The sequence below is a fragment of the Nymphalis io genome, chromosome 18, assembly GCF_905147045.1.
Source record: "Nymphalis io chromosome 18, ilAglIoxx1.1, whole genome shotgun sequence".
NCBI lineage: Eukaryota > Metazoa > Arthropoda > Insecta > Lepidoptera > Nymphalidae > Nymphalis > Nymphalis io.
Window position 1 is genome coordinate 908,238 of NC_065905.1, and position 72,089 is coordinate 980,326.

The window sequence follows — 72,089 nt, forward strand, 5'->3', positions numbered from 1 at the left end:
AAATCTTTGTATCCTCATATCACCAGCATATAGTTATATATATATATATATATATATATATATATATATAACTACATATCACCAGCATATAGTTATATATATATATAATATATATATATAACTATATGCTGGTGATATGAGGATACAAAGATTTTTTAACTAAAATTAATATATAAAAGTTTTTTGAATTGTTTTTATATTTTTTATATTTTTAAATTATATATATATATATATATATATATATATATATATATATAACTGTGTATCAATATTATGCTACTCGTGTGATAAGGACAAATAAAAAACATATACAAATCTTAAATAAGTAGCGATAGCACCGCGCCGCGCACCTTGATTATATAAATACGACTGATATGAACTCGCTTCTTAAAGTTCGTGACTATATTTGGTGGCAAACAGACGTTCAAAATGATTTTATCAGTAACGGCATTTTTTGGTGTTTTGATATTGTATCAGCTTTACGTATTATTAACAAAAAAACATGATTATTGGAAAAAGAAAAACGTTCCACATCGGAAACCGAAACTAATTTTTGGCAACTTCAAAGATTATATATTTCTAAGAAAAAGTCGTCAGACAGTTATACGTGAAATTTATGACCAGTTCCCTGATGAGCCGTACATCGGCGTCTATTATGGTACAGCACCAGCTCTCGTTATCAAGGATCCTAAAATATTAAAACTGGTGTTGACACAAGACTTCTATTACTTCAATGGTAGAGAAAATACAGACCACGCTAACAGAGAGCCAATTACAACGAATTTGTTATTGAATGGAGGTAATCATTGGAAAGTTTTACGACAGAATTTAACTCCACTTTTCACATCTGCAAAGTTAAAGAATATGTTCCCAATTATCAAAGAATGTGCTGAGGAATTGGACCCGTACCTTAAGGATGAAATACAAATTTCGGGGAATATTAACATAAAATCCTTGTTGGCTAGATATTCGATGGAATGTATTATTAGATGTGTTTTTGGTCTAAGAGCGAACACTATGAAGAGAGATGCAGCTATTAATCCATTCGTTACTATAGCAGAAGAAATAAATTCAACACCAACTAGAGCTGGCTTAAAAAACATTGGCCGATCTATATGGCCTGATTTATTTTACGCATTGGGTTTGCATTTGTTCGATGACAAAATTGAAAAATTCTTTAACCGCTTATTCACCGGAGCTCGTAAAAGTCGTTCCACTGATACATCTATAAAAAACGACTTCGTCGATCTTATACTGAGCTGGGAAAAGCAACAATACATAACCGGAGACAGTTTTAGCAATAACCAAACGAATGACAAGAAGATAGAAAGAATTGAAGTGAATGAAGACTTACTTGTGGCACAATGCACTTTATTCTTCGTAGCTGGATTTGAAACAACATCGTCCACAATGAATTACCTTCTGTATGAGCTGGCAAAAAATAAACAAGCCCAAGAACGACTCATAGAAGAAGTAGATGCATACTTTAATAAACATGGTGATATTAAGTACGAATGTTTGTCCGAATTGCCATATATTGAAGCATGTATTGAAGAAGCACTTCGTCTTTACCCGGTGTTACCTGTCATCACCAGGGAAGTGATGAGTAGCTACACGCTGCCAACTGGGCTGCGCCTACAGAAGGGTGATCGCGTGCATATACCTATTGATTACATCCAACGGCACCCAGAGAATTACCCGGATCCCACGGCATACCGTCCCGAACGATTCTTTGGAGACGAGAGGAAGAAAGTCAAACCATACACCTTCATGCCATTCGGTGAAGGTCCGAGAGTTTGTATTGGTGAATATTTAACGTTTTTCATATCGACTTATCCTAATCAAAAGATATATTTAACAATATTTCTTTTGATTTGACATAAGTTAATCATTAAATATTTGTTTTTATTTTTCTTCCAGGTGCACGTTTTGCAAGAATGGTTATGTACGCTGGACTCTTGACTATATTCAGGAAGTATAGGACCGTACTTGGAGATAACATGCCCGATACTTTGGAATTTAAGCCAGCATCTAATATACTCAGAGCTACAATAAAAATGTACGTTAAATTCATTCCTCGAGAAGTTTGATCAAGCAATAACTGGACAAATTGTATTTTTCTATAGTTGTTAAAAATTAAAATCTTTATATAAACTCGATGCAGTGTTTCATGATCGAAACATTAAGGAAACCTAAGGTAATGGCCGTTTCTTATATTAGGGCACAGAAATGCACCGACAAACGTTCTAACAATCATTGTTTTGTGTTCTGTTGCGCTGTTAAGGCCCCCCCCTTGATAATAGTTTTACTCAAATATCTTCCTTGTACAGACAGCAATCAATTACAGATTTATTATAGGCGTAGATTGTTAATAGTAATATTATATTATATTTGAACATAGCTTTAATTATTATAAATTAAATGTACAGATGAACAAATACAAACACAATCGACAGAATCTACAATATTTTTCATTATTTTTAGAATTCAGCCATTACTGTAAACTTATTTTTTGTGAAAAAAATGTAATTAAATAAACAAATATCTATTATGCGTTAAGGCGTGAAAACAATGCTTGTCTTTTACGGGTAGGTAGGTATAATACTATAAGTATTAATCTAGATTTCAAAAAATAATAAATATATATATTTTTGTTAAATATATATATATATATACAATTGGTTTTTCTCTTCCCGAATCCCAAAAGAATAATCCTTCTATGAGAGCTAAGATCGAAAGTAAGATATTTTGAGATTAAGTACTGTCGCATACTTTAGTTCGACGCAAAAGCAACAAAGTACATTAACAAACCAAATTGTATCTTGAGTCAAGCACATAAAGACGTAATTTATTAATAAATTACGGTATTGTTAATGCTTAAAAAAGGTATATCAGTGATAACGACGTTTTATATCGTCAAGATTAGCTTGTTTTGTTTTGTTTTCTATCAATTTTTAAAGAGTTATTAAGTATCATATGCAAGCAATGCAATTTCATAAACACCCTTAAGATAATATTATATAATTTATATAATAACTAGCTTTTGCCAGCGACGTCGTACGCGTCGACGTCGTACGGAATATAGAATCAAATGTCTTTATTTTTATTTTTGCAACAACTGTTAAGAATGAACTCGGAATGGGTAGGTAGTCAAGTATCCGACGAGCCAAATTGTATTTAAAAAAAAAAAAAAAAAACTTAACAGTGAATTAAACACATCTGAACAGATTTGGATGCTCAGTTTAATTAATTATTGAAATACATGTTTCCCACCGTCTAAACTAACAAATGTTATTCCCATGAATTTATTTGCTTAGTTAGGTTTTCCAGTAATCCAACGACAAAATACAACGCTGCAGTTTTTATTGTAAATGTTCTTCGTGGTACTGTTTGCCTGACTAGGTAAGCAGTGTTTATTTTTGTGCATTATTTCCAAGGTTCTGGTAGTTTTTGGTGTCCCTCGTTGTAAGAAACATACACCATTCCTTCCATCGCCAATGCGCCACCAACCTTGGTACCGAAGTTGTTATGTCCCTTGTGCCTGTTACATTGGCTCACTCACCCTTCAAACTGGAACGCAACAGTACTGAGTATTTCTGTTTAGTGGTAGAGTATCTGATGAGTGGGTGGTATCTACCCAGAGGAGCTTGCACAAAGCCCTATTTCTTTGTTTTCCATTTCTTTGTTTTATTTAAAATTGTATAAAAAAATACCTGATCTGACGAAAAACGAAACCTCAATGGTTTTTTTCACTATATATAGCTATATAAAGCTTCTATATTTAATAAATTAATTTAAATTGAATGTGAAGCAATGACATCAATATCTTTTAAATTTATTACCTTACTTTTTATCGAACCTTTGAATTATTATTTACATCTAATATTTTGTTGACTTTAATAATAAATTAAATTAATGTATAGTGGTACGGTAGCTATTTAATGGAAATACTACTGATGTAAAAAATACGTGAATCACAATAATAGAAAAATTTATAAGCCCAACACGTTGACGTATAATTATTCGAGGCACAAAACCAATGTTAATTCAATGTTCAAGACAATCCGACTTGACTGCTCGAACTATTATTCATAGATACCTCGAATTTGGAAACGACCTTCATCATGTAATTAAATAACAAACCTGTTTTTACAACGCTGCGATTCCACATTATACAAATTACAACGAAGTTTTTTTGTTAAGTTAAAAATGCTATGTCATGATTACAACGCAAAACTTTTATCGCAGTATATATACTATATATACACATAATGTTACTATTCTGTCCTATACTAATAACGTTTTTATAAAGAGTTTTTGTTTATATTTAATCATATTTCTATTTATTGACATGTTTTATTAAATTTCATTCACACCTTTAACTTTATCATTGAAGAACATAATTATAAAAGACGTTATTTGGAGTTTTTTTTTCGTACTTTGTATTGCTGTTAGCCTTAGTGGCCTGTACAGCGTCACCGGGCGGAATGGGCGAGTTAAACTCAAGCCGGATGTTTGGAGTTACATAAGGGGCTCAAGAGGAACGAACGTTCTAAGGGTGCCTCATGTGAGACCGGACCTCGGCTTAGGACGCCGTTGAAGTCGGGGCGAAGACGTGTACAATTTAAACGCAATCATACGCCTAGGCGTCAACGGGACGTGACGAATAAGGGTCGTCGACCCCGCCGGTTCGGTGTGTGTTGCTTGTGTTCCCTAACAGATGATTGTTGGCAGCGGTGAGCCTATCGACTGGATCGAGTAGGACGTGCTTAGGTCGCCTACGGGTCGAATTGGGATTATTTGACGTGCGCTGTGTAAACTATTGGTGATAAGTAAAATAATGTACTACATTTATTTTTATCCGTGCAGTGACGGAGAAAGAATACATTTCACTGCCCCTCTCTTTCCCATGGGTGTCGTAAGAGGCGACTAAGGGATATCTGAGCGACCATCTGCTCATCTGGTGGTAGGATGCTAACATCCGCCTGGCTTGTTACCACCGTACGCATGGTGAAAAACTCGTGAAGTGGCTTGCAGCCGCGTTTCGAGGTCAGCCAGCGTACAGCCAGTGCCCGAGCGAGTATTGCCGCGATGGGTGTTGGTCCAGTGGAGACGGCTGTTGAACCAATGCCGGGGGAAACTGTATTGACCTGCCGGACAGGGAGACCTGAAGAAACGGCTGTTCCGCTGGCCGCCCGTGGAATAGTACAGGGGCCCGAGCGTGCCTAACCAGCTCGCGAGGCTGCCCCACCAGGCCACGCATAATCTCGGGGTGGACCGTCGTGCCGGTGGGGTCCCAGCGACTACTTCCGGGGGGGTTCGGGGGCCCTTCCGTCCGGCGGATCAGTATATTTTCCCTTTTGGCAACCATTTGGGAAAACACGCCTCCATACTTTGCCCATCCCTATCGTGGCAATACGTCGCTCGCTTCACGTCTCTTTTCCTTATTTTTCCAAATGGTAGCGCAACTAAGAAATAACGGTCGTTCAGCGGTGCACACCCCCACCATACCCAGGCTGTTTGAGGTCGAGTTCTCTAACATCCGAGGACTCCACGCTAACCTCAACGCTGTCCACCACCATCTCGAGACAGCACGGCCAGCAATGTTGTTTCTCACGGAGATACAAATACTCCGTCCTGCCAATACCAGCTACCTTAATTATCCCGGCTACACGCTTGAAGAATCCTTCAAAGCGAAAGCCGGAGTATGCTTGTTCGTCAGGGCGGATGTTTGTTGTCACCGACTGCGCTGCTTGGAGGACCCTTCCTTCTCCATGTTGGTGGTACGTGGGGACCTGGTTCGTCAGAGTCGAGTCTACGTGTGCCTCTACAGATCCCACAATGGTGACTTGGAGACAAGCCGATTATTTGACCATCTTAGTCGGGTGGCAGATGCTGCGCAAGAGCAATTTCCTAACGCGGAATTGGTGTTTTTGGGGGATTTTATTGCTCACCACGAATCATGGTTGAAATCCTTCAAAACTGACCATGCTGGAAGGACTGCTCATGCGTTTGCTCTCACACATGACTTGACCCAACTGGTTGATCAGCCCACCAGGATCCCAGACATTGATGGGCAAGCACCTTCTCTACTGGACTTTCTGCTGACTTCTCACCCGGTGGAATATTAGGTTGTGGTTCAGGCTCCTCTTGGCTCTTCGGATCGCGGCCTTATATCTACCAGAGTGCCACAGGCCAAGCAGCCGCCACTAGCGGTATGCAAACGTCGCGTTTGGCACTATAAGTCGGCAGATTGGGACGGTATGCGCGATTACTATGCGTCGGTCCCTTGGAAGGAACGTTGTTTCAGTGGGAATGGCCCGACAACTAGTGCCACTGCTGTTGCTGACGAGATCATGTTGGGAATGGAATACTACATTCCTAGCTCAGATCTCGTCAGTAGGGGTACGCGTAACCGTTGGTTCAATCGTGAATGTACCGATGCTGTAACATCTAAGCAGGCGGCATATCGCAAGTGGATCAACGGCTGCATTAGCGGGGCATCTAACATCGACTCACTGAAAGCAAACTACAATAAAAATTCCAAGTCCTGTAGGAAGGCATACACGAGAGCGGATGCACAGCGCATTGTACAGATTGGTCATGACCTTATTTCGCATCCTAGGGGCTCCCGTAGCTTCTGGCGTCTGACCAAGTCTGTGCAAAACAATTTCTGCCAACCTTCGCTGCCACCGCTCAGAAATCCGGACGGATCGCTAGCTCACAGTCCGCAGGAAAAAGCCGACCTCCTGGCTAAACTCTTTGCCGACAACTCTGTGATCGATGATTGTAGTGCGCAGCCACCAACAATACCTTCATGTGGCCACACGATGCCTGACATCAAAATCAGGCAACGTGATGTGCGTGCGGAGCTGCAATCACTTGATATACGGAAAGCTAGCGGTCCTGATGGAATACCAGCCATTGTGCTGAAGAAGTGCGCGGCGGAGCTGTCTCCTGTGTTAACGCGCCTGTTCCAACTTTTTCTTTCTTCGGGATGTGTGCCGGAGGCTTGGAGAAGAGCTAATGTGCAAGCGGTTCCCAAAAAAGGGGATCGGTCTGACCCGGCAAATTATCGACCAATAGCTATCACCTCAGTACTTTGTAAGGTGATGGAACGGATTCTAAACAACCAACTGATCCATTACCTAGAAGATCTTTGTCTAATTAATGATCGTCAGTACGGGTTTCGACCAAAACGGTCCACGGGTGATCTTCTAGCGTACGTAACACACCTCTGGGGTGAAGCTATCAACAAGCATGGAGAATCGTTGGCTGTCAGCTTCGATATCTCCAAGGCTGGTCTGGCATCTGTGCTAGACCCTGTCGAAGACTTCTGAGTCTTCTCTCCAAGCTACCGGCATAAGGTCTGTCTGCTCAGCTATGCACCTGGATTGCCAGCTTCCTACACAAGCATAGCCTTCGTGTTTTAGTAGATGGTTGCGCTTCACAATTTTATATAGTGAATGCTGGGGTCCCCCAGGGATCTGTGCTATCTCCCACACTCTTTCTTTTGCATATCAATGATATGCTCTCTCTTGGGAACATACATTGCTATGCAGACGATAGTACAGTGCATGGTGAAAAAATAAGTTCCTTATTTTAATATATTTTTTTTATTATTTAAAACGCTCTATCAGAATAAATAAAGTTTTAATGAATATCTAATTAGTTAACGCAAAATTAAAGCTCGCGCAACGAAACGGATCAAATTAATGCTCTCGCGCAACAAAAATGATCATGATGGCGGCGGCATTTGTACACATTGTTTGCGAAAAAACAGGCTAACTTTTTTAGCGGCCTGTCTCATTATGTGGGACGAATGTATGATGAGGCGCTATCTTCATTTTTGCCAGTGACTTTAATCAAACAATTTAACTGTAAATCGTGTCATAAGTTAATTTTAAAATAGATTATACATACTCGTTATATCCTATAAAGTTAAATAATAGTTCAATCTGGATATAGTGGAGGCGGGTCGCTAGCATATATTCAGCGTCATAGCTAGGTGCTGGCCAGTCGAGCGACTGCTAGCAGCGAAACCTTCATTGGACCGCACTTTGCATCCTACAGCGCATTGGTCGCTGGGGCGTAATTAGGATTCACGCTGTCCACAGATAACGGACAGCGCCTCGTACTTAATACACAAAATATGAGCTAAGTTTTTTTTTTTTTTTTTTTTTTTTTTTTTTTTTTTTTTTTTTTTTTTTTATTTAAGTTTACAAAACTGACTTACAACTAGTGCATACAAAATAAAATCTACGCTAAACAGAGTGTTAATAAGTTGCAGTCTTCTGGATGTAAACCTAGCATGCTTTAAAAAAACATATTTAACAAGAACAGTACTTGTGCAATTACTAACTAGTTAATTATTTAATTATTACATAAACTAATGTGATTTTGTTTTAAGTTTATTCTTAAGAGAACCAACAGATTCACTAAAGACATCTAGGTGTTGACTACAATTCGCAAGCGAGCAAATACGGTAAATTGGCGAATGTTGACCAAGATTTGATTTGACATCAGGTAGGCTAAATATTTTACGATTTTGTAAACGGCTACCTTGACGCGGAATGTAGAAACTAATTTTAGCAAGTAGATCAGGTGCATCAATATATCCGTGCAATAATTTGTATAAAAAAAGAAAGTCAGCAGCTTCTCTTCTATATTTAAGAGTTTGCACTTTATAATTAATTAGGCGTGCATCGTAAGAGTTAAAATTCTTAGCATTTAGATCTGTGTACGCTAAGTAATATAGAAAACGTTTTTGTACACGTTCTATTCTATCAGAGTGCACCTCATACCCAGGACTCCAAGCAACTGAACAATATTCTAGGATACTCCTTATTATACTATTGAAAACTAATATTGTCAAGCTTGGATCTTTAAAGATTTTCATTAATCTTAACACCAGACCAGATACTTGCGAGGCTTTTGATATGATGTAATCAATGTGATCTCTAAAGCTTAAGGTGTTATCTATTATCACCCCGAGATCCCTTACACTCGTTGACTCCGTAAGGGGCGTACCGTCGATGTAGTAAGTGTGTTTTAGTGGTTTTCGTTTTCTACTAAATGTAATATGAACACATTTATCCTTATTTAGAGTCATACGATTTGCAAGACACCAACAAACAAGGTTGTCGATGTCACTTTGCAGGATTTCTATATCCTCTGGTGATTTAATTTCCCTGTATATTTTTAAATCATCTGCGTATATTTGATATTTGGATTTAAGTACTTTTCCAACATCATTAATGAAAACAAGGAAAAACAAAGGTCCTAGGTGTGACCCTTGCGGTACACCAGAGGGTATATTACATTCGAGAGATTTAAAACCTTTCATGGCAACTAATTGGGATAGATTCTTTAAGTATGACTCACACCAACGTAACAAGGAACCATGAATACCCATACATTCCAATTTGGTTAAAAGAATGTCGTGGTGGACTAAGTCGAACGCTTTTTTAAAATCCAGATATATAGCATGTACCTCATTATTCTTATCCACAGCTTCAGAAATATCAGATATGTAACTAACTAGATTAGATGTTGTGGATTTATGTGGACAAAAGCCATGCTGGTATGAATCAAAGTAAGGTTTTAAATGAGAATACATCTTTTTTTGAATTAGTGACTCAAAAACTTTCCCAAAAGTAGATAGTATGGATATTGGTCTGTAATTAGTTATATTATTAATGTCTCCAGACTTATGAATTGGTGTTATATAAGCAACTTTCCATTTAGCTGGGAATATTCCCGATTGAAGTGATTTATTATATATAGTTGTAAGAGGGTTAACTAAAACTTTAGCACAATTTTTAATAAATATAGGTGGTATTAGATCGGGTCCCGCCCCTTTATTGCAATTTAAGGATAGAAGCTGTGTTTTAACCTCATGGTCTGTTACAGAACATTTGGCGTATGTGTTATTAGTACATTTAATACTAGTTAAATATTTTGGGTTGAAAGGTGGTAACTTATGTGTGGTATCATAGATCGACTGAAAATTATAGGAAAAAAGATTACATATTTCCTGTCCTCCTGTAGCTTTTCTATCATTTAATATCATTTGATTGGGAATCGACTTAGAATTGCATTTTCTGTCTTTAAAATATTTCCAAAAGTATGTAGGGTTGTTACGAATATGGTCTGATATATTTTTTTTGAAGAAATCATAGCATTCAAATATCATTTCGTTTGAGCGATCTCTTAGGAGATCATAAGTGTATTTATCCATAGGATTTTTATACTTCTTGAATACTTTATGATATTTTGATTTTTCCTTAAGAGTACGTATTAGAGAACGTGAATACCATATGGGATGCTTGCCATCACGGGGTTTGGATTTTGGGGTATTTTTGTAAATAGCATTTAGTAAAGTTTCATAAAAAACTTCTATCATTTCATCTACAGAGCCACAATTTTTCCATAAATGTGCCCAATCAATCTTTGAAAGTTCCTCAATAACAGTATTATAGTCGCAAAAAGCAAAATTATATTTAGGTTCAGTGTTACTTTTAAGATAGTGTTTTTGAGTAGAATACTGTAGGTCTATTAATAAGGCTGGGTGATGACAATCAAGCGGAACTAAGGGTTTTTCTTCAGATACCGTAAGAAAAGATGGATGTGAGCTAAGTACTAGGTCGAGAATTCTATCGTTATTATTAGAAATTGAGTTGCATTGATGTAGGTTGCAAAAAAATATTGTGTCAATAAATAAAGAATCCACATTATTGTTTGTACGTACAGGTATTAGACTACGACTGTAAGTGCTATATTCCCAGACAATATTGCTCAAATTGAAATCCCCAATCACCACGTTTATTGTGCCGTCATCTGTATTAGAGTTAATAACTTGTGCAGTATTTTTAAGAAAGTAATTAAGTTCCAACTCCTTTACTGGAGGTGGAATATAGACACCACAAATATTAATTTGAGTACTTTGACCTATTTTAAATGAAACCCAAAGATCTTCACATACAGATTCCCAAGTGATTTTTCTCAGACTCTCAAACTTTTTGTGTATGGCAATTACAACACCACCACCATCTTTCAAATAAGATGAAGTTGTACTACGATCGCGCCTAAATACTGAATATCGAGTGTCAAATAATTCATGATCAAATATTGTATCATTCAGCCAAGTTTCCGTAAGAATAATGACATCATAATCACAACAGAGAACAGATAAATAGAGGTCCTCAGTCTTGGTCCGCAGGCCCCTCACATTTTGATAAAAAAATTTAATATTGAATTTTAAAACTAAAAAACACAATAAATGCTTACTCAGGTAGAAAAAATAAATAAAAAAGAAATAAGCACAATAATATAACCAAAAAATTACTTTAGACTATTTAAAAAATCGTTATTTCTTATTAAAATTGCAGGTGAATGCTTATTTTTACGAATATAAATGCGGCTATTTCGGATCCAGACAAACTCGTATTTCTTCTCTTTTGCGACGAGTCTCGTGGCTGCATGAAGTTTCTTGTTCGTTGGGGACAAATGTTCACTGACATATATTGATTGCTTATCACCCGCGATGCCTAAATGAGTCGAATTGAGTTTGTTGTTTTCATTCTTTTTGTTGAAAATTTTTACCGCTGCAAGTATAGTATCACGGACGCGCGGGCTGGTTAATTTGACTATGATATTGCGAGAGCGCTTCGAGTCAGAATCAACCTTAGCAACGCGATGGAATTCTTTAATATCACTATCATCTATGTCACACGAAACGACTCTAGTGAGTTGTTTCACAATAGTAAGCAGGTTTTCAGACTTATGCTCCGGAACACACTGTATTTCAATATTACAGTCTCGAGCACGTTGCTCAAGCTGTTCCATAAGGCTGGCGACTTTGCTAAGTTGCGCACGTAGAGATGTGCTTTCTGTTTTTAATTGAGAGATATCTGTTTTGTAACGATCGTTAATGAGTTTTAAATAATACACGCTAAATCTAGCTGTATATATAATGACTGCCTCGTTGGTCTTGTAGCTAGGTATGAGGCCACAGATTCCGTGATCCTGGGTTCAAATGCCAGGTCGAACCGATAAAAAGTTATTTTCAATAGCTCGCCGGTGTCCAAGGCGCCGAGTGCGCCCCGAGCAGCGGAAACCCACTAAAAAACTAGCTGTCCCCTTTCCGTCTTAACGAGCAGCTCTACGGGATCACTTGCGCATGCTACCGTGACGCTCAACTAATAACTCACCCTACAATAACTATTTATCTTAGTTTTTTTGCACGTGAAGTATGACACCGATAATATTGTGTTTTCTATAGTTTCTGTATCTTCTTAATTTGTTAAACTCATAATTGAATTCGGTAATTTTAAGACTTAAAGCAGAAAAAAAATTTACAAAAAAAAGTGAATATTATCTAACATGTTTCAAAATGAGATGCTATGAATAGAATTTTTTTTTAAGTATATAAGCTAGCGCTTGACTGTTATCACACACTGATGGAAAGTGATGATACAGTCTAAGATGGAGCGCGCTCGCCTAGAAGATGCCTATTCACTCTAGACTTGAAGGTACCCATATTGTAGGTGGTGGGAAAAACGGAGGTCGGGAGGGTATTACAGATCATAGCGGTGCGTATCAGAAACGGGGAAGCAAATCGTTTCGTACGTGTCTTAGACACATCAACTACGTACGGATGCAGATCTTTACGATGCCTCGCAGTTCTATGGTAAAAAGGTGACGGAGGAACCAAATTAAATAGTTCCTGGGCACACTCTCCGAAATATATTCTGTAGAAAACCGACCGAGCGAGGATTCTAGAGTGTTGAATTTTTTGATAACTGGACCTTAAGGTCTAACTAACATTAATAACATATCAATTCAACATTGTTCACGCCTTAAGTGCGAACATTAGCAAATACAAATATGTGTGATTAGTTATTTATCATTAGTCCTTCTATCTGCCAACTTGACATTGAACATTACTCTATTGCGAAATTAAAAAAAATGGTGTAAGTGCCAATGTACTTACGAGAATTGATGTGTAAGCTGTAAACATGTGTGCTCATATATCGATCTCACGCGCACATTAACGCACATACAATAACAAATCATGCGCCGACGTCATCTGACGCTCGAACTCTCAGTTAACCCCCACCGTGTATCGAGCGCTAAGATGTTTACACGTCTAAACATTCGAAAGTAAAGATTACAAAATGAAATCCAAGAGTTTTAATCGACCATAACCATAGTCCTCATGAGACAGACATAAACATTCGAGTTGGTGATAGAAGCGAATACAAATAAAAAAACAATAGAATTTGCTTTTCCTTACTTAGTCTAGTGTTAACTTGGTAACCTTTATAATGTTACCAAAGTATTTGCATCACATTAAAATTAAAATTAATTTCAATTTGTTACAAAAATGCACGTTTTTTATTCGTTCATATAATAACTACTTTAAAGATTTCTGAATTAATCTTTTGACACGAGCAATTACGTAACTATAAATTTTGTTGCTATAGTTGGGAAGTTAATTTTTTTTTTCATATACCTACCAACCTTTTTTCTTATCGCTGGAAAAACGCATTACGCGATTCCACCATGGGAACAGTGGGGGAGTATGTGGGGCTCGCCAGTGTCCAAGGCACCGAGTGAGCCACGAACATCGGAATACCCACTAGAAAGCCAGCGGTACTCTTTCCTTCTTAACGAGGAGCGCCACGAGGTCGCTTTCGCATGCTACCGTGGCGAGATATACCTACCAACCTATTCCAAGCACATGATTAATATAATGAGAGAAACAGATGACGAATTGACTCGATATGGCCGAGATCTTGAATAATCTATGATATTCACTATGGATACGCGAGAAAATATCGTTTTTTAATGTCCGCGAAGTTGTAATCGGAACTTTGGAAGTTAAAGTGTTTAAGTGGAATAGTATTGGATTATAAACAAAGGTAAATGAGTCAACAATTGTTTGTAGTGCATAAAACAGCAGAACTATTACACAGTATTGTAGTTACTATCGTATATATTGTTTATGATATGTATAATTTGTTCAAAATAAATAAACAAATGAATGAATAACAATAAAACAAAGTAGCAAATCCATAGTTTTTTGTCATTGAAAATTTCACTCCTACTTAAAAAAAACTTAAAAACTTAAAAAAGAACTTAAAAACTTAAAAAATAATTACAAAATTAAAGTTGCTCTGCTAATAAACCGAGGGTAAAATAAACCTTTTAAGTTTAGATTTAGGTATAGCAACGGTATGGGGCAGCAAAAGAAGCATAGAGGTATAACTATACATAGTATTTGTTATAAGTATATAATTTAGAAATTATTATAATATAAGTCGCGGATTCAAATAGATTGCCATTTTAATGGCCGCCGTTGTCGTCCAATATGTTGATTTTATTAAATCAGTCAGTGCGCAGTACGACCAAGAGACCAAGGGGGTCGCTCGACAAAATGATCACACGCGCTACTGACATACTCCTTTATATTTTATATTTCCATCAGTCGGCTACATAATAAAATATGCATTCGTCTTATATTTTTCACACTTGACGTCTGACAACCGACCAACGGACATGACATACATCACGTTGTGTGGTGTTCCTATTCTAATAAGTGACGTCGTATATCCGATTAAATTTATTATCTCTGACACGGCCATTCTGATCCTCAACGCGTTCTCGCGTTGCTTCTTGACATCACGTCCAGCCTAAATGGCACAGCGCATGGCACGCACGCAAGCAAAGCGCTTACAGACAACTTTCAACCGCACACAAAGCAAAGCATAAAAGCTTTCAGCATGTTACAGCTCTAGCATATAGCAAAGCATTCGAGCTTTCAGCATTGCTCAGAAGCAGCACTTGGAACAAATTGTAAAGCGTTACAGCTTTCAGCATCAACCATGGGTCAAGACAGGTTTGAGCCCAAACTCACTGCAAAGCGTGTTAGCTTTCAGCAGATCATCAGGATAAAGCGGCTTTCAATCCATCCTTCGAAAAGCGTATCAGCTTTCATCGAACCACAAGAATAAAGCGATAATGCTTTCAATCCATCCTTCGAAAAGCATAACAGCTTTCATCGAACCACTAGGACAAAGCGATAATGCTTTCAATCCATTCTTCAACAAAGCGTAACAGCTTTCAGTTTAAATATTAACATTTAATCAATCAATAACAAACATAAGTCTTTTTATTAACACAGGATTACGTTTAACAAAACAACAGAATTCTCGTTTCAAAACAATGGTCGTTCAATTCTAGACAATGCTCACTCCGTAAAAATAATTGTCATCCAGACTACTTTCCAGATCCTACGTCATATCGTCCGGTTCTTTGGCGATGAAAACAAGAAAATCAAACAATTCACCTTCATGCCATTCGGTGAAGGTCCAAGAGTTTGTATTGGTTAATATCAAATGTTATTCACACTAACCTATATTTTTACCACAAAAGATAATATACTAGCTGCTCTGCGAGATTCAGCCTATAAAGGTATTTAACATGACGCAGGACTATCAAATACAAAAATATTTTTCCAACCCGACTTCAGAGATTTGCTCATTAAAAAGGAAAAAACAGACAAACTCTTTTCTATACGCCTTTGAGATTTATAATATTAGTATGGAGGGGAGTTCTGAGAAAAGGAATTTTTAATAATTTCATTATACTGTGTGGGAACCGTGTGGTAGGATCAAGGTATATAAAAGCCTCCTACATATATAATTAGTATCTTTTGGCCAAATTATGATTCAAATTATCATCTTTATTTAAACTGCTGGTTCTGTAAATTCATTCAATTTCTTTGACAGAACTGACTAATTTTAAAATTAAAAACATTATATGTATTATTTTATATTACTATATGACTGTGTTTTAGATGTGATTTTTATAGAGCAATACGTTCAGAATAAAACAAATATTAGGTAATCAAATTTTGGGAATGGATTACAATGAAGCTATATAAATATATATATATATATATATTTAAGAATTCAAATAATTTGTTATATATATTTTATCAGCATAAAATAAGGATAATATAATCAGCATAATATAACGTATTAGTAACTTTAATTTGACATAAAATTGAGAGGTTTATATGTTAAATCTAAAATGACCGAGTGTGTATCGTTTTTTTTTAATTTGCATTTTGTATGAAGCTCAAAGTTAATGCTGTATTTCTTAAGTTCGACATGTATTATTGCTGTGAAGGAATTCGTTTTGCAAGAATGGTGATGTACTGGCTGTAACTGGCTGAGAACATGCCACAAACTTTGAAATTTAAGCCGGTGTCTCTTGTAACTCAAACTACGATAAATATTTCTCTCAAATTCATTCCTCGTGAACTTTGATAAGAATAATTGACCTTTGAATAATGATAATATGGATTCTTTATCATTGTTAAAAAAGCTTAATTGTGTTTTATAAATAGTAGAATGATATTGTTAGAATATATTATTTATTCATTCAATAGATAACATAGTAGTTAGTATCGTGGATTGAATGATTGCTGGATTTCGTGCTAAGTATATTAATGCAAATTGTATTGTTAAAAATAGAGTAGGTCCTGAGTTTCTTGCCGGTAGAATCGACATTCCGAACCGGTGTTTATTTGTTAAAGTTTATTTGAATAAAAAATGTATTGATTTTGATGATTTTTGAATAGCATATTGAATTGCGCTTTCGTTGCTTTGTAATATTTACAATTGCCGCTTACTGACAACTGTCACACTGTTTATAATATTAAATATTTATTTTAAAGTATTTGTTATTTTACGATTAGTTGAATTATGTGCATGTCCAATTACACAAGATATATTTTTCGCTATTATTATAATACGGAAGTGATAATTAATTGTTATAAATAAATGTTATTCAGTTATTGTAATTTGATACGACATTATCCCGAGCGAATATGTAAGAACAAACACGGAACGGTGGAACACTTGAAATGTCAGAAAAGAAAAGTGATATGCGACATTTATCTTTATAATTATAACATTTCAGCAATACACGCATCAAAATTGTATATCGCCATAAGTCGGTTGTCAAAAATATGATTGCTATTGTGTCTTAAAAAAATATTCATAATATATTTGATGATAATAGAGCGAAAGTTTTATTATAAGATTTTTTAGATTTTAATAAACTATGGGAGAGAGGCGCACACCTTAAAAGTACACCTTATTGTTAGGAGATAGTGCTCATAATCATAACCATCAATGTTTAGTATTTGTAAATATAGATATGGAAATTTATATTTTTATAAAAGTCATTTCAAAGGAACTTTATGAGCCGCCTTCATTTGTTCGAAAATCAGCTATTCAGATCGAACGAGATTGCTGAAAGCAATAAGAGCGCCTTTCGTATATTTATACCATAAATACGAAAATAACTCTGTCTGCTGTCACGCTTTTAAGGCTTAACCACTGAACCCATATTGAGAAAATGTAGTATGGAGCAAGATTGAAGCCCATGGATGGACATAGGATACTATGCATAATATCCCCCCTTAATTAGGCCCTCTCCCCTTAAAACGCGGGCGAATACTAGTTGTATAATGAACATTTGAATAAATTAACTAACTTTCTTTATACATAAACTTGTGTGCAATAGATCTATAGGTATAAATATTTCTTTTTTTAAGATACATAGCAATTACAATTAGTAAAGTCCCTAATTCTTGAGTTAAAAATAAATACGTGTTACGGAAATCAGTTTTGGTATTAAACTTTGCACGATAGTCAAACGTACGTATTACCTGTCGTACGATTTTAAACCACAAACACTAAACAAATTTACACCATTAAAAGTATTTGCGCAAAACCACGTTTTGTTGCGCAATCGCGAGTATATTTGCGCATGTTTGTATGTGTGTTACTTATAACTTATTACTTAAGTAGTAGGATTTCCGTTTAATTGTAATTTAAATTATTTTATGATGATATTATGATATGATGATGAAGATGAGCTCAGATCTATATGATCAATCATATTCAATATGGTTCAGCTTATGCTGGATACTTAGGTTAAACGCGCCCAGGCGTATATGTAAAGCGCGCTGAATAACGTGCTGTTACCTATAGCATGTTTTTTGTAGCGAACGTCGTCGTCGCGTATATTTTTTTCTCATTGTTTTGTTAAATTTACACTTAGTCGATTATTTTATACTAAGTACTTATTTATAAATACGCGTTTCAGTACGTACGCACGTACGGATCGGTGAAAACCAATAAATACTTATATCCTACGAAAATCAAACTAAAAATGTTGTATATACAGATACATTATAAGATTTGAGGTCTTTGTTATATTTCTCAGCCGATATTTAATAAGCTATAAAAGGTAAACCTGTAATGTAGTACGTAAGTACCATTTTTGATAAGAATATTTAAGTTGACCTCTGCGATAAAGAATATCACTTAAAGACAAGTAAGACTTTGTATATATAACGTACATTTTAACGTAATATATAACTGCTCCAAGTAACGCGATAAGCGATCAATGACGTCAAAAGAACAGATATCAATTTATAGACTTCAAACCAAGAAGTATCAATTACATTAATAAAACCTTTCATTAAATATATCTCAATGACCGTGAGAATTTTAAACTATAACGATTGTTTATAATTATTTATAAATTAGTTAAGTTAAATAATGTTATAGACTCAAAGTGGTGTCCTCCTGACCAATCTCGGGAGAGATTAGCCAACTGCGCAGGCGATAATAATTATAGTGCACAAGTGTGTACCGCAAGCAATCCGATAGGACGGCAAACTGATACGACCGGAAAGAGTTCAGGCGCAGGACCAACGGTTTTACGTGCTTTCCGAGGCACGGGAGTTGACATACTTCCAACTTTTAGACTCCGTGCTGCTACTGAGAATCTTCTACAGAAAACCCATTAACTTTTTATCGGCCCGACCTGCGGTTTGAGCACAGGACCTCGAAATCTAATATCTAGCCCATAGACCAACGAGGCAGAAAGTATGTAAGAATATGAATAAAATTAGATGTAATTATATAATATGTAAATGTAGATATTGTATATGTGTATATGATATAATGAATTCAAATTCGTTTCACTATCAACGGAGCGGAAGAAAACAAGCAATCTGTGCCTAAACTCTTTATGGTTATGTCGAATTGCCATCATATATAGTGTGTGTCCGGCCTGGAAGTATAAACTAAAATAATTTGAAAGTATATCATTACTTTAGTAGTTAGCTTGTGCGTGAAACCGACAAAAAAACATTACTATTTTATAATGTTTATATTTTTATAATTACGTAATTATGTTAAAAAATACATTAGACGAGTTCGTTTTGCGGGTTCATTTGAAGGTCTGTTGGCAATTTTGTTTTGTTCGGCTTTAATAAAAGATATATTAAATCCGGTTATAGTTTTATGTGTATAAAAACTTTTTGCTTGTTTTTGTTCGTATCTTATGCGTCTTAGCATCGTTCGTTTAGAATTATTTGTTCTATAAATGCTGTTGGTAGTTTTGGTTGGCACTATTATTCAAAAAAGTTTGATAAATATTTGCAATGTCCATATTAAGGTAACCTTGTAATTTATAATGATTGCTATATATAGGGCAATGTTGAATTTTTAAAGAAAACACCTCTGTTACCAAGTTCGACTACATTACTTTTAAAAAGTGGGAAAAATAGAACTAAAAAATAGAAGACACTGTTACAGGCAATATTTATTTACTGTGTACATTCATGATTCACATTTTACATATTTTTAGACGGCATGTTTTTTCTATAAATTTTTGATGCCTATTTTGTTTTTTTTTTTTAATTTTAATTCTAATAACTGCATAACAGTTTTACACTATAGCAGTTATTATTTAATATGATGGTTTAAATAAATAAATAAAAAAATAAAAAAAAATATCTAGTATAAAAATGATTGTAAACAGTGACAGATTGTTATTTTTTTATAGTAAATCTCGATCAGTATACAACGATTTTTATAATTATGCACAAAAAAATTTGCTGTTTAGATGTAATTATTTAAGGAAGTTTTCTCTCGGGACAAGTATACCTAAGCGAAATTTGAAAATGATCCACCACATATACTTTATTAAATATATATATAACAACGGTTTTAAGGTGCATTTGCCTTTAAAAAAATCGATCAGAAGTCTTTAAGGCCAAATGTGAAATTATCAAGTACATGATGATAACAAATGCAATGGGCTTAATTTTCTGAAACGCATGAAAGTTCCTTTAGTCGTAACAGATTTTATTAAGGACCCATTTAATATAATAATAATAATATCCTGCGACATTTTTCACACGCGGCCATCTAATCCCAAATAAAGCTTGTACCAAGTCTGTACTATGGAAACTAGACATCTGATATACTACATATAGTATTTTTCTTTTGTAAATACATACTTATATAGATAATTACACCCAGACTCAGGACAAACAGACATGTTCATGCACACAAATATCTGTTCTGCGTGGGAATCGAATCCACAACCTTCGACGTGAAAGGCAAGCATCCACTTTCGTCGTCTATTTAACTATCATGTCTCTGTTGTGTGTCTATAGCATACATTTAAAGCGGGTGATACTCCTAAGCACAAGTACTTATACTATATAATGATATTATGTACCTAAATCTTCTCCGAAACGTGATGCAAGCTCCGAGGCGTGATGCTATAACTTTTATGAATATCGATTCAGATAGGCATTACAAAGAAAAACGTATTTGTATAGTTTATTATTTATTTATATGTATAGTGGTTCTTTTACTTAAAGGTCACGAGGTATAAATTTAACATGTACGATTGTTGATGTCTGCGTCACAATTGTCACCGGTCTCATTTTCAAACTTAACGGCGTGTCTGCCAGCTCGATCCTATATTTCCTGAATATCGTCAAAAGTCCAGCATACATCACCATTTTTGAAAACCGAGCACCTGAAACGAGATAATAGTTTGTTTTATTTATATTGTTTTTTTTTTTAAATATACGATGATGTAGCAATTTTTCTTATCGTATTATCTGATGAAGAACTTAAAAAAATTATGAAAAAACTACGTACATACGTAGATAGTAAACAGTTGGTTAACGTATGAAACTTGATATATTTCTAGTGGAGTCACACAATACGACTTTGAGGAAAACATTAATGTTAATTTACTGCGTTGTAGACTAATGGCTAGTTTGTAAGGTGGCAGATCTAGAGATCTGCTTTTGTTAATAAATTCTCATTCGCAATACGAAGTTATAACCCATCGGATTATGAGAGTGATAGAAAACATATTTCTGCTGTATTTGCGCACACAAACGAACAAAATAATATCTCCTGCGTAATAATCTTTTCTTCGGCACCTTATCTTTCATAAACTTAATTTAAATTACATATTATATTTTAAATGTTAAACTTATCGAAAAGGAAATGTTCGATTGTAAATGATTATTTTATATAAATAATACGAAGAATGTTTACAATACCAATACAAACTCTTGGTCCTTCACCGAAGGGCATGAAGGTGTATGGTTTAATTTTCATCTTCTCATCACCGAAGAATCTTTCGGGTTGATACAACATAGGATCTTGGAAGTAGTCCGGGTGTCGGTGGATATGATGAACAGGTATATGAACACGATCTCCTTTCTGTAGTCGAAGACCAGTTGGCAATGTGTAGCTATGCATCACTTCCCTGGTGAGGTTTCCTAACGTGGGATAGAGACGAAGAGTTTCGTCAATACATGCTTCAAGATAAGGCATTTCGTTTAAGCATTCATATTTAATAACATCATATCTATTAAAGTATGCGTCTACTTCTTCTTGAACTCTGTCTTGAGCTCGTTTATTTTTTGCTAATTCGTAAAGAAGATAATTTAGTGTAGATGATGTTGTTTCAAAACCAGCTCCAAAGAAACTCGTGCACTGCGCTACAAGTAAGTCTTCATTTACTTTTATTCTTTCTATCCTCTTGTCACTACTTTCAGTATTGCTGAAACTGTTTCCGCTTAAGTAGTTTTCTTCTTCCCAGCTTAAAATTAGATCAAGAAAGTCTTTCTTCAGAATTCTCTCCTTTTTTCGATTTTTACGGGCCTCGGCAAATAATTTGTTGAAAAATAATTCAATATTCTTATCAAACAACTTAAAACCCAATGCGTAAAATAAAGAAGGCCAGATGGATCGAGAAATTATTTTCAAACCTGTCATGGTTGATGTGTCAAATATTTGTTCTCCTAGGATTACAAATGGGTTTACACCTTTATCTCTCTTCAAAGTGTTCGCTCTTAGACCGAATACACAATTAATAATGCATTCCATTGAATATCTCGCCAATAATGATTTTGAGTTAATATTCTCTGATATTTTTATTTCTTTTTCAAGAAACGTGTCCATTTCTTCAGCACACTCCTTGATCCTTGGGAACATATTCTTTAACTTCACAGACGTGAAAAGTGGAGTTAAATTCTGTCGTAATACTTTCCAATGATCACCTCCGTTGAAAAATATGCTTGTTGTTACAGCTTCATTGTAAGCATAGTCTGTATTTTCTCTGCCATTGAAGTAATAGAAATCCTGTGCCAAAACTAGTTTTACAAGCTTAGGATCTTTGACGACGAGAGCTGGTGCTGTACCATAAAATACGCCGACGTACGGCTCGCCGGGGAACTGGTCACAAATTTCACTTGTTACTATTGGCGCACTTTTTCTAAATAGAATATAATCACTAAAGTTGCCAAAAAGTAGTCTCGGTTTCAGATATGGAACATTTCTCATTTTCCAGTAATCATTATATTTTTTTAATGATATATGAAGTTTATAAAAACATATAATAACGATAAATAGAATTAAATATAAAATTAAAATCATGGTTCACGTTACGTGCGACTCAATTAAACTCAATAAATGTATGACTCGACTTGGTATCTGTGTAATGTCTATTACAGTGCTGTCTATCAAGGTCTACGAATTTAATATATAAGATAATTTAATCATAAGGCAAAATGAATAGGAATTTCAAACCTATTATAATGTTTAATTTTTTAGTTTTCATTATTAACGATCCGATACGAAAATAATTTTAAACTTGAAGTTAACTTTTCTTTCATCAACACTTTAACACTCCCAATGTTGAAATATATAAAATAAGCTGTTTTGCGTTTAACAAGACTAATGTATAAACAAAAAAATGTCATATACGTAACATTTTAACATAACATAGATATTATTTTTGATGACTCTTTATAATGTAGAACTGAGACTTATTTTTACATAAATTATCAATTCAAGTTCATTCAACATATTATAAAATGTTATGTCACAAATCACATAGTATAAAACAAAGTCTTTTTGTCTTAACGCGATAAACCAAATGGATTATCATACAGTTTTCACCAATGGACAGAGTAATCCATGCTGAATCATGCGATATAAGGATTGATTAATATTTCTTACGGTGCCAATTTCTATGCTCGGTGGTGACCATTTACTATCAGGTGGCCAATTTGTGTTATAAAAATATATGTGTATATTGAATGTCTAAGGTCAAGGCGACTGGTAGCATGCACAGCGATCCCGTGACGCTCCGAGAAACGGTGAGGGTACCGCTGGTATTTTAGTGGGTAGTGCGGCGCCTTCAGTGCCGAAAAACGTGTAAAAGCGTGTAAAATAAAATTTTCCAGCGCAAAAAGGGCGCTATTAAAGACTTTAATTTATCTTCATTATTTGATACACAAATAAAATACTTTTATGTGGAATTTACTATACCCATTTATTATAATAAGTTCTACCACCAAACAGCAATACATAGTGGAAGTTCAGATTCGAAGGAAGGGTGATCCAGTGAAAATACAGGCACAAGGGACGTAATATCTTAATTATATGTTGATGATGCAATGGCGATTGAATATGTTACCACTGACAAAATAAGGAAACTATCATATTAAGTTATTTGTTCAGTTCTCAAGGTTACTGACATCACGTCTCGAAGTTTTTGTTTTATTAATACTTAGCACACGAACATGATAAAATAAAGTATACCTACTTATTATAATTTAAAGGAATCCCATATAAAATTTATTTTATTTATTTTTATTATATCTGGGAAACAAACAGTACACGCCACATATACTACACAACAAATTAACTCGATCACACACCAATCAAGTTTCCACTCAAAACTAATTCATATATGACAGTAAACAAGCAATTTTGTAAATTACAAATAATAATTATTAAGATTCAAACAGTTAATAACAGCAAAACAATATTATATAATAAAAATTAAATAGATAAAATAAAAACATTGACTAAGTTAACAAATGCACACAAACTCTTTTTTTAAATGTATTGAGCGTACAAGAAAACATGTCCAAGGCAATAAACTTCCTATTGTAGCTCTTACAAGAGCGATATATAAATTCATTTTGAGCATAATTGGTTCGAGTGGAGGGTAAGTGGAATAAAGCACTATTGCGTGTGTTCACTTTTTTTACATCTAAAGTGAATTTTGCTTAAAAGATATGGACTATCATTCAAGTTATGAATTATTTTAAATAAAAAACTTTGATCTCGCATTGTACGATGATCCAGTAAGGACATCATTTTAGGTGGATTACGATTTAGAGTGAAACATTTAGAATTAAGATATTTAACAAATTTATGTTGAATTTTTTCTATTGTATCAATATAAGTTTTATATCGTGGATTCCAGACTACAGAACCATATTCCAGCAATGAACGGACAAATTAATTATATAATAGGACAAAGGTTGTGTCATTTTTAAAATCCTTACTAACCCTGAGTATAAAGCCAAGCATTCGAAATGCCTTGGCAACTATATAATCTATATGGAATTTAAGTGTTAATTTGCTATCTAGGTATATCCCCAAGTCTCTCACCTCAGTTACTCGGGTAATATTGTCATTATTCAGTATATAATTAAAAGTTACTGGATTTGACTTTCGTGTAAAAGAAATATTGCAACATTTTTTAATATTTAAGTTCAGTGAGTTTTCGTTACAATAGTTACACAACTTATATAGATCATTTTGCAGAAGGCTACAATCCGAAGGATTAGCAAATAACTTTAAAGATTTTCATATCATCAGCATACAACAGTATAGATGTATGAACAAAAATTTTATGAATATCATTTACAAAAATATTAAACAATAACGGACCGAGGTGAGAGCCCTGAGGTACACCAGAAGAAACTGGAACAAAAGAAGAACAGAAGCCCTTGATCGTCACCGCTTGACTTCTGTTGCGAAGGTATGAGGACAACCAACGAAGCAGGTCGCCATGTACACCTACAACTTGCTCTAGTTTATGCAATAAGATTGTATGAGATATTTTGTCAAAAGCCTTAGAGTAGTCAGTATACACAACCTGATAGCCCCTATCCATAGCCATGGCAACATAATGTGTCAACTCACAAACATTTGTCGCAGTAGATCTTCTATTCACAAAACCATGTTGTTCATTAATCAATGTACCCCTCACGAAGGGAAAGATGCTGCATAGATAATTTTCTCAAATAATTTTGCAATTGTGCACAATTTGGATATTGGCCTATAGTTCTGAACGTTATGTTTATCTCCCAAAATAAGAGACCCATTTAAAAATATATATTCTATTATTTACCATAAGCGTTCATGTTAGGTGTACATGTTTGTATAATTTATTATGTTTATATATAACTAACAACAACAATTTAGGTTCAATCGATGACGTATAACCGATGAGACTTCACGCGCGAAGACCGACTGAGTTCAGGGCTCAGCTGATATTTGATTAAGCAATCCCTTAAGTGATTACTGCAGTCTATACATGAAATGAGCTTGATAGCTATTCATATGTGCAGTACCACTTCACCTTGTCCAAGATGTCAGTTTTTTGGTAGCTGCAAAGTTACTTAAGCTTAAGTCTCAATATATCTTTTGAAGTTGACAAATGAAATTGTGTCACTTACGACCTTTTATCGATCAACGTTATAGTTGACCTTGTTTTATATTTATTCTATTTTTAAATTATGTGATGTGATGTGTACTTTGAAGAATATAAAATAATAACTGACGATTTTGTTGTGTGTTTTTAATAGTAAATTTAAGAAACATTCCCATTTTATAACTAATAATTTTTATTTATTTTTTATTTTTTTATTTATTTATTTATTTATTTTTATTTATTTATTTTATTTTTTAAATTACATATTTTATGTATAATTGTATACATTTAATTCTTATAATGGAAAACAAAATGTTGCAGGAATAAAATTATGGACGATTATCATCGATACGTCGGGAGGTTATTTTAAAACATCTCGATGAATATATTTGACGAGTATATTAGTTGTAGACTGTGTAACAACAGACCCCGGCCTGAATTCTAAAGTTAGTGGCATGTTCTCAGCCAGTTCGATCCTATACTTCCTGAATATGGTCAGTAGTCCTGCATACATCGCCATTCTGGCAAAACGAGCACCTGAAAGAATAAGGGAGCAAATTAATTACCTCAATCATATTATCCTGTATGTGGGATTCTAGAGCTTTGGTGTAATGTATAATAACAGCCTGTGAATGTCCCATTGTTGGGCTAAGGCTTCTTCCTTTGAAGGAGAAGGTTTTCGGTTGCTCTGGCATGGGTTGGTGGATACACATGTGGTACAGAATGTTACTGAAATTAGACGGATGCAGGCTTCCTCAAGATGTTTTACTTCACCGAGCACGAGATAAATTATGAACACAAATTAAGCACATTAAAATGGTGGTGCTTTAACTTCGATCATGGATTAGCATTCAAGCGTTCTAACCACGGCTTGATAAACATAATAGATTAAGATCGTGTAAATAAATAAAACAGGAAATTATATTGGCTATACTAATTTTATTAGCATTATTAGAGATTTGACCATATAAATATCATTGAGATGAACTCGGACAGCCAAATCGCTAAAGTCAATATTAAAATATATTTATGCTAATATTATAAAATTGAAAGCAACTATGTCTGTCTGTCTTTTGATGACATTTAGAATAAAGCAAACTTGAACACATAGTGAAAAGTGGTCTTATTATTAAAAATACCTTAACCACTCATTCGATTTCATGAATTCTTTCACCAATATTTTGAATGCATCTCCAGGATGGCACAGGTTATGTATACATATTATCCAATAAAAACGAAGGGACTTTTCGTGGAGACCATTTTTGAAATGAAAGTTGACGCAAAACGATTTAGCTGATGCATTTGTTACGAACGCTGTACAAACAGTAAAGAAGCTAGTAAGTGATGCTTTACAACAATACCTGAGTACTTGCACTGACTTCAAGAAAGTCAAACTGATCATATCATATCCATAACTATCACTTACTTTGATTTGTTTAAAAACAATCTTAAGAATAATATGAGGATTTATTTTAATGTTTTATTGAGGTGACATGATATTTAAAGTTGTATGAATTAATTAAAAGTATTTAGTAAGCTTTGTGCAAGATATTCTACCGCTAAATAGCAATACTTAGTATTTTGTGTTCCGATTTGAAGGATAAGTGAGCCAGTGTAACTACACACACAAGAGACATAACAACTCGTTTCCATGGTTAGTGGCGCATTGGCGATGTAAGGAATGGTTAATACTTCTTACATCGCCAATGTCTATGGGTGGTGGTGAGCACTAAACAACAGGTGGCCTATTGGCCTATACGTTAATATTTTTCTACTAATATTTTTTTGTAAACGAATATCTATAGATTAGTATAATAAAGTTTAATATTTACCAATACAAACTCTTGGACCTTCACCGAATGGCATGAAGGTAAATTGTTTGATTTTCTTCTTCTCATCGCCAAAGAATCGTTCGGGACGGTATGACGTAGGGTCAGGGAAGAAATCTGGGTGTCGATGGATATGATATACAGGTATGTGAACGCGATCTCCTTTCTGTAGTCGAAGACCTGTTGGCAATGTGTAGTTACTCATCACTTCTCTGGTGACGTTCCCCAATACCGGATAGAGACGAAGAGTTTCGTCAATACATGCTTCAAGATAAGGCATTTCGTTTAAGCATTCATATTTAATAACATCATATCTATTAAAGTATGCGTCTACTTCTTCTAGAACTCTGCCTTGAACTCGTTTATTTTTTGCTAATTCGTAAAGAAGAAAATTGAGTGTAGATGACGTTGTTTCAAAACCGGCCCCGAAAAAACCCGTGCACTGCGCTACAAGTAAGTCTTCATTTACTTCCATTCTTTCTATCTTCTTGTCACTACTTTCGCTATTAGCGAAACTATCTCCAACAATGTAAGTTTCCTCTTCCCAGCTTAAAATAAGATCAACGAAGTTTTGCATCGAACTTCGCCCCTTAAGGCGATTTTTACGGGCTCCGATAAATAAGTTTTTGAAAAACAAACTAATTTTCTCATCAAACAACTGAAAACCCAATGCGTAAAATAAAGAAGGCCAAATAGATCGAGAAATTATTTTCAAACCTGCCATGGTTGATGTGTCAAATATTTGTTCTCCTAGGTTTACAAATGGGTTCACACCTTTATCTCTCTTCAAAGTGTTCGCTCTTAGACCGAATACACAGTTGATAATGCAATCCATCGAGTATCTCGCCAACAACGATTTTGAGTTAATGTTCTCCGATATTTTTATTTCTTCTTCAAGGAACGAGTCCATTTCCTTAGCACACTCCTTGATCGTTGGAAACATGTTCTTTAGTTTTGCAGATGTGAAGAGTGGAGTTGAATTCTGTCGTAACACTTTCCAAGGATCGCCTCCGTTGAAAAATATATTTTTGGTTATCGCTTCTCGGTTAGCGTAGTCCGTATTTTCTCTGCCATTGAAGTAAAAGAAGTCCTGTGCCAAAACTAGTTTTACAAGCTTAGGATCTTTGACGACGAGAGCTGGTGCTGTACCATAGAATACGCCGACGTACGGCTCGTCGGGGAACTTGTCACAAATTTCACTTACAATAATCGGAGCACTTTTTCTAAATAGAATATAATCACTAAAGTTACCAAAAATTAATCTCGGTTTAAGATGTGGAATATTTTTCTTTTTCCAGTAATCATTATGTTTTGTTAATAAAATATATAGATTATAAAATATTAAAATAACAATAAACAGTAACAAAATTAAAAACATTATTCGCGTTTAAGCACGAGTCAAAAAGACTCACGAATGATAAGATTTAAGTTGATGAATTAAATTGTAATTCAACATACAGTCAATAGATGGCGCTGATATACTTCTGAATCGCATATAAATTAATTCACATCAAAGGCACAAAAATCTATATTCATTTAACTTCTTGCTACCGACCACTAGATGGCATTGTACTTCTATCCTAGATCGCGCAACGGTTTGGTTAGTTTAATTGTAATAATTATTTTTACTTTAATAAATAGTTAAGTTCAACAGTAGTGTGGAGTTTGACTTAATAGTGCAAGTAAGGACAGTACCGGAAGACTCTAACTCAGAATCAGATAAAGATTTTGTTTTAAAATAACTGCTCCTTTTTTAATTCGACTATATAATTTAATTAAAACATATATAATCACGTTTTTGATTTACATGACGAAATCGATTAAATGATAAACATCATAAATATTTGGAACTACATGAACTTTGCATAGAAGAATGCGTATATATACATTATAATAATTTCTAAACTATACATAACAAATACTATGTATAGTTAACCTCTGTGCCTCTTTTGCTGCCCCATACCGTTGCTATACCTAAATCTAAGCTTGAAAGGTTATTGTACCCTCGGTTTATTAGAAGGGCAACTTTAATTTCGTAATTATATTCTCATGCAAAAATCTGCTATTCTAAATGGAGTAAAGGTAGGAGTGAGTTCAATAACAGAAAACTATCGATTTGCTAATATATTTTATTTTTATTTATTTATTTTGAACAAATTATACGTATCATAAAAATATATATACGATAGTAACTACAATACTGTGTAATAGTTCTGCTGTTTTATGCACTACAAACAATTTTTGACTCATTTACCTTTGTTTATAACACAATACTATTCCACTTAACCACTTCAACTTCCAAAGTTCCGATTACATTTTCGCGGACATTAAAAAACGATATTTTCTCGCGAATTCCTATTGAATATCATAGATTATTCAAGATCTCGGCCATATCGAGTCAATTCGTCATCTGTTTCTCTCATTATATTAATCATGTGCTTGGAATAGGTTGGTAGGTATATTTTGCCATGGTAGCATGCGAAAGCGACCCCGTGGCGCTCCTCGTTAAGACGGAAAGGGTACCGCTGGTTTTTTAGTGGGTATTCCGATGTTCGGGGCGCATTTGGCGCCTTGGACACCGGCGAGCCCCACATACTTTCCCACTGTTCCCGTGGGGGAAACGGGTATTGCGTTTTTCCAGCGTGAAAACAAAGGTTGGTAGGTATATGAAAAAGAAATTTAACTTTCCAACTATAGCAACAAAATGTATAGCAACAAATAAGTATAGCAACAAAATGTATAGTTACGTAATTGCTCGTGTTAAAAGGTTTATTCGGATATCTGTAAAGTAATTTTTATTCGAAAAAAATGTGCATTTTTGTTACAAATTGAAATTAATTTTAATTTTAATGTCAAGCAAATACTTTGGTAACATTATAAAGGTTACCAAGTTAACATTAAAGACTAAGTAAGGAAAAGCAAATTCTATTGTTTTTTTATTTGTATTCGCTTCTATCACCAACTCGAATGCTTATGACTCTCATGAGGACTATGGTTATGGTCGATTAAAACTCTTGGATTTCATTTTGTAATCTTTAATTTCGAATGCTTAGACGTGTAAACATCTTAGCGCTCGATACATGGTGGGGGTTAACTGAGAGTTCGAGCGTCAGATGACGTCGGCGCATGATTTGTTATTGTATGTGCGTTAATGTGTGCGTGAGATCGATATATGATCACACCTGTTTACAGCTTACACATCAATTCTCGTAAGTACATTGGCACTTACATTTTTTTAAATTTCGCAATAGAGTAATGTTCAATGTCAAGTTGGCAGATAGAAGGGCTAATGATAAATAACTAATCACACATATATGTATTTGCTAATGTTCGCACTTAAAAAGCCGAGTTGGCCCTGTGGTAAGAACGCGTGAATCTTAACCGATGATCGTGGGTTCAAACCCGGGCAAGCACCACTGAATTTTCATGTGCTTAATTTGTGATTATAATTCATCTCGTGCTTTACGGTGAAGGAAAACATCGTGAGGAAACCTGCATGTGTCTAATTTCACTGAAATTCTGCCACATGTGAATTCTACCAACCCGCATTGGAGCAGCGTGGTGGAATAAGCTCCAAACCTTCTCCTCAAAAAGAGGAGAGGAGGCCTTTAGCCCAGCAGTGGGACATTCACAGGCTGTTACGGTTACGGTACGGGCACTTATGGCGTGAACAATGTTGAATTGAAATATTATTCATGTTAGTTAGACCTTAAGGTCCAGTTGTCAAAAAATTCAACACTCTAGAATTCTCGGTCGGTCGGTTTTCTACAGAATATATTTCGTAGTGTGCCCAGGAACTATTTAATTTGGTTCCTCCATCACCTTTTTTTTTAAATTAACTTATGACACGATTCACAGAAATTGTTTGATTTAAAGTCACTGGCAAACATGAAGGTAGCGCCTCATCATACATTCGTCCCACATAATGAGACAGGCCGCTAAAAATTTAGCCTGTTTTTTCGCAAAGAATTTGTACAAACACGTGTGTACAAACGCCGCCGCCATCATGATCATTATTGTTGCGCGAGAGCATTAATTTGATCCGTTTTGTTGCGGCGAGCTTTATTTTTGCGTTAACTAATTAGATATTCATTTAAACTTTATTTATTCTTATAGAACATTTTAAATAATAAAATAAATATATATATATATTAAAATAAGGAACTTATTTTTTAAATGTTTCTAATTTACAAAAATAAAATGTATAGATACAAAAACGAATGTTATCTTTCGATTCTAATCTAAGTGTTTTGATTAACAAATTTAAATAAAAGTTATTGTGATTTAACTATAATTTTTAGACATATAGGCTACTATAAGCATGTAGTACATTATTTTAGTTATCACCAATAGTTTACACAGCGCACGTCAAATAATCCCAATTCGACCCGTAGGCGACCTAAGCACGTCCTACTCGATCCAGTCGATAGGATCACCCCTGCCAACATTCATCTGTTAGGGAACACAAGCAACACACACCGACCCGGCGGGGTCGACGACCTTTATTCGTCACATCCCGTTGACGCCTAGGCGTATGATTGCGTTTAAATTGTACACGTCTTCCCCCCGACTTCAACGGCGTCCTAAGCCGAGGTCCGGTCTCACATGAGGCACCCTTAGGACTTGCATTTCTCTTGAGCCCCTTATGTGACTCCCAACATCCGGCTTGAGTTTAACTCGCCTACCCCGCCCGGTGACGTTGTAGAGGCCACTAGGGCTAACAGCAACACAAAGTCCGAAAAAAAAACTCAGTCTTTTATAATTACGTTCTTCAATGAAAAAGTGATATAGGTGTAAATGAAATTTGATAAAACATGTCAATAAATAGAAACATGATTTAATATAAACAAAAACTCTTTATAAAAACGTTGACAGTATAGGACAGAATGATGACATATACAGGGTTACAGGGTAATATGTCACGATCCTTTTAAAGGGTTATAGTTCAGGACAATAGCTATCAAATGACCCCCAAAATGCTTATGTAAAAGTGTATCGTTTTCGAGTTATTAATTTTTTAATATTTTTTTTATTTAAAGGATGTTTAAGATTCTAAAATTCAATAAAAAAAAATCAACGTATTTTCCCTATTTTTTTTTGTATTTCTTGCTAGGGTACATCCTAGTTAATAATAACCAGTTATAAAACAAAAACAATCTTCAAGCATTTTTAAATTACAGATCCAAAACTGTACAACTTTTCGATTTTTAATTTTGATTCTTTAAGTTACTCGCAATTTTTTTGTAAAAATCACTATGGCTCTTATCGTGCGGATCATTTTAAAAACATCTGCGTTTCCTTAGCTATCCATCGGTACATAAAAAGTACAGTCAAACAATCATAAACTCAGGAGAAAATTAGATAACAAAGAGACCAGGTAGGAAATTCTAAGAAATGCTATTGTTAAGAAATTAAATCTGGATCAAAGACAAAAGGACCTCAATGCAAAGTAGTTAAAGATTATTTTTAATAGGGGTAATAGGTAAAAAAGGAGAGATAATGTGGAATACTATTATCAATTCCTTTGAATTTACCGTCATTTTTTCTAATTTCCTTTTATCTCATTTCTTTTAAAAAAAAGCCGAGATGGCCTAGTGGTAAGAACGCGTGAATCTTAACCGATGATCGTGGGTTCAAACCCGGGCAAGCACCACTGAATTGTCATGTGCTTAATTTGTGTTTATAATTCATCTCGTGCTTAACGGTGAAGGAAAACATCGTGAGGAAACCTGCATGTGTCTAATTTCATCGAAATTCTGCCACATGTGTATTCTACCAACCCGCATTGGAGCAGCGTGGTGGAATAAGCTCCAAACCTTCTCCTCAAAAGGGAGAGGAGGCCTTAGCCCAGCAGTGGGACATTAACAGGCTGTTACTGTACTGTACATTTCGTTTAGGAATAAGAGTAATAAAACCTTGTCGGGGTACATAATACTCACTGTACTTGCACTGCTCGTATAGTGTGGACGCGCTTTAGTGAATATTGATCTCTTAAATTTTTGAAAAAAACCGCTTCGTTTACTGGACTCTGTTTCTTACAACTTCGTGACTCGGCTAGCTAAAAGGAAATTGTGATTTGTGTTTATGATAACTTGGCGCGTAAAAAGGACTATTATGGCTGCAGAACAAAATTCTTCTCGTCGTCCGTACTCTAATGAGGAATACGCTGACATCTTATTTTGCTATGGATATTGTAACGGTGACGCCGCAGCTGCTCGTCGTGAGTATAATCGTCGATTTCCGGATCGCCGGACACCTGACAATAGTGTCTTTATTGGTGTGTATCGTCGAATTAGAGAAACTGGTCGCGTGCAAAGGAGACAATCTGATTCCGGACGCCCTCGTGTCCGTTCTCCAGATGAAGAAGATGTAATTATTCGTCATTTTCGAGAGGACCCTACAGTTTCCACCAATATTGTGGCAAACCGACTGGGCGTATCTCAATGGAGAGTCTGGTTTACTGTCCACGCGGCTGGATTGTATCCCTATCATTACACACCCGTACACGTGATTGAAGAAGGAGATCCTGCAAGACGTTTAGATTTTTGCCGATTTATGCTACACTGTGATGCAGAAAATCCCAATTTTTTGAGAAAAATTTTATGGACAGACGAGTCAAAGTTTGACAAAGATGGTATTACTAACTACCACAATATTCGATATTGGCCTCAAAAAGAACAGGGAAACCCTCACAAAAAGCGATTAAGCGGTTCCCAAAGACGTTTCTCGGTAAACGTCTGGATGGGGATTATCAATGATAATCTTATTGGGCCACATTTTAAATTCAAAATTGCAATGACAGCTCTGGTTTATCTCTCCTTTTTTACCTATTACCCCTATTAAAAATAATCTTTAACTACTTTGCATTGAGGTCCATTTGTCTTTGATCCAGATTTAATTTCTTAACAATAGCATTTCTTAGAATTTCCTACCTGGTCTCTTTGTTATCTAATTTTCTCCTGAGTTTATGATTGTTTGACTGTACTTTTTATGTACCGATGGATAGCTAAGGAAACGCAGATGTTTTTAAAATGATCCGCACGATAAGAGCCATAGTGATTTTTACAAAAAAATTGCGAGTAACTTAAAGAATCAAAATTAAAAATCGAAAAGTTGTACAGTTTTGGATCTGTAATTTAAAAATGCTTGAAGATTGTTTTTGTTTTATAACTGGTTATTATTAACTAGGATGTACCCTAGCAAGAAATACAAAAAAAAATAGGGAAAATACGTTGATATTTTTTTTTATTGAATTTTAGAATCTTAAACATCCTTTAAATAAAAAAAATATTAAAAAATTAATAACTCGAAAACGATACACTTTTGCATAAGCATTTTGGGGGTCATTTGATAGCTATTGTCCTGAACTATAACCCTTTAAAAGGATCGTGACATATTACCCTGTAACCCTGTATATAGTATATATACTGCGATAAAAGTTTTGCTTTGTAATCATGACATAGCATTTTTTAACATCATGAAAAAACTTCCTTGTCATTCTGTGGAAGTATAGTATGGCGTCGCAGCGTTGTAAAAATAGGTTTGTTATTTATTTACATGATGAAGGTCGTTGCCAAATTTGAGGTATCTATAAATAGTTCGAGCAGTCAAGTCGGATTCCCGGGGTGGCGTGGCGTTGGCGATAAGTCTCGATATCGTCAACGCATTCAAGACGTTGCCCTGGGACGCTATTAGGAGAGCACTCGTGCAGGCGATCATCGGTGGCTACTTGCGCGACAGATACATTTCGTATATAGAGCAAGACAAACACATTTACTGGTAATAGGGCTTTGTGCAAGCTCGTCTGGGTAGGTACCACCCACTCATCAGATATTCTACCGCAAAACAGCAATACTTGATATTGTTGTGTTCCGGTTTGAAGGGTGAGTGAGCCAGTGTAATTACAGGCACAAGGGACATAAAATCTTAGTTCCCAAGGTTGGTGGCGCATTGGCTATAAGCGATGGTTGACATTTCTTAGAATGCCAATGTCTAAGGGCGTTTGGTGACCACTTACCATCAGGTGGCCCATATGCTCGTCCACCTTCCTATTCTATAAAAAAAAAAGACGGTACGAGGACCCGGAGGGAGATTTGCTGTGGTGCCCCACAGGGGTCAGTTTTGGGGCCTTTGTTGTGGAATCTCGCGTATGACGCAGTCCTGCGCGTCACTCTCCCTGAAGGTGTCAGCATCGTCTGTTATGCAGACGACACGTTGGTGCTGGCAACGGGGGAGAATTTTGAGAGAACCAAAGAGCTCGCCGAGCTTGGGGTGAACACTGTCGTCGAAAAGATGTGCGAGTTGGGCCTTCGGATCGCGTCCCATAAGACGGAGGCGCTATGGTTCCATAAACTGCCAAGGAGCAGGGAACCGCCTGACTCGTACGTCCGCGTTGGTGACTCATACGTCCAGGTGGCCAGGTACATGAAATACCTGGGCCTCACACTGGATGGTCGCTGGGGTTTCGAGGAGCACTTCGAGCGCCTAGCCCCCCAGATCGAGAAGGTAGCGGGTGCCATGCACAGAGTGCTGCCTAATCTCGGGGGACCGAGGGAGGAAGTTCGCCGTCTCTATGCCGGTGTCGTGCAATCGATGGCCCTCTACGGGGCACCCGTTTGGTCTCACAGACTATCGGGCGTCCGCCGATGCAGGACTAAGATCCAATGTTCGCAGCGGAGAGTGGCCATCCGCATAGTGCGGGGATATCGCACGATATCCTACCTATCCTACGAGTGGAGCAAAGCACGGGAGAGGCCGCGGATTCGTTATATCAACACGGATCCCGCAGCCTCTCCGATCCGTGCTGAGGACGGCCATCGCAGTGGTTTTAGTGGGTAAGAATCCCACATAACCCGGTTCCACCCCATAGGACCCTGGTACCTTTCTGAACGTTTCCAATGCGAGAAAAAAAAAAAAAAAAACTTCAAGTCGGATTGTCTTGAAAATTGAATTAACATTGAAATATTTATAAAAATAAAACAAAACATGCAAAAAGTTATAACAAAATAAAAGTAGTAAACGTCGTTATAAAAAATTGACAATTAAATTAATTAATGTAAATAAACAAATTTATGAACTTACTATGACATACATATTAAAAGTATTGGTTTGCATCTTAGAATTAAATAAACGAAGGGTAACGGTAAGTGGTTAGATACTTTTTAATTTGTCTTTTAAAGCGTAAAGTAGATTGTTGAAAAATATCTAAGCTAGCTTTTTTGAAAATATTATTGTATGCAATAACCATTCTGTTAATAGGTGCAGCCTTGCCCAGGTTACTTTTCGCAAGCCCTTGACTAAAGGTTTGCTTATTTCTAATGAAACTTCTAGCCTTATTATACCTTGGTACTGCCAATTTAAATCTGCTTAACAAATTTGGACAATCAATAAATTTAAAATAAATTTTAAATTTTTTTTTATTCTCTCCCACAGACAATAATATTTACATTTTCTTTTTTTATAATATATATAAATACAGTTATATGTGGGATACAGGAGACCAAACCAGGTTGCCCTGTGCTAAGGGTCTCCTGGCTCCCCCTCTTGAAAGGAACTATTTATTTGTTTAATTTTATAGAAAACAGGAGAAACACTAAAGCTTTTACAATATATTATCTAGTAATAAGTTATACTTATGCTAATAGAAATAAAAAGATAATGTATGCTTGTGAATATGTGCGTGTGAGTGCATGTGTGTGAGTGTGTGTGTGTATGAGTGTGTGTGTGTGTTTGTGCCTGTGTGTTGTATGTATGTGTATATATGGTGTGTAGATTATTTTTTTTACTACAATTGCTTGTTTATTATTAATGTATTAAATTAACAATTTTTCTGTCTCTTCATAGTCCAGTTTTAAAAGCCAGTCAGTTAATTTCCTCTTACATGCGAATTTTAGTAAATTTGAAATAGAGAGTAATTTATTTAATTTATTGTAAAGCCTGGCTGCTTTAAAATCAAAGAATTTTTGGGCAAAAAATGTTTTGACCATTACAGATTTACATACTTCATAAGATCTTCTAGAGTCAGCTATATCAATCAGTGAGGCCTTAATCCTGGAGTGTTTTTTTTAAAATTATGTTCAAAATGTAAAGTTTTCTGACTGTTAGAACATTTGCTTCCCTATATAGGTCAACAGTAGGAAATATGCGTGGCTTAGAGAGAGCTACTTTAAGTATCATTCTTTGAGCTCTTTCAACTTCAATTATGTGCGTTTTGTTAGAACCACCCCATACAGTTATACAGTATGCTATTAAAGATTGACATAATGATATATAAACAGTCCTGATGAGGGTCCAGTCAGCGATATGTCTCATATTTTTGGAAACATATGTAAGTTTTCTGAGTTTTTAAGACTTAATTGTTTTAGATGCCCTTTAAAATTAAGATTTTTATCAAATGTTATACCTAAGTATTTAGTTTGATCTGTTTTGTTAATAATGGGACAGGTACGTTTGGTATGATCTGCTAGATTACACGAATGAGCTACTAATTGGTGTGATATTGTATTATTAGGTGTGTTGCGTTTTGAAAAAACTATGTATTGAGTTTTACTTGGATTCAGAGTGAGGGTATTATAAGCCATCCAGTGATTAACCGTATTAAAACCTTCTTGTGCAAATTCAAATACTTCATTTCATGTTTTACCGTGAAACGTAAGTGTGGTATCATCTGCATATGATATTATTTTACACTTTCTTAGCTTTAGGTTACAAAGTTCATTTATATAGCAAAGAAATAGAGTTGGGCCTAAAATGCTACCCTGCGGAATTCCATAAGTGACAAATCTCTCATTGCTGATAACGTCACCTATTTTAACCTGCTGGGAGCGACCTAGCAGATAATTTTGTAAAAGTTGTAGTTGTCTATCTCTAATGCTTAAACTGTCTAGCTTCTCGATCATTTTATTCAAAGAGACTTTATCGAATGCCTTTTGAAGATCAATAAAAATAGTTAGGCATTTTTCTTTATTGTCTAATTTGTCTACTATGAAATCCACAAGAGAATGAACTGCATCCGAGGTTGATTTTCCTTTCCTAAAGCCATATTGTGTATCTGCGATTAAATTTTTATCTTCCAAATATTTAACGTCTATTATTTATAATTTTTTCAAGTATTTTCGAGAGGAATGGTAATATCGAGATTGGACGGTAATTTGATACAAGGTTTCTGTCTCCGGCTTTAAAGATGGGTATAACTATGGATTTCTTGAGAGAAACAGGAAATATACCTTCGGATAAACATCTATTAAAAATGTAGGTGAGCGGAGTCACAATAAATTCAATTAGACACTTGAGTACCTTGGACGTTATGCCATCCCAGCCAGGACTACAGTTTGATTTTAGGTCGATTATAAGTCTACATATTTCATCTTTTGTAGTGCTTAAGAGAACGAATGAGTTTTGTATAGATGATGTTCTAAAGGTATTAGTGGAGGTGGTTGGTAGGTTTGAGGTTATTTTTGAGGCCAGATCAGCACCTATGCTTGCAAAGTATTTGTTTACTGAGTTTACTGATTCCAGGGGTGTTTTATTTATATTAAGGAGTTTAAAAGGTTGGTTTGTAGTTTTATTTAAGTTATTAATATTTTTTATTACGTTCCATATTTTTTTGTTATTATTTCCAGCGGCTTTAATTTCATTTCTTTCGTAGTCCCTCTTACATTTTTTTAAAATTTGATTACAAAAATTCCTGTAACGTTTGTATGTAATTCTTAGTCTCATTATGTACCTCTTTCTTTAATTTGTAGTGCATTCTATCCCTAGTTCTTATGCATTTCAGCAAACCTATGGTGATCCAGGGTTTTTTAATTATTTCACTTCGAGGAAATCTATTGGTAATTGTGTTTTTCAAAATAATGTTTTGTATAAGGTTAATAAATATGTTCATGCACTGATCTGGATTGTTATTTATATTATATATCTCACTAAAATCTAAATTTTTAGAATCATCTTTTAATTTGTCAAAATTTAATTTATATGAGTATTTTAATTTTTTATACATACTATTGGTATTTTTATTCATACATAAAAGAATTGGTTCGTGATCTGTTATTGCTGTTTTTAAGATGAAGGTAAAAGATGATAGTTTTGTTTTAAAGATATGGTCTAAGCAACTATTGGCTCTAGTAGGTGTGTGATATGCCGGGATTAAACCAAAAAATGACAGGACTTCAAGATAATTCGAAGTATTCTGATTTAAGTCAGCAATATTAATATTGATGTCTCCCATTAATATTATGTTTTTGTATGATGAGAGCTGCACGAGCAAGTTGTGGAGAGATTCAATGAAATTATTTAAGAGGCGGAAACTAGGAGGTCTGTATATGGCAATTATCACTGTGTCTTTATTTATTTTTATTGTGAGGCAATTAGCCTCCTGCATGTTAGGTTCTTCTACTTTAAAATCTATATTATTATTCAAAATAACAATGACCCCATCGTTTTGATTGTAGTTTACTGAAGTGCTAAAACACGTGTTTCCCGGAACGGTGGGGAGATTAATGACGTTAGAAAGTCAGCATTCAGATAAAATAATTATGTCAATGTTGAAATTGAATCTCGATAGTAGGACATTTAAGCAATATTTTAAGATAAGCATTAGGGTTCAAAATTATGATATTATTATATATATAATAACTCCATTTACAATACTGTGCAAAAAACATAAATCCAGAGACTTATCTCTACGATTAGATTGTGAAAGACCTTCATATAACTTTAGCTGATCTTTGTAACGCTCATTCTGTTTGAAAACATTGTCTTCGTAAGCCAGATGACGTAAAATTTTTTTTTGTATTCTTTCAATTCTATTTTTATGTAATTGATAGTAGGAACTCCAAGCGACCGAAAAATATTCAAGTCTGCTTCTTATCATTGTGTAAAACAGTGTTATTATGGTTAACGACCTTTTAAATTCTTTTGAAGCTCTTAAAAAAATCCTAATAATTTGAATGATTTTATAATTATATTATCTACATGGGATATAAAACTTAATTTATTATCTAGAATAATCCCAAGATCCCAAGATCAAAGGGTGCTTATGAAATTGCATTGCTTGCGTATGATACTTAATAACCTTTTAAAAATTGATAGAAAACAAAACAAAACAATCTTCTAATCTTGACAATATAAAACTTCATTATCACTGATATACCAATTTTCGATTAAGCATTAACAATACCGTAATTTATTAATAAATTACGTCTTTATGTGCTTGACTCAAGATACAATTTGGTTTGTCAATGTACTTTGTTGCTTTTGCGTCGAACTAAAGTATGCGACAGTACTTAATCTCAAAATATCTTACTTTCGATCTTAGCTCTCATAAAAGGATTATTCTTTTGGGATTCGGGAAGAGAAAAACCAATTGTCTATCTATTCAACAAAAAAAATATATATTTATTATTTTTTGAAATCTAGATTAATACTATAAACCTACCCGTAAAAAACAACCAAGCATTGTTTTCACGCCTTAACGCATGATAGATATTTGTTTATTTAAGTACATTTTTTTCACAAAAAATAAGTTTACAGTAACAGCCTGTTAATGTCTCACTGCTGGGCTAAGGCCTCTTCTCCCTTTTGAGGAGAAGGTTTGGAGCTTATTCCACCACGCTACTCCAATGCGGGTTGGTAGAATACACATGTGGCAGAATTTCAATGAAATTAGACACATGCAGGTTTCCTCACGATGTTTTCCTTCACCGTTAAGCACGAGATGAATTATAAACACAAATTAAGCACCTGAAAATTCAGTGGTGCTTGCCCGGGTTTGAACCCACGATCATCGGTTAAGATTCACGCGTTCTTACCACTAGGCCATCTCGGCCATCTCATAGGCCATCTCATTTTCACAAAAAATAAGTTTACAGTAATGGCTGAATTCTAAAAATAATGAAAAATATTGTAGATTCTGTCGATTGTGTTTGTGTTTGTTCATCTGTACATTTAATTTAAAATAATTAAAGCTATGTTCAAATAAAATATAATATTACTATTAACAATCTACGCCTATAATAAATCTGTAATTGATTGCTGTCTGTACATGGAAGATATTTGAGTAAAACTATTATCAAGGGGGGGCCTTAACAGCGCAACAGAACACAAAACAATGATTGTTAGAACGTTTGTCGGTGCATTTGTGTGCCCTAATATAAGAAACGGCCATTACCTTAGGTTTCCTTAATGTTTCGATCATAAAACACTGCATCGAGTTTATATAAAGATTTTAATTTTTAACAACTATTATTTAAGTTATTGCTTGATCAAACTTCACGAGGAATGAATTTAACGTACATTTTTATTGTAGCTCTGGGTATAGTAGATGCTGGCTTAAATTCCAAAGTATCGGGCATGTTATCTCCAAGCACGGTCCTATACTTCCTGAATATAGTCAGGAGCCCAGCGTACATAACCATTCTTGCAAAACGGGCACCTGAAAGATAAAAATATAAACAAAAACAAATATTTTATGATCAACTTATGTCAAATCAAAAGAAATATTTTTAAATATATCTTTAATTACGATAAGTCGAAATAAAAAACGTTAAATATTCACCAATACAAACTCTTCCACCTTCACCGAATGGCATGAAGGTGTATGGTTTGATTTTCTTCCTCTCGTCTCCAAAGAATCGTTCGGGACGGTATGCCGTGGGATCTGGGTAATTCTCTGGGTGCCGTTGGATGTAATCAATAGGTATATGCACACGATCACCCTTCTGTAGGCGCAGCCCAGTTGGCAGCGTGTAGTTATTCATCACTTCCCTGGTGACGACAGGTAACACCGGGTAAAGACGAAGTGCTTCTTCAATACACGCTTCAATATATGGCAATTCGGACAAACATTCGTACTTAATATCACCATGTTTATTAAAGTATGCATCTACTTCTTCTATGAGTCGTTCTTGGGCTTGTTTATTTTTTGCCAGTTCATACAGAAGGTAATTCATTGTGGACGATGTTGTTTCGAATCCAGCTACGAAGAATAAAGTGCATTGTGCCACAAGTAAGTCTTCATTCACTTCAATTCTTTCTATCTTCTTGTCATTCGTTTGGTTATTTCTAAAACTGTCTCCGGTTATGTATTGTTGTTTTTCCCAGCCCAGAATAAGATCGACGAAGTCGTTCTTTATAGTTGTCTCAGTGGAACGATTTTTACGAGCTCCGGTGAATAAGCGGTAGAAGAATTTTTCAAATTTGTCATCGACCAAATGCAAACCCAATGCGTAAAATAAATCAGGCCACATAGATCGGCCAATGTTTTTCAAGGCAGCTCTAGTTGGTGATGAATTTATTTCTTCTGCTATAGTAACGAATGGATTAATAGCTGCATCTCTCTTCATAGTGTTCGCTCTTAGACCAAAAACACATCTAATAATACATTCGATCGAATATCTAGCCAACAAAGATTTTATATTAATATTGCCCGAAATTTGTATTTCATCCTTAAGGTACGGGTCCATTTCCTCAGCACACTCTTTGATAGTTGGGAACATATTCTTTAACTTTGCAGATGTGAAAAGTGGAGTTAAATTCTGTCGTAACACTTTCCAATGATCGCCTCCATTCGAAAACAAATTCGTTGTAATTGGCTCTCTGTTAGCGTGGTCTGTATTTTCTCTACCATTAAAGTAATAGAAGTCTTGTGTCAACACCAGTTTTAATATTTTAGGATCCTTGATGACGAGAGCTGGTGCTGTACCAAAATAGACCCCGATGTACGGCTCATCAGGGAACTGGTCATAAATTTCACGTATAATTGTCTGACGACTTTTTCTAAATAATATAAAATCTTTGTAGTTGCCAAAAATTAGTTTCGGCTTCAGATGTGGAACGTTTTTCTTTTTCCAATAATCATGTTTTTTTGTTAATAATACGTAAAGCTGATACAATATCAAAACACCAAAAAATGCCGTTATTGATAAAATCATTTTGAACGTCTGTGTGCCACCAAATGTAGTCACGACCTTTAAGAAGCGAGTTTATATCAGCCGTATTTATAATCAAGGTGTGCGGCGCGGTGCTATCATTACTTATATATAACAAAAGATTGATATGTGTTTTTTATTTGTCCTTATCATACCAGTAGCATGTCGCATCCGGTCAATATCCGGTCGAACGGACACTCAATGGAACATAAGGCGCACCAACGGTTGTGAACTTGACTCCGGTGTGGTTCGCCATAACTTCAGTGCGCTTTCGACAGAGTCGTGATGGTATCGCTCGGGTCCGGACAGAACATTCTCTGCAAGGCATCGGTCGAGTGAGGTCACGGAACTGTCTTACCGTTCCATAAAGTACTTTGTGTATGATATTAATTGTGAAGTGTAATAAAGTGTGATTATATTCAATAAAGTTGCTCATTTCACGATAACCCACTGTACGCTCACATGATGTTCGACGATAATGATCAAAGATCTGATGTCCCTCCGACATCAGAAGTGGGATCGGAACCTCATGTGTTCTTATACGCTCCGCTTCCTGAAATAGGACCTTTAACTATGCAAATTAAATTAAAGCAGTTATGATTTATTTTACTACCCTACGTTACGAAAATATTATTATTTAGTGATTGCAGAAAATTTGCCGATTGCGACACTGTAAAGTGTATAGTGCTAGTGCGCTATGGCTTCCGTTACAGTATTTCCATAATCAAATTGTAATATGAAATAGAGAATGAATTCGCCACGTCTGTAGGTGTGGCCTCGCTTTCCTCTTTACGATGTGCGCGATACCATTAGCTGAGATCGACTTGCGGCTACGAGTGCCGCATCGACTCGGCTCAGGTAGTTCGGGACAAAAACACCACTTGAAATGGAACGGACGCGTCCGGTCTCACCTAGATAACGCTCGACCGACTGAAACACCAATCAAAACACTCACGAGATCATGGCCTTATTCCATCATCTGTGAATCAACCTTTGTCTCGAGATCCTCGAACTTGCCATAGTGACGATCTAATCGTCCATTCATATCATACGAAACGATAATAACATAAATAGTCCCTAGCCAATGAATGAACTTATAACATGTAAATTCGTCGCTCACAAATCGCAACAGCACCGCGCGTAGGCGTCTGGCTTGAATGAAAATAAACATACTTTCTTTCTTCTTACCTCTCGATTTTGACTATATTATAATACAGATTACAGCCGAGATGGCCCAGTGGTAAGAACGCGGGAATCCTAACCGATGATCGTGGGTTCAAACCCGGGCAAGCACCACTGAATTTTCATGTGCTTAATTTGCGATTATAATTCATCTCGTGCTTTACGGTGAAGGAAAACATCGTGAGGAAACCTACATGTGTCTAATTTCACTGAAATTCTGCCACATGTGTATTCCACCAACCCGCATTGGAGCAACGTGGTGGAATAAGCTCCAAACCTTCTCCTCATAAGAGGAGAGGAGGCCTTTAGCCCAGCAGTGGAGCATTCACAGGCTGTTACGGATTACGGATAATACAGATTAGCGATATTATCACAGCACTGTAATAAAAATTAATGGTTGTTACACAGAATCCGTTAGCATGTTACTGTGGGACGCGGTACGTTACGCGGCGCGAGTAGTGCAGTACAAGTCTGCCGGCTCTAGTAGTCTTATACTGTTCGCGGTCACAGATGTAGGTGCGCCCGCATCGTACGCACACAGGGTAGTGATCGTGATCACTACCCGCGGTGAGGTGGAGCATCGGGACTCTACGGCATTGTCTTCGCCAGGGCGTTTTGTGAGTGCTGACACGAACGACCGTGCTGCTGCGTCCGATCGTATCATTAATGCGATATGACCGATCAATACTACGGTGAGATATAACCAATTTCTTAATTCCAATTTCGATCTTAGCATTAATATTTAATTCGAAGAAGTAGGTTGACTCTTCTGAAGGAACTTTAAAACAAAGAAACATTAGGAGATTGTTGTTTTAAGATCGCTAAGACACAAACGTAACTACAAGTACGCTCATGACCGTCTTAGAAAGATGCCTGAGGGTCTGGTACCGATTGATGTTTATAAGGAAGTTGATTGTGAGATAACATCAGTGATTTGTGATGGTACCAGGTTCTCGATTCGACGGGTCTGGGACTGTACCAGAATATCGTAGCCGTAGCCCATTAGAAGTCGGCATCTGCTATTTTGAATAGTCCGTGGGTAAGTGGTGGGCGGTAGCTCTGGGTGGTATAGTCGGGGTTTCTGATTTAATATGATGGTTTAAATAAATAAATAATATATATATATATTATAAAAATGAATGTAAACAGTAAAATAATAGATTTTTATTTTTTTATAATAAATCTCGATCAGTATACAACGATTTTTATAATTATGCACAAAAATATTTGGTGTTTAGACGTAAGTATATAAGGAACGAGTATACCTAAGTGATTACTCCCGAAGTGCTCGGAGGGACCAAATGATGAACGAAATAATAACTATATTTCACTGTTCACAGTACTTTAATTAATTTGATCAATTTTGTCCGTACGGAACTTCACTCAGCCCCTTTCTTTTGATGGGGTCTGATGATGGCAGTTCCAAGGGCTGTGCCTTTATGACCGCGGTATCCGTCCGTTGCGACGGAGGGGTCGTAGGGGTGGGAAGATCCCTGGGTGTGTATAACAGATGTCTCTAATGCTTCTCCGTTCATTCAATGGGCGATCAAGCGCACTGGATGAGACCCTATTCAGGGAGGTCCAGCGAACGACCTGCTCTGCGAAATTCTGTATCCGACGGATGTCTTTTTTTTTTATATGCCCCGGGATGGCAAATGACTCTACTCCACCTGATGGTAAGTGGTAGTAGAGTCCAAACGCGACGACGGCCAGTACAGTCGGGAAGAATGTTCTGTACTAGCCGTCCCCGCCTTGCCGGCCCGCAAGATGCCTCTTCACGCCTCGTTTGAAGGAACCCGGGTTGTAAGAGGAGGGGAACACGTGAGCTGGTAAGGAATTCCATTTTTTGGTAGTGCGACAAAGAAAGGAGTTGCCAAATTTCTTTGTGCGCGATGGAGTTGATGTCACAGTTAGGAGGTGACATCGAGAACCAGCGTGGACTTAAGAAGGAAGGGGGAAGCAGGAATTAGAGAGAATAATTCCTCAGAGCACTCGCCGTGATACAGACGATAGAAAGCGCTCAGTGCTGCTATCTCGCGACGCAATTGTAAAGGTTCAAGGGTGTTTGTGACCTTTACGTCGCCAATAATGCGTACTGCACGTCGCTGCAACCGGTCCAAGGCCTCCATTAGGTAGGCATCCCAAAGGTGCGAGCAATATTCAACGCAAGACCGTACCTGTGTTTTGTATAACAGGCACAGTTGTTGTGGCGTGAAAAAACGCCGCACCTTGTTCAGAACTCCGAGTTTTCGTGAAGCTGTTTTTATAATAGCCTCGATGTAATCTCTTGGACTAAGGTCGCAGCGAACGTCCATCCCCAGCATGGCGATTTTGCTTTGTATCATCAGCGGTGTGCCACAGAGGGAGGGATGAGGGTAAAATGGTGACTTTTTCGCTGTGAGAGCGCACACCTGTGTTTTCTTGGCATTAAACTCAACAAGATTATCAGAACCCCATTTGGCGATGAGCTCTAATGTCCTATCGAGTTCAATAACAAGATTCTCCCGCCTCTCCTCAGTTTCCGCCCGCCCAGCCACTGCGCGTCCGTGGTATCCACCATGCACTGTACTATCATCTGCATAGCAATGTATGTTCCCAAGAGAGAGCATATCATTGATATGCAAAAGAAAGAGTGTGGGAGATAGCACAGATCCCTGGGGGACGCCAGCATTCACTACATAGAATTGTGAAGCGCAACCATCTACTAAAACACGAAGGCTACGCTTGTGTAGGAAGCTGGCAATCCAGGTGCATAGCTGAGCAGGCAGACCATATGCCGGTAGCTTGGAGAGAAGACTTCTGTGCCAGACCCTGTCGAAAGCCTTGGAGATATCGAGGCTGACAGCCAACGGTTCTCCATGCTTGTCGATAGCTTCACCACAGAGGTGCGTTACGTACGCTAGAAGATCACCTGTGGACCGTTTTGGTCGAAACCCGTACTGACGATCATTAATTAGACACTGATCTTTTAGGTAATGGATCAGTTGGTTGTTTAAAATCCGTTCCATCACCTTACAAAGTACTGAGGTGATAGCTATTGGCCGATAATTTGCCGGGTCAGACCGATCCCCTTTTTTGGGAACCGCTTGCACATTAGCTCTTCTCCAAGCCTCCGGCACACATCCCGAAGAGAGAGAAAGTTGGAACAGGCGCGTTAACACAGGAGACAGCTCCGCCGCGCACTTCTTCAGCACAATGGCTGGTATTCCATCGGGACCGCTAGCTTTCCGTATATCGAGTGATTGCAGCTCCGCACGCACATCACGTTACCTGATTTTGATGTCAGGCATCGTGTGGCCACATGAAGGTATCGTTGGTGGCTGCGCACTACAATCATCGATCACAGAGTTGTCGGCAAAGAGTTTAGCCAGGAGGTCGGCTTTCTCCTGCGGACTGTGAGCTAGCGATCCGTCCGGATTTCTGAGCGGTGGCAGCGAAGGTTGGCCGAAATTGTTTTGCACAGACTTGGTCAGACGCCAGAAGCTACGGGAGCCCCTAGGATGCGAAATAAGGTCATGACCAATCTGTACAATGCGCTGTGCATCCGCTCTCGTGTATGCCTTCCTACAGGACTTGGAATTTTCATTGTAGTTTGCTTTCAGTGAGTCAATGTTAGATGCCCCGCTAATGCAGCCGTTGATCCACGCGCGATATGCCGCCTGCTTAGATGATACAGCGTCGGCACATTCACGAGTGAACCAACGGTTACGCGTACCCCTATTGATGAGATCTGAGCTAGGAATGTAGTATTCCATTCCTAACATGATCTCATCAGCAACAGCAGCGGCACTAGCTGTCGGGTCATTCCCACTGAAGCAACGTTCCTTCCAAGGGACTGACGCATAGTAATGGCGCATACCGTCCCAATCTGCCGACTTATAGTGCCAAACGCGACGTTTGCATACCGCTGATGGCGGCAGCTTGGCCTGTGGCACTTTGGTAGATATAAGGCCGTGATCCGAAGAACCAAGTGGAGCTTGAACCACAACCTGATATTCCATCGGGTGAGAAGTCAGCAGAAGATCCAGTAGAGAAGGCGCTTGCCCATCAATGTCTGGGATCCTGGTGGGCTGATCAACCAGTTGGGTCAAGTCGTGTGTGAGAGCAAAAGCATGAGCAGTTCTTCCAGCATGGTCAGTTTTGAGGGATTTCAACCATGATTCATGCTCACCGCATTAAAATCCCCCAAAAACACCAATTCCGCGTTAGGAAACTGCTCTTGCGCAACATCTGCCACCCGACTAAGATGGTCGAATAATCGGCTTGTCTCCAAGTCACCATTGTGGGATCTGTAGAGGCACACGTAGACTCGACTCTGACGAACCAGGTCCACACGTACCACCAACATGGAGAAGGAGGGGTCCTCCAAGAAGCGCAATCGGTGACAACAAACATCCGCCCTGACGAACAAGCATACTCCGGCTTTCGCTTTAAAAGATTCTTCAAGCATGTAGCCGGGATAGTTAAGGTAGCTGGTGTCGGCAGGGCGGAGTATTTGCGTCTCCGTGAGAAACAACATTGCTGGCCGTGCTGTCTCGAGATGGTGGTGGACAGCGTTGAGGTTAGCGTGGAGTCCTCGGATGTTAGAGAACTCGACCTCAAACAGCGTGGGTATGGTGGGGGTGTGCACCGCTGAACGACCGTTATTTCTTATTTGCGCTACCATTTGGAAAAATAAGGAAAAGAGACGTGAAGCGAGCGACGTATTGCCACGATAGGGATGGGCAAAGTATGTAGGCGTGTTTTCCCAAATGTTTGCCAAAAAGGAAAATATACTGATCCGCCGGACGGAAGGGCCCCCGAACCCCCCCGGAAGTGGCCGCCGGGACCCCACCTTCCGGTCACCAACCGGCACGACGGTCCACCCCGAGATTATGCGTGGCCTGGTGGGGCAGCCTCGCGAGCTGGTTAGGCACGCTCGGGCCCCTGTACTATGCCACGGGCGGCCAGCGGAACAGCCGTTTCTTCGGTTCTCCCTGTCCGGCAGGTCAATACAGTTTCCCCCGGCATTGGTTCAACAGCCGTCTCCACTGGACAAACACCCATCGCGGCAATACTCGCTCGGGCACTGGCTGTACGCTGGCTGACCTCGAAACGCGGCTGCAAGCCACTTCACGAGTTTTTCACCATGCGTACGGTGGTAACAAGCCAGGCAGATGTTAGCATCCTACCACCAGAAAGCTACTCCTTCTGGGTACAGACGGAGTAGCTTCGGGGCATCTGTTGCTGATGTTTCATTGGCGCGCGTGTATACTTTCTGTTGTGTCCGATGGTAGCGACAAGGTGGCGAGGATTGTAAGAAGAAGTTGATGAAGATGCTAAGATGGTGTTCGAAGGATATGATGGTGTTCGCGAGATGATTGGCGTTGGTCGTGTGTTTGATGGTGATAGCCAAGTTCGGCGTTCCAGTCTGTGCCTCCGAGCATTCCCACGATCCGATCGAGCGCACCGGATGAGACCCCGTTCGCGAAGGCCCAGCGAGCGACCTGCGGTCGTGGGTGGTGGACGCAGTCTAAGAGCTTTGCGCGTGGCCGGGTCCGTCGAGAGATGTCCCGTGAGGGATCTCCTTTCGGTCGGCCGCGGTAAGACACTGTTTTGACAGACTGGTTCGTCGGGTGCGGCTCATTTGGGGAGCCGGGAGTTCAAACGGGAGTAGTTTTCCTTTAGGCGACCTTAAGATCCTTAAGAAGTTAGATCCTTCTGGGGGAGCCCCCGTAGGGGCTGCCTCTGGACCGGTGTACCGTTGGTTGACGTCTTTGTTTACGGGCTGGAGCGTCGGTGGGTCAGCTGGGTCGACATCTTGTCGAGGGGTTGGCGGAAGACGTCGTGGTGGTCGTGTCTCGTTGAGAGCGTCGTGGTCGACGAGCTCTTGAGGGTATGCCCAGCCTTCGGGTGGTCGTGCGTACTGAGGGGCCAAATCTCGGATATGAGTGTGGTCCGATAGCTCGGCACGCGAGAACAACTTCGTGGCTACGCGTTTGATGAAGTCCTCGACAGATTCAACTTTGAGGTCTCTGGAGATGGTGTTGTTTCTCACGTAACGCGGTGCGTTCACTATGGTCCGCATTGCGAGTGATTGATGCGATTGCAGCCTTGCCCGCAGTCTGGGACTTGTGATGTGGTACCAAGCCGGTGCAGCATATGTGAGGCGAGATCTCAAATATTGTTTGTAGATTACGAGTTTAGTGCGCAGAGGGAGGCGCGATCTTAGCACCGGGTTTATGAGGGTGCGTGTTGCCCTTGTCATATTGATCACATTCTTGACGTGGTGGATCTTTTCAGTCCTCGTTCTACGGTGACTCCGAGGTACTGATCAATTTTGTAACATTGACATTACGTATACGTACTATTATAAAAAAATTTAGACAGCGTGATACTCTTAAAATTCCGCCTGCTACACATAGCCAGTAGATCGCTGCATCAGCATGCTTGCCTAATGCACACGGCACCTACGACCTACATAGGCTCCACGTTTTACAAGCGCAGCAACTAAGAGCAGCATTGACGTCAATCATTGACGTCAATCGAAGATATCCTTCGAAGCCTAAAATGTGGAAGCGCCATTCTTGATACAAACATCGACCAATTGGCATTAATTAAATTTAGTCATAGTTTCTTTACAACAGTAAATATATTAAATTTAATTTGCATTTTCTTTTTGGATCCTCCGGTTGCACCCAACGTAATTCGCCCACCATGGACAGGTGCTCCATCATAAAATAGAAAAAATAACAACAACTAAGTAATAAGATTATTTTGATATTTACCGCCCGCCATGAAATAGTACTAATAATAGTATACAAATTATAACATTTTCTTATTTATAACAATCGTTTAAACATTAAAAGTAACAAATTCATATATCTTAATAATAAATTAGTTTACTTCAACGTTTTGTTTAATACTAAATATGTTATCAATAACAATTAAAACAAAAAACATATCAAATAACCTTCCACAAATAAAACAATAAATTTAACGTCCAATGTTAATCTTTGGCAATAGGTAAAATGATAATTTTCGACGTGGGCCTTTTTTATTATGTTGCCCTTACATTTAAGTGAAACTACTCTTTGTGAGATTATCCAGACCAATGTGCTTTTGAACACGAATAAAAGTTTTTATGTGGAATTTACTATAAACATTTATTACAATAAGTTCTACCACCAAACAGCAATGCATAGTGGAAGTTCAAATTCGAAGGAAGGGTGATCCAATGAAAATACAGGCACAAGGGACGTAATATCTTAATTATATGTTGATGCTGCAATGGCGATTGAATATGTTACCACTGACAAAATAAGGAAACTATCATACTAAGTTACTTGGGCAGTTCTCAAGTTTATTGACATCACGTCTCGAAGTTTTTGTTTTATTAATACTTAGCACACGAACATGATAAAATACCTACTTATTATAATTTAAAGGAATCCCAAATAAAATAAGAGAACCATTTAAAAATATATATATTCTATTATTTACCATAAGCGTTCATGTTAGGTGTACATGTTTGTATAATTTATTATGTTTATATATAACTAACAACAATAATTTAGGTTCAGTCGATGACGTATCACCGATGAGACTTCACGCGCGAAGATCGACCGAGTTCCGGGCTCAGCTGATATTTGATTAAGCAATCCCATAAGTGACTACTGCAGTCTATACATGAAATGAGCTTGATAGCTATTCATATGTGCAGTACCACTTCACCTTGTCCAAGATGCCTGATTTTTGGTAGCTGCAAAGCTACTTAAGCTTATGTCTCAATATATCTTCCAAAGTTGACAAATGAAATTGTGTCACTTACGACCTTTTATCGATCAACGTTATAGGTAGACCTTGTTTTTTATTTACTCTATTTGTAAAGTATGTGATGTGATATGTACTTTGAAGAATATAAAATAATAACTGACGATTTTGTTGTGTGTTTTTAATACTAAATTTAGGACACATTCTCATTCTTTAACACTAATAATTCCATTTGTAGTATTTTCTTAACACTTGTTATATTTATTAGTGATTATCATAATCATCAAATGATAACTCTTTCATGTGGCACAACCAACCCTTAACATTCTATTTTTTAAATTACATATTTTATGTATAATTGTACACCTTTAATTCTTATAATGGAAAACAAAATGTTGCAGGAATAAAATTATGGACGATTATCATCGATACGTCGGGAGATTATTTTGAAACATCTCGATAAATAAATTTGACGAGTATATTAGTTGTAGACTGTGTAACAATAGACACCGACCTGAATTCTAAAGTTAGTGGCATGTTCTCAACCAGTTCGATCCTATACTTCCTGAATATGATCAGTAGGACTGCATACATCGCCATTCTGGCAAAACGAGCACCTGAAAGAATAAGGGAGCAAATTAATTACCTCAATCATATTATCCTGTATGTGAGATTCTAGAGCTTTGGTGTAATGTGTAATAACAGCCTGTGAATGTCCCATTGTTGGGCTAAGGCTTCTTCCTTTGAAGGTAAAAGTTTCGATTGCTCTGGCATGAATTGGTCGATACACATGTGGTACAGAATGTCACTGAAATTAGACAGATGCAGGCTTCCTCAAGATGTTTTACTTCACCAAGCACGAGATAAATTATGAACACAAATTAAGCACATTAAAATGGTGGTGCTTTAACTTCGATCATGGATTAGCATTCACGCGTTCTAACCACGGCTTGATAAACATAATAGATTAAGATCGTGTAAATAAATCAAACAGGAAATTATGTTGGCTATACTAATTTTATTAGCATTATTAGAGATTTGACCATCTAATGTCATTGAGATGAACTCGGACAGCCAAATCGCTAAAGTCAATATTAAAATATATTTATGCTAATATTATAAATTTGAAAGTAACTATGTCTGTCTGTCTTTTGATGACATTTAGAATAAAGCTACTTAACACCTAAAACGCGGGCGAAAACTGGTCTTATATATTATAAAGAGTTTAAGTTTGTAAGCATGGAAAAAGGAGGCTAAATTAACCACTCATTCGATTTCAAGAATTCTTTCACCAATATTTTGAATTCTTCTCCAGGTTGGCATAGACTATGTATGCATATTATTCAATAAAAATGAAGGGATTTTTCGTGGAGACCATTTTTGAAATGAAAGTCGACGCAAAACGATTTACCTAATGCATTTGTTACGAACGCTGTACAAACAGTAAAGAAGCTAGTAAGTGATGCTTTCTATAAAAAGTTGTAGAGCTTTAAAATACAACAATACCTGAGTACCTGTACTGACGAGCTTCAAGAACGTCAGAGAGGAGGAAGTTCAAGAAGAACGTCAAGGGGAGTTTTGCATCGAACTTCGCCCCTTAAGGTGATTTTTACGGGCTTCGATAAATCAGTTTTTGAAAAAAAAACTAATTTTCTCATCGAACAACTGAAAACCCAATGCGTAAAATAAAGAAGGCCAAATAGATCGAGAAATTATTTTCAAACCTGCCATGGTTGATTTGTCAAATATTTGTTCTCCTAGGTTTACAAATGGGTTCACACCTTTATCTCTCTTCAGTGTTCGCTCTTAGACCGAATACACTGCAATCCATCGAGTATCTCGCCAACAACGATTTTGAGTTTTTCTCCGATATTTTTATTTCTTCTTCAAGGAACGAGTCCATTTCCTTAGCACACTCCTTGATCGTTGGAAACATGTTCTTTAATTTTGCAGATGTGAAGAGTGGAGTTGAATTCTGTCGTAATACTTTCCAAGGATCGCCTCCGTTGAAAAATATATTTTTGGTTACCACTTCTCGGTTAGCATAGTCCGTATTTTATCTGCCATTGAAGTAAAAGAAGTCCTGTGCCAAAACTAGTTTTACAAGCTTAGGAACTTTGACGACGAGAGCTGGTGCTTTTTTTTATAGAATATGAAGGCGGATGAGCATATGGGCCACCTGATGGTAAGTGGTCACCAAACGCCCTTAGACATTGGCATTGTAAGAAATGTCAAGCATCGCTTACATAGCCAATGCGCCACCAACTGAGATACGAATATCTGATGAGTGGGTGGTACCTACCCAAACGATATATTTATATATATATATATATATATATATATATATATATATATATATATATATATATATATATATATATATATATTACAATAATTTCTAAACTATATATAACATACTATGTATAAAGTCGAGATGGCCCAGTGGTAAGAACGCGTGAATCTTAACCGATGAACGTGGGTTCAAACCCGGGCAAGCACCTCTGAATTTTCATGTGCTTAATTTCTGTTATAATTCATCTCGTGCTTTTCGATGAAGGAAAACATCGTGAGGAAACCTGCATGTGTCTAATTTCATCGAAATTCTGCCACATGTGTATTCCACCAACACTCATTGGAGCAGCGTGGTGGAATAAGCTCCAAACCTTCTCATCAAAAAGGGAGAGGAGGCCTTAGCCCAGCAGTGGGACATTTACAGGCTGTTACTGTATAATTATACCTCTATGCCTCTTTTGCTGCCCCATACCGTTGCTATGCCTAAATCTAAGCTTATAAGGTTTATTATACCTTCGGTTTATTAGCATAGCAACTTTAATTTCGTAATTATATTCTCATGCAAAAATCTGCTATTCTAAATGAGAATTTTTTTCGGACTTCGTATTGCTGTTGGCCCTAGTGGCCTCTACAGCGTCACCGGGCGGGATGAGCGAGTTAAACTCAAGCCGGATGTTGGGAGTCACATAAAGGCCTCAAGAGAAACGCACGTCCTAAGGGTGCCTCATGTGAGACCGGACCTCGGCTTAGGACGCTGTTGAACTCGGGGGGAAGACGTGTACAATTTAAACGCAATCATAGGTCTAGGCGTCGACGGGACGTGACGAATAAGGGTCGTCGACCCCGCCGGGTCGGTGTGTGTTGCTTGTGTTCCCTAACAGATGTATGTTGGCAGCGGTGAGCCTATCGACTGGATCGAGTAGGACGTGCTTAGGTCGCCTACGGGTCGAATTGGGATTATTTGACGTGCGCTGTGTAAACTATTAATGATAACTAAAATAATGTACTACATGCTTATAGTAGCCTATATGTCTAAAAATTATAGTTAAATCACAATAACTTTTATTTAAATTTGTTAATCAAAACACTTAGATTAGATTCGAAAGATGACATTAGTATTTTTACCTACACATTTTATTTTTGTAAACTAGAAACATTTAAACAATAAGTTTCTTTTTTTTTAATATATTTTTTTATTATTTAAATAAATAAAATTTAAATGAATATCTTATTAGTTAACGCAGAATTAAAGCTATCGCGTAACAAAATGATCATTATTGGGGCGCAAAGTATTTGTACACACATGTGTGTGTGTTTCATACGAAAAAACGGGTTAACTTTTTAAGCGGCATGCCTCATTATGTGGGACGAATGTATGATGAGGCGCTATCTTCATTTTTGTCAGTGACTTTAATCAAACAATTTAACTGTAAATCGTGTCATAAGTTAATTTTAAAATAGATTATACATACTCGTTATATCCTATAAAGTTAAATAATAGTTCAATCTGGATATAGTGGAGGCGGGTCGCTAGCATATATTCAGCGTCATAGCTAGGTGCTGGCCAGTCGAGCAACTGCTAGCGGCGAAACCTTCATTGGACCGCACTTTGCATCCTACAGCGCATTGGTCGCTGGGGCGTAATTGGGATTCACGCTGTCCACAGATAACAGACAGCGCCTCGTACTTAATACACAAAATATGAGCTAAGTTTTAAATAATACACGCTAAATCTAGCTGTATATATAATGACTGCCTCGTTGGTCTTGTGGCTAGGCATGAGGCCACAGATTCCGTGATCCTGGGTTCAAATGCCAGGTCGAACCGATAAAAAATTAGTTTCAATATAATAGTATATTATTCAAAAACATTCCCAAAAATATTTAATTTTTATAACAATAAGTTACTAATTTATACTAATATTATATAAATAAACAAGCGTTTCGCAGCTTTACTTGCAAGAACAATAAAACGTAATAATAACTTTACCATGGACTCTGTCTATAATTTCTCATAGTTAAGCACTAAGCCAACTAACGACTAAGCCACTAAGTTCCCTTGGTTATGTGGGGGTGGGGCTCGCCGGTGTCCAAGGCGCCGAGTGCGCCCCAAACAGCGGAATACTTACTAAAAAACTAGCGGTATCCTTTCGTTTTTAACGAGGAGCTCTACGGGATAACTTGCGCATGCTACTGTGACGCTCAACTTATAACTCACCCTTCAATAACTATTTATCTTAGTTTTTTTGCACGTGAAGTATGATATCGATAATAAGTTTTCTATAGTTTCTGTATCTTCTTAATTTGTTAAAATCATAATTGAATTCTGTAATTTTAGGAATTAAACCAGAAAAAAGAAATTATAAAAAAAAAGTGAAAATTATCAAACATGTTTCAAAATGATATGCTATTAATAGAATTCTAGAGTGATGAATTTTTTGATAACTGGACCAACATTGTTCACGCCTTAAGCCCGAACAATAGCAAATACACATTATACGTGAGATTAGTTATTTATCATTAGTCCTTCTATCTGCCAACTTGATACTGAATATTACTCTATTGCAAAATTAAAATGGTGTGTCCAATGTACTTACGAGAATTGATGTGTAAACTGGGGCCGAATTCTACTAAGCTATAACGATTACGATACGTTCCCTATTCATTTCCGATCCAACTTTGACTATTCTATATTTATTCTAATCGAAACCGAATCGATATGATGTTATCATATACCATTATGTCAAAACCAAACTTAATTGTCAAAGTTTATGCCAATAGTCGATAATTAAATTAAAGAATAAGAAATCTGATAAACGTCAACGATCACGCTTCGATTCGATTGCGGTAATTTGACAATTGTTAGTCGAATTGGTCCTCTGTAAGATTGTGAGCTTGTATACCGATCTCACGCACACATTAACACACATACAATCACAAATCATGCGCCGACGTCATCGAGACCGGCCGCGTCCGTTCCATTTCAAGTGGTATTTTTATCCCGAACTACCTGAGCCAAGTCGATGCGGCACTCGTAGCCGCAAGTCGATCTCAGCTAATGGTATCGCGCACATCGTAAAGAGGAAAGCGAGGCCACACCTACAGACGTGGCGAATTCATTCTCTATTTCATATTACAATTTGATTATGGAAATACTGTAACGGAAGCCATAGCGCACTAGCACTATACACTTTACAGTGTCGCAATCGGCAAATTTTCTGCAGTCACTAAATAATAATACTTTCGTAGGGTAGTAAAATAAATCATAACTGCTTTAATTTAATTTTCATAGTTAAAGGTCCTATTTCAGGAAGCGGAGCGTATAAGAACACATGAGGTTCCGATCCCACTTCTGATGTCAGAGGGACATCAGATCTTTGATCATTATCGTCGAACATCATGTGAGCGTGCAATGGGTTATCGTGAAATGATCAACTTTAACTGAATATAATCACACTTTATTACACTTCACGATTAATATCATTCACAAAGTACTTTATGGAACGGTAAGACAGTTCCGTGACCTCACTCGACCGATGCGACTCTGTCGAAAGCGCACTGAAGTTCTTTCGAACCACACCGGAGTCAAGTTCACAACAGTTGGTACGCCTTTCGTTCCATTGAGTGTCCGTTCGACCGGATATTGACCGGATGCGACATGCTACTGGTATGATAAGGACAAATAAAAAACACATATCAATCTTTTGTTATATATAAGTAGTGATAGCACCGCGCCGCGCACCTTGATTATAAATACGGCTGATATGAACTCGCTTCTTAAAGGTCGTGACTACATTTGGTGGCACACAGACGTTCAAAATGATTTTATCAATAACGACATTTTTAGGTGTTTTGATATTGTATCAGCTTTACGTATTATTAACAAAAAAACATGATTATTGGAAAAAGAAAAACGTTCCACATCTGAAGCCGAAACTAATTTTTGGCAACTACAAAGATTTTATATTATTTAGAAAAAGTCGTCAGACAATTATACGTGAAATTTATGACCAGTTCCCTGATGAGCCGTACATCGGGGTCTATTTTGGTACAGCACCAGCTCTCGTCATCAAGGATCCTAAAATATTAAAACTGGTGTTGACACAAGACTTCTATTACTTTAATGGTAGAGAAAATACAGACCACGCTAACAGAGAGCCAATTACAACGAATTTGTTTTCGAATGGAGGTGATCATTGGAAAGTGTTACGACAGAATTTAACTCCACTTTTTACATCTGCAAAGTTAAAGAATATGTTCCCAACTATCAAAGAGTGTGCTGAGGAAATGGACCCGTACCTTAAGGATGAAATACAAATTTCGGGGAATATTAACATAAAATCCTTGTTGGCTAGATATTCGATGGAATGTATTATTAGATGTGTTTTTGGTCTAAGAGCGAACACTATGAAGAGAGATGCAGCTATTAATCCATTCGTTACTATAGCAGAAGAAATAAATTCATCACCAACTAGAGCTGCCTTGAAAAACATTGGCCGATCTATGTGGCCCGATTTATTTTACGCATTGGGTTTGCATTTGTTCGATGACAAATTTGAAAAATTCTTCTACCGCTTATTCACCGGAGCTCGTAAAAATCGTTCCACTGAGACAACTATAAAGAACGACTTCGTCGATCTTATTCTGGGCTGGGAAAAAAAACAATACATAACCGGAGACAGTTTTAGAAATAACCAAACGAATGACAAGAAGATAGAAAGAATTGAAGTGAATGAAGACTTACTTGTGGCACAATGCACTTTATTCTTCGTAGCTGGATTCGAAACAACATCGTCCACAATGAATTACCTTCTGTATGAACTGGCAAAAAATAAACAAGCCCAAGAACGACTCATAGAAGAAGTAGATGCATACTTTAATAAACATGGTGATATTAAGTACGAATGTTTGTCCGAATTGCCATATATTGAAGCATGTATTGAAGAAGCACTTCGTCTTTACCCGGTGTTACCTGTCGTCACCAGGGAAGTGATGAATAACTACACGCTGCCAACTGGGCTGCGCCTACAGAAGGGTGATCGTGTGCATATACCTATTGATTACATCCAACGGCACCCAGAGAATTACCCAGATCCCACGGCATACCGTCCCGAACGATTCTTTGGAGACGAGAGGAAGAAAATCAAACCATACACCTTCATGCCATTCGGTGAAGGTGGAAGAGTTTGTATTGGTGAATATTTAACGTTTTTTATTTTGACTTATCCTAATTTGAGATATATTTAAAAATATTTCTTTTGATTTGACATAAGTTCATCATAAAATATTTGTTTTTATTTTTCTTTCAGGTGCCCGTTTTGCAAGAATGGTTATGTACGCTGGGCTCTTGACTATATTCAGGAAGTATAGGACCGTGCTTGGAGATAACATGCCCGATACTTTGGAATTTAAGCCAGCATCTACTATACTCAGAGCTACAATAAAAATGTACGTTAAATTCATTCCTCGTGAAGTTTGATCAAGCAATAACTTAAATAATAGTTGTTAAAAATAAAAATCTTTATATAAACTCGATGCAGTGTTTCATGATCGAAACATTAAGGAAACCTAAGGTAATGGCCGTTTCTTATATTAGGGCACACAAATGCACCGACAAACGTTCTAACAATCATTGATTTGTGTTCTGTTGCGCTGTTAAGCCCCCCCTTGATAATAGTTTTACTCAAATATCTTCCATGTACAGACAGCAATTAATTACAGATTTATTATAGGCGTAGATTGTTAATAGTAATATTATATTTTATTTGAACATAGCTTTAATTATTATAAATTAAATGTACAGATGAACAAACACAAACACAATCGACAGAATCTACAATATTTTTCATTATTTTTAGAATTCAGCCATTACTGTAAACTTATTTTTTGTGAAAAAAAAATGTACTTAATAAACAAACATCTATTATGCGTTAAGGCGTGAAAACAATGGTTGGTTGTCTTTTACGGGTAGGTTTATAATATTAATCTAGATTTCAAAAAATAATAAATATATATATTTTTTGTTAAATATATATATATATATATATATATAATTGGTTTTTCTTTTCCCGAATCCCAAAAGAATAATCCTTCTATGAGAGCTAAGATCGAAAGTAAGATATTTTGAGATTAAGTACTGTCGCATACTTCAGTTCGACGCAAAAGCAACAAAGTACATTGACAAACCAAATTGTATCTTGAGTCAAGCACATAAAGACGTAATTTATTAATAAATTACGGTATTGTTAATGCTTAATCGAAAATTGATATATCAGTGATAATGAAGTTTTATATTGTCAAGATTAGAAGATTGTTTTGTTTTGTTTTCTATCAATTTTTAAAAAGTTATTAAGTATCATACGCAAGCAATGCAATTTCATAAGCACCCTTTGATCTTGGGATCTTGGGATTATTCTAGATAATAAATTAAGTTTTATATCCCATGTAGATAATATAATTAAAAAATGATTCAAATTATTACGATTTATTTTAAGAGCTTCAAAAGAATTTAAAAGGTCGTTAACCATAATAAAACTGTTTTACACAATGATAAGAAGCAGACTTGAATATTATTCGGTCGCTTGGAGTCCCCACTATCAATTACATAAAGATAGAATTGAAAGAATACAAAAAAATTTTTACGTCATCTGGCTTACGAAGACAATGTTTTCAAACAGAATGAGCGTTACAAAGATCAGCTAAAGTTATATGAATTTCTTTCACAATCTAATCGTAGAGACTTAATGGATTTATGTTTTTTGCACAGTATTGTAAATGGAACAACTCACCGAAATGCTGCGTAGCCTAGGCGAGTCGGTATGAACTTGGACAAGACCAAGGTCATGTTCAATAGGCATGTCGTGCCGGGACCGATATACGTCGAGGGGAAACCTCTCGAAGTTGTTAGTGAATATACCTACCTAGGACAGATAATACAAGTCGGTAGGAACAACTTCGAGAAGGAAGCCGATCGAAGAATTCGCTTGGGATGGGCAGCATTTGGCAACCTTCGTCAAGTCCTCAAGTCGTCTATACCGCAATGTTTGAAGACGAAAGTCTTCAACCAATGCGTCTTACCTGCCATGACATACGGTGCCGAAACGTGGACACTAACTGCGGGACTAGTCCACAAATTCAAAGTCGCTCAGCGTGCTATGGAGCGAGCTATGCTCGGAGTATCTTTAAAGGATAAGATCAGATATGAGATTATCCGGAAAAGAACCGGAGTCACCGACATAGCTTGCAAAATTAGCAGGCTGAAGTGGCAGTGGGCTGGTCACGTATGTCGTAGGACCGATGGCCGTTGGAGCAGAAGAGTCCTAGAGTGGAGACCGCGAATCGGCAAGCGCAGCGTAGGGTGCCCTCCAGCCAGGTGGACCGATGACCTTAAAAAGGTGGCGGGCACCAACTGGATGCGGAAGGCGGAGGACAGGGAGCTTTGGCGCACCTTGAGAGAGGCCTATGTTCAGCAGTGGACAATGATTGGCTGTTGATTGATTGATTGTAAATGGAGGTATTGATTGTCCAAATTTGTTAAGCAGATTTAAATTATTAAAATTGTATACCTTTGTACGTGTTGATGTATTTACCACTGGTGAATCTTAAATAAATAAAATAAAAATAAAAATAAAATTGGCAGTACCAAGGTATAATAAGGCTAGAAGTTTCATTAGAAATAAGCAAACCTTTAGTCAAGGGCTTGCGAAAAGTAACCTGGGCAAGGCTGCACCTATTAACAGAATGGTTATTGCATATAATAATATTTTCAAAAAAGCTAGCTTAGATATTTTTCAACAATCTACTTTACGCTTTAAAAGACAAATTAAAAAGTATCTAACCACTTACCGTTACCCTTCGTTTATTTAATTCTAAGATGCAAACCAATACTTTTAATATGTATGTCATAGTAAGTTCATAAATTTGTTTATTTACATTAATTAATTTAATTGTCAATTTTTTATAACGACGTTTACTACTTTTATTTTGTTATAACTTTTTGCATGTTTTGTTTTATTTTTATAAATATTTCCTCGTTCTTTTTTTTGCTACGTAATTTAGTTCTTTTTTTAAGTTTTATAACAAAGAAATTATTATTTTTTATTCCTACGCATGTTAAGTTAACCCATAAGTGAGGTATGCAATTTTTATATTTAAGTTATTTACGATTGTAGTCTAGAATGAGAAACAAAATTGTATACAGCGTTGGCTTCCTATTTAATAAAAATAAATAAATAAAAATAAAAAACATAATAAGATAATATTATATAATTTATAAAATAACTAGCTTTTGTCGTACGGAATATAGAATCAAGTATCTTTATTTTTATTTTTGCAAACAGTTAAGAATGAACTCGGAATGGGAAATTGATTTGTTGATATTACTGACTGCACGTACTCCGAATAATAAAATTATTTACTTTTTGAAACCTGGGTAAGCTCAAGTACAATCAACAATATATTCATCACAAAGTCTGACTGCATATCCTAATATGTCAAGCTAATATTTTATTTTTAAATGCAACAACTGGTTGCGATACTGCGGTTACAATTGGTACAAGTTCATCTTCAAATGTCTTAGTAATGCTAATGCGTTAAAAAAATACAACGTCTATAGGCATCTTTTCATCATGTATTTTTATGACGCTGCTTGCACTTAAAAGAGGGAGTACTCTATCAGCGCGATTTGATTTGATATTATTAAACGTTTGGCTAGTCATTTTGCTTATAGAAGCAAGTCCAACTGCACGAGCATTATGACAATTAATATTATCATCGCCGACGACTCCGCTGGCAATGGACATAATATTTGGAATCACAGGGAACGGATCATGTGATAAGAGCCACTCCACGAGTTTATTAATATCTTCAATATCTCTCTTTACACGAGAATCACTTCCATCCACATGCTGGTTTGTTGCGTCCATTCTAACATTAGCGATATCTTCCAATCCTTTACACACAGTATTCATCGTATGCTTGCCATAAACCAAAACCATAAGCACTAAGCAATAGTTTCTTATTTTCATTTATATTGAACGTTCGATATCGTGTACAGGCAGCACATAAAATATGAATTTTCTAATGACTAAAACCGCGATATCTCATGAATGGTGAGTCGTAAGAGAAAAAAAAAACTGGACCATTTTTTGGAGCGAATTGTATGATGATCTACAACTTTTGTTTAACCTATTATCACGATAAAACTTACCTTTTTCGAGAATAATGGAAAAAATCTTAATTTTGTACGTTTGACCTTGAATAATTTTTTTTGCAGAAGTAGGATCGAAGGGGATTTTTGACATTTTATTTATAATGATGTATTTAACGTCTCTGCCAATTTTCAGCTCTATGCGAATTTTGGCTAAGTTATGACTTATTTTTGTCTAGTTTGACTGGACTATAAGTATTACTGTTTAGTGGTACAGTATCTGATGAGTGGGTGGTATATGTGGCCAGAGGAGCTTGCACAAAGCCCTATTTCTTTGTTTTCCATTTTGAAACGCACGTCCTAAGGGTGCCTCATGACCGGACCTCGGCTTAGGACGCCGTTGAAGTCGGGGGGAAGACGTGTACAATTTACGCAATCATACGCCTAGGCGTCGACGGGACGTGACGAATAAGGGTCGTCGACCCCGCCGGGTCGGTGTGTGTTGCTTGTGCTCCCTAACAGATGAATGTTGGCAGCGGTGAGCCTATCAACTGGATCGAGTAGGACGTGCTTAGGTCGCCTACGGGTCGAATTGAGATTATTTGACGTGCGCTGTGTAAACTATTGGTGATAAGTAAAATAATGGACTACATGCTTATAGTAGCCTATATGTCTAAAAATTATAGTTAAATCACAATAACTTTTATTTAAATTTGTTAATCAAAACATTTAGATTAGAATCGAAAGATAACATTCGTTTTTTGTACCTACACATTTTATTTTTGTAAACTAGAAACATTTAAAAAATAAGTTTCTTATTTTAATATATATTTTTTTATTATTTAAAACGCTCTATAAGAATAAATAAAGTTTAAATGAATATCTAATTAGTTAACACAAAATAAAAGCTCGCGCAACAAAATGGATCAAATTAATGCTCTCGCGCAACAAAAATGATCATGATGGCGGCGGCATTTGTATACACGAGTGTGTACAAATTCTTTGCGAAAAAACAGGCTAACTTTTTTAGCGGCCTGTCTCATTATGTGGGACGAATGTATGATGAGGCGCTATCTTCATTTTTGCCAGTGACTTTAATCAAACAATTTAACTGTAAATCGTGTCATAAGTTAATTTTAAAATAGATTATACATACTCGTTATATCCTATAAAGTTTAATAATAGGTCAATCTGGATATAGTGGAGGCGGGTCGCTAGCATATATTCAGCGTCATAGCTAGGTGCTGGCCAGTCGAGCGACTGCTAGCGGCGAAACCTTCATGGGAACGCTCTTTGCATCCTACAGCGCATTGGTCGCTGGGGCGTAATTAGGATTCACGCTGTCCACAGATAACGGACAGCGCCTCGTACTTAATACACAAAATATGAGCTAAGTTTTAAATAATACACGCTAAATCTAGCTGTATATATAATGACTGCCTCGTTGGTCTTGTAGCTAGGTATGAGGCCACAGATTCCGTGATCCTGGGTTCAAATGCCAGGTCGAACCGATAAAAAGTTATTTTCAATAGCTCGCCGGTGTCCAAGGCGCCGAGTGCGCCCCGAGCAGCGGAAACCCACTAAAAAACTAGCTGTCCCCTTTCCGTCTTAACGAGCAGCTCTACGGGATCACTTGCGCATGCTACCGTGACGCTCAACTAATAACTCACCCTACAATAACTATTTATCTTAGTTATTTTGCACGTGAAGTATGACACCGATAATATTGTGTTTTCTATAGTTTCTGTATCTTCTTAATTTGTTAAACTCATAATTGAATTCGGTAATTTTAAGACTTAAAGCAGAAAAAAAAATTACAAAAAAAAGTGAATATTATCTAACATGTTTCAAAATGAGATGCTATGAATAGAATTTTTTTTTTAAGTATATAAGCTAGCGCTTGACTGTTATCACACACTGATGGAAAGTGATGATACAGTCTAAGATGGAGCGCGCTCGCCTAGAAGATGCCTATTCACTCTATACCTGAAGGAACCCCTATTGTAGGTGGTGGGAAAAACGGAGGTCGGGAGGGTATTCCAGATCTTAGCGGTGCGTAACAGAAACGGGGAAGCAAATCGTTTCGTACGTGTCTTAGACACATCAACTACGTACGGGTGCAGATCTTTACGATGCCTCGCAGTTCTATGGTAAAAAGGTGACGGAGGAACCAAATTAAATAGTTCCTGGGCACACTCTCCGAAATATATTCTGTAGAAAACCGACCGAGCGAGGATTCTAGAGTGTTGAATTTTTTGATAACTGGACCTTAAGGTCTAACTAACATTAATAACATATCAATTCAACATTGTTCACGCCTTAAGTGCGAACATTAGCAAATACATATATGCGTGATTAGTTATTTATCATTAGTCCTTCTATCTGCCAACTTGACATTGAACATTACTCTATTGCGAAATTAAAAAAAATGGTGTAAGTGCCAATGTACTTACGAGAATTGATGTGTAAGCTGTAAACATGTGTGCTCATATATCGATCTCACGCACACATTAACGTACATACAATAACAAATCATGCGCCGACGTCATCTGACGCTCGAACTCTCAGTTAACCCCCACCGTGTATCGAACGCTAAGATGTTTACACGTCTAAACATTCGAAAGTAAAGATTACAAAATGAAATCCAAGAGTTTTAATCGACCGTAATCATAGTCCTCATGAGAGTCATAAGCATTCGAGTTGGTGATAGAAGCGAATACAAATAAAAAAACAATAGAATTTGCTTTTCCTTACTTAGTCTTTAATGTTAACTTGGTAACCTTTATAATGTTACCAAAGTATTTGCTTGACATTAAAATTAAAGTTAATTTCAATTTGTAACAAAAATGCACATTTTTTTCGAATAAAAATTACTTTACAGATATCCGAATAAACCTTTTAACACGAGCAATTACGTAACTATACATTTTGTTGCTATACTTATTTGTTGCTATACATTTTGTTGCTATAGTTGGAAAGTTAAATTTCTTTTTCATATACCTACCAACCTTTGTTTTCACGCTGGAAAAACGCAATACCCGTTTCCCCCACGGGAACAGTGGGAAAGTATGTGGGGCTCGCCGGTGTCCAAGGCGCCAAATGCGCCCCGAACATCGGAATACCCACTAAAAAACCAGCGGTACCCTTTCCGTCTTAACGAGGAGCGCCACGGGGTCGCTTTCGCGTGCTACCATGGCGAAATATGCCTACCAACCTATTCCAAGCACATGATTAATATAATGAGAGAAACAGATGACGAATTGACTCGATATGGTCGAGATGTTAAATAATCTATGATATTCACTATGGATTTGCGAGAAAATATCGTTTTTTAATGTCCGCGAAGTTGTAATCGGAACTTTGGAAGTTGAAGTGGTTAAGTGGAATAGTATTGTGTTATAAACAAAGGTAAATGAGTCAAGAATTGTTTGTAGTGCATAAAACAGCAGAACTATTACACAGTATTGTAGTTACTATCGTATATATATTTTTATGATATGTATAATTTGTTCAAAATAAATAAATAAAAATAAAATAAATTAGCAAATCGATAGTTTTCTGTTATTGAACTCACTCCTACCGGGACATTTAGAATAGCAGATTTTTGCATGAGAATATAATTACGAAATTAAAGTTGCTCTTCTAATAAACCGAGGGTACAATAACCTTTCAAGCTTAGATTTAGGTATAGCAACGGTATGGGGCAGCAAAAGAGGCACAGAGGTATAACTATACATAGTATTTGTTATGTATAGTTTAGAAATTATTATAATGTATATATACGCATTCTTCTATGCAAAGTTCATGTAGTTCCAAATATTTATGATGTTTATCATTTAATCGATTTCGTCATGTAAATTCAGTAATTATATGTTTCAATTAAATTATATAGTCGAATTAAAAAAAGACCAGTTGTTTTAAAACAAAATCTTTATCTGATTCTGAGTTAGAGTCTTCCGATACTGTCGTTACTTGCACTATTAAGTCAAACTCCACACTACTGTTGAACTTAACTATTTATTAAAGTAAAAAAAAATATTACAATTAAACTAACCAAACTGTTGCGCGATCTAGGATAGAAGTACAATGCCATCTAGTGGTCGGTAGCAAGAAGTTAAATGAATATAGATTAGTATGCCTTTGATGTGAATTAATTTATATCGCGATTCAGAAGTATATCATCGTCATCTATTGGCTGTATGTTGAATTACAATTTAATTCATCAACTTCACCTCTCCATGCACGACCATCAGACGGGCGTCTACTCCCTCGTGAGACCAACTGTCGCCGACCACCTGCCTCAGTGCGGGCATCGACGACGATTTCGACGACAACCACCAGGAATAGACAGCTAACCACGTAACTCGTTCATGTGATGTGGTAGCAGCCGCGACTTCCGGGTCTTCTATATAATAGAAAACAGTATTTTTTAGCTCACAATTATCAAACCATTGATTTGTAATTTACATTTTTATATATTATGGATATGTTTATTAATAAGAACTTACTTACTTGTATAGTTTTGAATTCCACTCAAAATAATATACTTCATTCGTTTTGTGCGCTAAATATCGGTAAAACTATGATATTTGGAAACACGTGTGTACTTTGCATACAAAGGATGCTTATATATCCGGGATATATTAGTCTCTTGTAGGTGACTTTAAAAAGAGAATGCAATACAATTGTAAAGTATGGTGGTGGAGTATTTTTAAGACAATTACCCACGTGTGGTGTTGAATTATAGAACAAAATGGGTTGTGACTGTGTACTTAAAATGTTTATATTATTCTTGCTTTTTTACGTTTTCTGTCTCTAAATTATCTAATGAATGAAAAATGAAAGTTAAATCAATAATGACAGAAAGAGAAAAGTCCGTGTTAAACTACACAGCCGCTAAGCAACGTTCATATATAAGGCCGAATATATTTGTTATTAACGTCTTTAAGTAGATAATTAGGTTATTCTATCTAAAATTTTATTGTATCGTTCTTTAAGCAAACTAGTTTGTTCACTGCACGTTACCATGTAACTATGATCATTTATTGTAAATTAGTTTTAGCCTTACAAATAAACGTCTGACTTTATATTTATGTATCAATATGTAAACATATAACGTGTAATAAATATGTATTTAAAATACAAACTTGGTCGACAGCACTCTTATTTGATATTCATACAGAATCAACTTAAATCTTATCATTCGTGGGTCTTTTTGACTCGTACTTAAACGCGAATAATGTTTTTAATTTTGTTATTGTTTATTGTTATTTTAATATTTTATAATCTATATATTTTATTAACAAAACATAATGATTACTGGAAAAAGAAAAATATTCCACATCTTAAACCGAGATTAATTTTTGGTAACTTTAGTGATTATATTCTATTTAGAAAAAGCGCTCCGATTATTGTAAGTAAAATTTGTGACCAGTTCCCCGACGAGCCGTACGTCGGCGTATTCTATGGTACAGCACCAGCTCTCGTCGTCAAAGATCCTAAGCTTGTGAAACTAGTTTTGTCACATGACTTCTTTTACTTCAATGGCAGAAAAATACGGACTACGCTAACCGAGAAGCGATAACCAAAAATATATTTTTCAACGGAGGCGATCCTTGGAAAGTATTCCGACAGAATTCAAGTCCACTCTTTACATCTGCAAAACTAAAGAACATGTTTCCAACGATCAAGGAGTGTGCTAAGGAAATGGACTCGTTCCTTGAAGAAGAAATAAAAATATAGGAGAATATTAACTCAAAATCGTTGTTGGCGAGATACTCGATGGATTGCATTATCAACTGTGTATTCGGTCTAAGAGCGAACACTTTGAAGAGAGATAAAGGTGTGAACCCATTTGTAAACCTAGGAGAACAAATATTTGACACATCAACCATGGCAGGTTTAAAAATAATTTCTCGATCTATTTGGCCTTCTTTATTTTACGCATTGGGTTTTCAGTAGTTTGATGAGAAAATTAGTTTTTTTTCAAAAACTTATTTATCGGAGCCCGTAAAAATCGCCTTAAGGGGCGAAGTTCGATGCAAAACTTCGTTGATCTTATTTTAAGCTGGGAAGAGGAAACTTACATTGTTGGAGATAGTTTCGCTAATAGCGAAAGTAGTGACAAGAAGATAGAAAGAATGGAAGTGAATGAAGACTTACTTGTAGCGCAGTGCACGGGTTTTTTCGGGGCCGGTTTTGAAACAACGTCATCTACACTCAATTTTCTTCTTTACGAATTAGCAAAAAATAAACGAGTTCAAGGCAGAGTTCTAGAAGACGTAGACGCATACTTTAATATGTAGATATGATGTTATTAAATATGAATGCTTAATCAAAATACGGCGAAATGCCTTATCTTGAAGCATGTATTGACGAAACTCTTCGTCTCTATCCGGTATTGGGGAACGTCACCAGAGAAGTGATGAGTAACTACACATTGCCAACAGGTCTTCGACTACAGAAAGGAGATCGCGTTGACATACCTGTTTATCATATCCATCGACACCCAGATTTCTTCCCTGACCCTACGTCATACCGTCCCGAACGATTCTTTGGCGATGAGAAGAAGAAAATCAAACAATTCACCTTCATGTCATTCGGTGAAGGTCCAAGAGTTTGTATTGGTAAATATTAAACTTTATTATACTAATCTGTAGATATTCGTTTACAAAAAAATATTAGTAGAAAAATATTAACGTATAGGCCAATAGGCCACCTGTTGTTTAGGGCTCACCACCGCCCATAGACATTGGCGATGTAAGAAGTATTAACTATTCCTTACATCGCCAATGCGCCACCAACCAAGGGAACGAGTTGTTATGTCCCTTGTGTGTGTAGTTACACTGGCTCACTTATCCTTCAAATCGGAACACAAAAATACTAAGTATTGCTATTTAGCGGTAGAATATCTTGCACAAAGCTTACTAAATACTTTTAATTAATTCATACAACTTTAAATATCATGTCACCTCAATAAAACATTAAAATAAATCCTCATATTATTCTTAAGATTGTTTTTAAACAAATCAAAGTAAGTGATAGTTATGGATATGATATGATCAGTTTGACTTTCTTGAAGTCAGTGCAAGTACTCAGGTATTGTTGTAAAGCATCACTCACTAGCTTCTTTACTGTTTGTACAGCGTTCGTAACAAATGCATTAGCTAAATCGTTTTGCGTCGACTTTCATTTAAAAAATGGTCTCCACGGAAAGTCCCTTCGTTTTTATTGGATAATATGTATACATAATCTGTGCCATCCTGGAGACGCATTCAAAATATTGGTGAAAGAATTCACGAAATCGAATGAGTGGTTAAGGTAGCCTCCTTTTTCCATGCTTACAAACTTAAACTCTTTATAATAATAAGACCACTTTTCGCCTGCGTGTTAGGTGTTAAGTAGCCTATGTGTTCAAGTTTGCTTTATTCTAAATGTCATCAAAAGACAGACAGACATAGTTACTTTCAATTTTATAATATTAGCATAAATATATTTTAATATTGACTTTAGCGATTTAGCTGTCCGAGTTCATCTCAATGATATTAGATGGTCAAATCTCTAATAATGCTAATAAAATTAGTATAGCCAATATAATTTCCTGTTTGATTTATTTACACGATCTTAATCTATTATGTTTATCAAGCCGTGGTTAGAACGCGTGAATGCTAATCCATGATCGAAGTTAAAGCACCACCTTTTTCATGTGCTTAATTTGTGTTCATAATTTATCTCGTGCTTGGTGAAGTAAAACATCTTGAGGAAGCCTGCATCTGTCTAATTTCAGTAACATTCTGTACCACATGTGTATCCACCAACCCGTGCCAGAGCAACCGAAAACCTTCTCCTTCAAAGGAAGAAGCCTTAGCCCAACAATGGGACATTCACAGGCTGTTATTACACATTACACCAAAGCTCTAGAATCCCACATACAGGATAATATGGTAATTAATTTGCTCCCTTATTCTTTCAGGTGCTCGTTTTGCCAGAATGGCGATGTATGCAGGACTACTGACCATATTCAGGAAGTATAGGATCG

The 72,089-nt window shown here is 36.6% G+C and overlaps 5 protein-coding genes across 5 annotated transcripts; 3 read left to right on the plus strand and 2 right to left on the minus strand.

Annotated features, from left to right (window-relative positions):
* The first annotated feature begins 429 nt into the window (after nt 1-429).
* Nucleotides 430-2,090, plus strand: LOC126775642 (cytochrome P450 6B2-like). Its single transcript, XM_050497707.1, has 2 exons — nt 430-1,804; nt 1,921-2,090. Exons 1-2 carry the CDS (start codon nt 430-432, stop codon nt 2,088-2,090), a joined length of 1,545 nt encoding a protein of 514 aa, XP_050353664.1.
* An 18,668-nt stretch (nt 2,091-20,758) lies between these two features.
* Nucleotides 20,759-29,058, minus strand: LOC126775643 (cytochrome P450 6B4-like; the record flags this gene model as incomplete). The annotated part of the gene is made up of 4 exons (XM_050497708.1): nt 20,759-20,925; nt 21,464-22,769; nt 26,297-26,460; nt 27,756-29,058. Coding segments are annotated over 4 exons (2,940 nt in total), but the record flags the coding sequence as incomplete, so codon positions are not given.
* A 12,955-nt stretch (nt 29,059-42,013) lies between these two features.
* Nucleotides 42,014-43,681, minus strand: LOC126775644 (cytochrome P450 6B2-like). The gene is made up of 2 exons (XM_050497709.1): nt 42,307-43,681; nt 42,014-42,183 (listed from the first exon to the last, which is right to left on the minus strand). The coding sequence occupies exons 1-2, from the start codon at nt 43,679-43,681 to the stop codon at nt 42,014-42,016; spliced, it is 1,545 nt and encodes a 514-aa protein (XP_050353666.1).
* A 14,880-nt stretch (nt 43,682-58,561) lies between these two features.
* Nucleotides 58,562-60,254, plus strand: LOC126775645 (cytochrome P450 6a2-like). Its single transcript, XM_050497710.1, has 3 exons — nt 58,562-58,570; nt 58,918-60,087; nt 60,213-60,254. The coding sequence occupies exons 1-3, from the start codon at nt 58,562-58,564 to the stop codon at nt 60,252-60,254; spliced, it is 1,221 nt and encodes a 406-aa protein (XP_050353667.1).
* A 9,108-nt stretch (nt 60,255-69,362) lies between these two features.
* LOC126775646 (cytochrome P450 6B1-like) lies at nt 69,363-70,688 on the plus strand (the record flags this gene model as incomplete). Its single annotated transcript, XM_050497711.1, has 4 exons — nt 69,363-69,557; nt 69,602-69,783; nt 70,119-70,346; nt 70,385-70,688. Coding segments are annotated over 4 exons (909 nt in total), but the record flags the coding sequence as incomplete, so codon positions are not given.
* Between the last annotated feature and the right edge of the window lie 1,401 nt (nt 70,689-72,089).

Excerpts from the sequence above, each read along its gene's own strand:
- LOC126775642 (XM_050497707.1), top strand. The coding sequence starts at position 430 with ATGATTTTATCAGTAACGGCATTTTTTGGTGTTTTGATATTGTATCAG. Across the intron at positions 1,805-1,920 it reads AGGTCCGAGAGTTTGTATTG|GTGCACGTTTTGCAAGAATG; the intron begins GTGAATATTTAA and ends TTTTTCTTCCAG.
- LOC126775644 (XM_050497709.1), bottom strand. The coding sequence starts at position 43,681 with ATGATTTTATCAATAACGGCATTTTTTGGTGTTTTGATATTGTATCAG. Across the intron at positions 42,184-42,306 it reads AGGTGGAAGAGTTTGTATTG|GTGCCCGTTTTGCAAGAATG; the intron begins GTGAATATTTAA and ends TTTATCTTTCAG.
- LOC126775645 (XM_050497710.1), top strand. Across the intron at positions 60,088-60,212 it reads CATTCGGTGAAGGTGGAAGA|GTGCCCGTTTTGCAAGAATG; the intron begins GTTTGTATTGGT and ends TTTTTCTTTCAG.